Source organism: Tenrec ecaudatus, chromosome 18, assembly GCF_050624435.1.
Source record: "Tenrec ecaudatus isolate mTenEca1 chromosome 18, mTenEca1.hap1, whole genome shotgun sequence".
NCBI classification, from domain to species: Eukaryota; Metazoa; Chordata; class Mammalia; order Afrosoricida; family Tenrecidae; genus Tenrec; species Tenrec ecaudatus.
In genome coordinates, this window is record NC_134547.1 from 1,159,953 (window position 1) to 1,232,041 (window position 72,089).

Consider the following 72,089-nt stretch of genomic DNA (forward strand, 5'->3'; position numbering starts at 1 on the left):
AAGTTTGAAAAAGAAACTGGTGAGGTGTTCATAACTTTGCTTGATAGTCGAACTGAAAATTCAACTTGAACAAACCTGTCTGAGTCAAGAGTGAGTAACAAGTCAAGTCTCACTGTGGGCACCAAGGGGGGATGCTTTGGTCTAAGAGTCATTTTCACTCAGACAACATATAGAGCTTGTGTTAGTGCGTTTAAAAGACCCTCATTGTGTTTTCGCATTTTATGTGCATAAAATATTGTAACAATGGCTTCAAAGAAAGTTAGTGATCCTTAACAGTAAAGTCAAGAGGAAACCTGAGAACTGTTTGGGCTGGGTCTGGACCAGGCAGCCCCTTGCACCAGCCTCTCAAGAAGACAAATGACCTGGCTGAAGTTCAAAGCACCTGCCTCCGGCGTTTCACAAAGCTTATCTCCCTGGGAAGAACACAGCCTCCTCTCACTGGCGTTTCAGGAAGCAAGTTTGATGAGAACAAGATGATTTACTGACAGGTCATCTCCTGACCCGAAACTTGCAGCCACAGTATAAAGAACCTCCCTTCCCCTTACCGGCCCATATCTTTAAGCTCATACCCTATAAATGTCTTGCTGCCCCAGTACCAGGCGTGACTTCCCTGACCTAACTTGAGTCACAGAACCCCTCAGGGGCTCAAAATGCCCCTGCCCCTTTCCCTGCACTCCCTTCCCTCCTGGGAGTTCTTTCCCTGGCTCAAAAAATCTTTCTCAACTTCACATTCCTGGCTAAATTCTATCTGTGTTCTGCACCTCCATTGCGCCTTTCAAGAACCATGCCATAGCGGAAGAAAGAAATCATTGTGAAATTAGAATTAGGTTGCTACTTTCTGATCTGGGAGCTGAATACCACATGGCCAAGTGAACATTATCAACATTTTTGATGAAAAAAAAAAATGTGATTAAAGTGACTAATGTAATGAACGGTGTGATATTGTTAACCATGAAACAAAGTCCCCAGACCACTGGCTGAGAAGTCACTGTTAAATTGGACAGATTAGAAGCAACTCCATGGCGATAGCATATCTGATACAGTGTGAGGCAGCTAAAATCCTCTAAAGTGAATTTGTAAGTGTAATTTTGGGGCCTCAGAACCAATTACGTGGCTTTCCATTATTTCTTACAGGGGAAAAACAAGGAACCTTTTGGTGTTCAAACGGGAATTTGGAGCGAATTCCGTTTGACCACCGAGGTATCACTGTGTATCAGGTGTGCATCTGATGCCATCCATGGGTACAGCTGCCATTTATGTTACAGAAGAAAGGAATTTACAATGTGCAAGTTGTTGGTCTTGCAAAATTCTATCATGTGATCTCCAGCATCATCACCAAGGCCCCGTTTTCCAGCTGGGACCCTTCCTCCTTGTTCTCCGCCTTCACACTCCACTCCCTCGTGATTACCAATGTGCCTTGATTGCATGTTAGATCTGTTTTAGACTGAAGTTGGCGAACACTTCTATTCAATGGTCTCCCTTGTGTACGATTACTGATAGTGTTCACTTTAGGACAAATCTTAAAAGGTTCCATTTGACGCTGAAAGCCGCAGGATTCTTATTCAATTGGTCATTCCTGGGACAGTAGACCACACGATTGCCCAACTCAAATCCCCCAATGCCATTCCATTACTGCTGATGTCTGGGACATTGAACTTTGTGTTCTACTTCATTTTGTAGAACTTCAAATTTTCCTTTATGGGAGTGATTTCAAACGGCTAGTCTTGATGTTAGCGACCCAATGCTTTGAGATTAGCAGACCAAAGTTCCGTGTTAATTTACATTATTTCTCTCATTCAATCAGCGCAATCCTACAAAGTTTCAGTTTTCCCATTTAATTTTTTGGGGAGGTTTTTTCCCCTCCTGAGATCCCTGGGCGGTGCAAATGCTTAAGCGGCTCAGCTTGTGGTGAACAGGACCACACGGGGGTCACTTTGAAATAATGGCTTGGCTAACCACTTCTGAAATGTCACAGCTTTTAAGACCCTAAGGATATATTTGTACTCTGCACATATGGCGTTTCTATGATAGCAATCTACTTAACGGCAACCAACAGCAACACAGTTGGAGTACTCTGTGTCTGCGCGACAGTGCAATATCGAGTGTCCTCTCGGTCCATTGGGAAACACAAACTAGAAATCCAAGTTCTTTACACGGAGACGTGTTTTCTACCTCTCCTCCTTCACTATAGCCTCTGGACACGACTTCCCGCTGTCACTTTGTGCCATTTCGCCATTGGCAGGCTTGGAGAATGCGGCCGGATGCAGAGCAGAAACTACATTACCCAGAAGTCTGTGCCCGAGGGACGTCGGCCAGCGTTGGACCAATGAGAGAGGAACGTTCCTGCAGGTGCAGTTCGTAGGGACAGGGCTTCAGGTATCAAACCGTTGGCTTGTCCAGGTTGCTTCTGTAAGAATGGCCTTGGCTCCATCACTATTCTTGAAGGTGAACAAGCGGCCATCTAGCTCAGAAGCAAATAAGCCCACATGGAAGAAGCACACCAGCCAGTGCGATCACGAGGTGCCCAAGGGACCAGGTATAAGGCATCATGCAAAAAAAAAAAAAAAAGATATAAGTGTGTGCATGTATGTGTATATGTATATGTATGTATGTATATATATATCATATTAAATGAAGGGGGAAGTGCAGAGTGGAGACCCAAGGCCCAAGTGTCGGCCAATGGAGATCCCCTCATAGAGGGGTTTAGGAGAGGAGATGGGTTAATTAGGGTGTGAGGTAGTATCGATGAAGAACACAGTTTTCCCCCAGATCCTGGATGCTTCCTCCCCCCAACTACCATGATCCGAATTCTACCTTGCAGGGCTGGATAGGACAGAGGCTGTACACTGGTACATATGAGGGCTGGAGGTACAGGGAATCCAGGGTGGATGATACCTTCAGGACCAAGGGTGTGAGGGGCGATGCTGGGAGAGTGGAGGGTGAGTGGGTTGGAAAGGGGGAACTGATTACAAGGATCCACATGTAACCTCTTCCCTGGGAGAGGGACAGCAGAGAAGGGGGGAAGGGAGACTCTGGATAGGGCAAGATATGACAAAAAAACGATGTATAAATTACCAAGGGCACATGAGGGAGGGGGGAACGGGGAGGGAGGGGAAAAAAAAGAGGACCTGATGCAAGGGGCTTAAGTGGAGAGCAAATGCCTTGAGAATGATTGGGGCAGGGAATGTATGGATGTGCTTTATACAATTGATGTATGTATATGTATGGATGGTGATAAGAGTTGTATGAGTCCCTAATAAAATGTAAAAGAAAAAAATGATTAGGGCAAAGACTGTACAGATGTGCTTTATACAATTGATGTATGTATATGTATGAACTGTGAAAAGAATTGTATGAGCCCCAATAAATTGTTAAAAAAAAAACATTAAATAGATTTGTACAAAAAAAAAAAAAAAAGAATGGCCTCGGGCGGGGAAGGACTATGAGGAGGATGGAAGTCACCCCCGCGCGTTAGGGTCTGATTGAGCCCCCCGAACCCCCTCAGTTCCAGCCCGGTTCTTCTCGCGGGGCCCGGTGGCGGCGGCTGCAGTGGCCGGGCTGGGTGAGTGGAGGGTTCCCGACGCGCACTTGCTGGGATCCTCCCCACCCACGTGGTACGGATCCCCCTACCTGTAGCATATTGGTGTCACGTGGCCCTCCGCCTCCCTCACCCCGTGTAGTGAAGTTAGGGGCTCTGAGATCAGGTCACTCTGGAGGCAGGGTGCTGCCATCCAGACCAGGGGTTATCTGGGAAAGGCCGAGAACCCGAGAAGGGGAGGAATGCTGTGTGGACCCACCAATGATAAGTGGGTTTTCAGAATCCCCTAGGTGCGGGCAGCCCGCGGAGACTTCCGAGGTGGATCCCATCTGTATCCTTTCCCCAGTCTGACCCTTACTGCCTTTGACTTCATTTCCTCGGCCTTAAAATGAGTCGAAGTGGGAAAGACTCCCCCGAGAGTTGGCATGCAGGCAGGAATGGGACGAGTGTGAAGGGCGTGGCTTTGCAGACTTCTGGGGACAGTGCCCCAGGCACAGGGAACTGCCAGGACAGCAAAGGCTGCACTTTGGCACTGAGCTGGGCATGTTCAGGAGCGTCTCAGATGGCAAGGGAAGACTGGAAAGGAGAGAAGGACACAGAGGCAAGTGGGCTGGGGCAGCTCCAACAGGACCCACGAAGTCCACGGTGGGGGCGGAGGGGCGGGAGATGTATCCTAAAAGAAATAGGAACAACCAAAAGACACATTTACTCAAATACCAGCCATTTCAATTTCTTTCTTTTCTTCTTTTTAAAAAAGTTTTCGGAACTCCATCCACACATCATAAGGCTGGCCACTTTTTACAATGGCTACATCTTGTACAAACCTGGAAAGGGTACAGTGGGTGTGGGTGGGGGCAGGCATGACAGAGCACCCCTTCTGGGGGGGGGGTGCTATAGCCCCTGGTCAGAGTCTATAATTCCTTACCTTTTCCTCTTTCTGTTTCTTTCCTTTCCTATTGATCATGTTCGGGGGGTTCTTATAGCTACAACAATCCATAAATCAGTTACATGAGAACTTGTACAGATGCTGCCATCTTTATTTTTAAAATCTTTTCTTTCTACTTGAGCCCCTTGATACCAGCTCCTTTTTATTCCCTCCCTCCCCATCCTACCACCTGTGAACCCTTAATAAATTATATATTACTATTTTTATTTTCATATCTTACACCATCCTATATATACCTTCACCCACAGTTCTGTTATTCGTCCCTCTAGAGGGGGAACACCCATTCATCATTGTTTTCAGTTTCCCCTTCCTCCCCCCGCCTCATACATTCACAAAATCATTACTCTCATTACTGCTTCTGAGGGGTTTTCTATCCTGGGTTCCTTGTGTCGAAAGTTCTTATCTGTACCAATGTACATACCCTGGTCTAACAGGACTTGTGAGGTCAAACTGGGGCCATGATAGTGGGGGAGGAAGCATTAAAGAACTAGAGCAATGCTGTGTGTAGCCTTAGTGCTACACTGCACCCTGGATGAGTCATCCCTTCTGTATGTCCCTTCTGTGAGGGAGCCTCCAGTTATCAATAGATGGGTTTTGGGTCTCCACTCTGACCCCTCTCCTTCATGATATGATTGTTTGTTTTTGATCTTTGATACTTGATCCCATTGACACCTAATGATCACACAGCCTGGTGTGCTTCTTTCATGTGGACTTTGTTGCTTCCCTGCTAGATGGCCACTTGTTAAACTTTAAGCCCGTAAGACCGCAGATGCTATATCTTTTAATAGCTGGGCCCCATCAGCCTTCTTTACCACATTTGCTTATGCACCCATTTTGTCTTTAGTGATTGTGATATGAAGGTGAGCATCAAGGAATGCCAGGTTATTGAACAAAGTGTTCTTGTGTTGAAGGAAGACTTAAGTAGAGGCCCAAAGTCTGTCTACTACTTTAGTGTTTATATATATATATATATATATACACACACACATACACACACACATATATAGTATATATATATACATAGCCCAATACCCCTATCTTTATATATTAATATATTTACATATATATCTATATTTATACCTCTCTATATAGTTTTTACCTGTACCTAGTTCTTTTCTCTATTTCCTTTACTTTTCTCTTGACCCACCATCATGTTCACCCTTCATTTAGCTTTCTGTAATTCCTCTCGGCTACATTCCAATTGATCTAACACCACCAGACATTCTACACCCTCTTTGGCATAAATTTTAGATCCCTTGATGTTCCCCTGTCCCTGAATTTTTTGGCTCACTGCTCCCTTCCTCCGCCTCCTCCTCCCCAACACTCCCCCCACCCCAACTCCAACTGTCAGTTCATGGTTTTCTCCTCAGGATTGTTTATCTTGCCTATCTTACATATGTAAATGTCCCCCAATCAGGACAGATAGGGTGCCAAGTACTGCCCCAAGTCATAAGTCTGTTTTTGGGATTCCTCAGGGACTTCGTGACTTTGCTCCCATTGATGCTCTGCTATGGTCCCCTTGTGATTTGTCCCATTAGTGTGTGTGTGTGTGCGTGTGTGTGTGTGTGTCCAGACACACTTCTTGCACTGTCTCTGTAGTGCTGTGGGCCAGTGAGGGGATGATATATCTGCAGCTGGGGCCAGACCTACGGTCCTCTCTGTTCATTGGCTGCTCCAAGCAGTATTGCTCTCGAGGTTTCATGGGCCAAGATGGGGTCCACTCTTTCCCTCAGTTTGTTCTCATGTGAGCAGGACAGACTGGCTACTCTCCCCAATGTGTATCTTCAGTGCTGTTCTCTGTAGCATATTCTTCGTGTGTGTGTGTGTGTGTGTGTGTGTGTGTGTGCACATATCTTGGATTGGGATCCAACCCGCAGTCCTCTCTTAATGAGCTGCCTTGTGCAGGATATGTTGCCCTCAAGCCATCAGCCATTTCTTGAGCACTTGTTCCAGCCCAGCCTGTTCCAGGCCTGGGGGCAGAACCGTGGGCAGGTGCTCATTTCCCAGGATTGGACACAAATCATCAATGTGCAACAGGAGTGAGGCAACATCAAATGGCCCAAGGACTCCGAAGTTGGGGGTGGGGTGAGGGAGAATAGAGAGGGAAGGTAACTTTTAGACAGGGCAACCCCTTTGACGAGCGTTCGCTGATGCATGCAATGTAAAGGAAGGAAACAAGTAAGACAAGTCTTGAGCGTGCTCTTGGCTCTGAGCCCGCCCTGTAGCATTCTCTGGCCTTATTGAGAAGCAATTCCCCAACGTGCTACTCTTGTTAGCCTTCACTCACAAACACAACTCTTCTTGCCCATCCTCAGTTTTGTAAGCGCCAGGGTCTGAGAGGGGCCCCAAGTCAGACTGGGGTGTGCCCCTTAAGATCAGTGGAAATAGTTCTGTGCTGGGACCTGAAGACTCAGTTTGTCTGCACCCTTTCCTGCTACCCTGAACCCAGGGGAGAGATGGTTGACATTACCATTTTGTTGTGGGCTGTCTCTGTCATGGCGACCCAGTGTGACAAAGCAGAACCTCCCCACAGGGTTTTCTAGGCAGTGATTGCAAAGGCAGCCAAAGGGAAGAAGGCCCTTCCCAAGATGGGTTGACACAGTGGCCACCCCAGGGGCTCCAACGTACCAGCCAGCAAGGATGGCACAGGAATGAGTAGTGCTTCCTCCTGTGAGTGGGAACCAACTTGGCGGCACCTACACTGACAGGGGTAATGGGAGCAGATTTCCAGGTCTTCCTCCCGCGGACTGACTGGGCGTGTTCCAACTGACAACCTTTCAGTAGCAGCTGAGCACTTACCATGGAGTCCCCGTCAGGGCTCCTGGCCGACTCTGGCATGGAGATGGTGATGGCATCTAACTCTTGGGCTATGGAAGGAGTCGTACAAGTTATAAAATCCCTGCAAGCATCCCAGCATTGCTTGGTGCATCATTTCCGTTTGGTTTCCCTGGTGAGGTGGGCATCATGATTGCATTGAATTGACGTGGAAACCATGACTAAGAAATGAAGGGACTTTCTCAAGTTCCCACAACAGGCCATTGCTGACTTACGGGGGCTAAATTCAAACCCAAGAACCTGGATCCCGAGATTCAGTCTCTACCAAAGCCCTTAGCACGTGCAGACATGTGAGGATGGGTGAGGTTCAGCTTTGGCTACTGTTATCACTGGTCGTCCCTAATTTAGAACGGATGCGAGTTAGGACAACTGTCACTTACAGCCATCTATTTCGTTTGCTCTCTGCTTGCTTTTCTGTGAAGTCTATCAGTAGTTATATGTGCTACATGGGATGTTGCCCTGATGAATGTGCTGACGCTGCCATCCTCAGATGCTCATTCTATTTTATCATTTTATGAAGATATAAAACAGCAATAGTGAAACTGAACAAAAAAATAGGTGTCTAATTTGTCAGAACCAGCTTATCATGGAGGAGCTGGAGCAGAAGGAACTCTATCAGAAGCCACTGTTTCTGTAGCGTCACAGTCCACTGACAGCCTTCTCATCGCCGACGCAAGGGCCTCCTGCCCCGTGTCCTTCCCCAACAGCAGTTCTCTCAGACAAGCGCATAATGTTCAAAGGCAGGCTCTACCTTGCCTGGGGGCCACCACAGTGCTAGGTCATTGGGGACCTGGTGATTGTGGCTATCAGTCTCTGCACCTTCACCACTGCCTGAAAAGCCACCTCTAACCCCACCAGACAGCCCCAAGGTCCACATGCCTGCTTGTTGCACTTTGCAGGTGTTGGTGATGTCCAAGGATGTGGCTATGACTTGCACACATGAGAATGGGGCAGCTGGCCCTGGCCCAGAGGACCTTAGACCAGGAGGTGATGCAGGAGACCTGCAGGCTCCTTGTCTCACTGGGTAAGGCTTCGCTCTTACCCGTGTGAAGGACCAGCTACTCCTGTTGAGTCCTGACTGGTCCCAAAGTCCACAGAGGCCACCTGACTCTGCTTTACTGTCCCTGCAGTTTTCTGTCCCTCTCTTCTCCTGCTTGGCTTCCGGTGTCTCTACCAGGAGCTGTTAAACAAAAATTGCCCTTCTATCGTCTAGCCTCTAGCTGAGGTTCTCATTTCAGAGTTCTGGAGATGGAATTAGACTGACCTTACTTGGTTGGGTCCAGAGTCCCCACAGCCCAGTCAGAAGAGCCTTGGGTGATTGCTGTTCTCAAAGTGGGTGAATCAGGCCGCCTCCCCTGCCCTCGGAAGCATATGCCAGTCATGCCCTCGGCATCTCCTGAACAACACGGGGTAGGTAAGAGGGTCCCTGGGGCTGCACCATCAGCCTTGTTTCCTAAGGTCTGGGCCCTGCTCCTCCCTCCACTGCTACAGGAGATGATGTTGCAGGGTGCGCCAACAAGACACCAGAAACCCCAAGAAAGTCATTCCTTTTCCCTCCTCCAGTGTGTGCCCTGTTGTCAGGAATCTCAGTTCAGAGCTAAGTTCTCGGTGTCCCACAGTAGAACAGCTGAGGCTCAGCTTTGAGCAGTCTGCATGAGCTGGTGGGAGTCCACCATTGTGTTTTGATGGTAACCTTCCATTTGGGGCCAGTAGAAGTGGTTTTCTCATTTACCAGAGCAGCACACCAACCAACCAAACACAAGCCCATTGTTCCGGGACCAGTTGCAGCTCATGGCAACTCCACATTACAGAGTAGAATGGCTCCAAGGGATTTTCTCAGCCATACTCTTTATGTAAGCAGTCCTGATGGTGCAAAGGTTAAGCACTTGGCTGTTAACCAAACGGGTGGTAGGTCAAACCTACCAGTAGCACCAAGGGAAAGGGATGGAGCAGATTGCTTCCATAAAGATCCCAGCCTAAGAAAATCCTAGGAGACAGTTCTACTGTCTGATGGGGTCACGGTGAGTCAGAATTGATTAAGCAATAAACGATTTTTATGGGTTCAATTTGCCACCTAAGTTGTTCACTCGGTCCATCTTCTATGGTGCTCCTGGATTGCTGGGAAACACCCCCAACTTGCATTGCTCACACAGAAGCATTAGATAACTAAGAGATGTCAAGTGCATGGGTGCTGTAGAGGGCAGTCTCGACTGCTCTCTACAGCACTGGAGGCCCTCCAGTTGGCATTGTTTACCATGTTGGGGGGAGTTTTGTTCATGATCTTCTACCTGGCATAAAGCTCCAGACAAGATGGAGCTAGTTCATTGTTTTTATCAAATCACCTCTGGTCTCTTTCTTTCTCCATCAACAGGACGCCCAGTTACAAACCAGAGTGGAACCATCTACTGGAGCATGGGCAGGAGCTAAGGAAGTGCAGAGGGGCCCTCTCAAAGCACCTGTCCAGGTGGGCAGCCAAGAGCTGGTCAGTTGAGGTCATGGCAGTTTTCAGAGCAGTATGGATTGCAACCTCTGAACTTCTCCTCCTTGCACCCTCTCTGAGGGTAGCGGTGCAGAGTCCTACTTGTTTCTATTTCTTGTCTTTACATTAGAAAAATTTTCTGCTGCATACAAAACAGCCTGCTTGAAGTTCTTTCTTTCCATAGTGCTTCAATGCTCAAAACGCTAGATCTTTTGTGCTTCATCACGTCTCAAGGCTGTTTTACTAGCCACAGATCTACATGGAAGCTGATGGAAAACTGGACTTAGGTAGGAGGCTTCCTTGTCCAGATCCTGGAGAATTTTATAGGGAAGGCGAGTGGCAGCTGCAGATACTTTGCTGCCCTGAGCTGTCACAGTCTCTCCAAGTTGCTCTTGCATGCAGTTGGAGGTCAGATGGCCACGTCTACTTGTTTCTTATGCCCACTGAGGTATAGGGCAAAATCAGTGGGGAACTCTGTACTGCAGGACTTACGGGCCACCTTCTCTAGGAAGTCTTCCAGAATCTCTTTCTCTCCCATATCTGATTATGTGCCAATTTCTTTTAGTCTCACAGCATCAGCAAACATTAATTTTTTTTGGTAGATAGAATTCTCATAGATTTATTTCTGTGTCATGTTATATATAGATATATGCTTTTTTGTTTTTATTTATTTTTTTAATACAATCTATTATCCCCTTTTCTTCCCCACCAAACTCACACAAAGAATACGAAATCCTTGCAGGACTATTATCAGGCTTTCCAAGATAGCCAGGACAGAGAAAGACCCACGTCTCCTCTCAAAGGACACCACCACCTTCTTGGGCTCTGGGACATTGAAGCATCAGCACTCCCAGGGCCCAGGGGGAAGGGAGAGGGCAGGGAACACTTATAGTGTGGCAGAATTCTAGGAGGAACATGTCCAGGGGCTCCTCGGCTCGCAGACTGGTCCCCAGCACTCTCGTGGTGAGACTACAGGTGAGGGCCCTATGGCTCTTCCGATGCCGCTCAACAGGCCAGGGTGGGAGGAGGAACTGGGAAGTAGGCATGCAAGGGGAGGGATGGTAGGAGCAGCACACCTGCAGGTTATCCACTCAGGGCTACCACCTCTGAGACAGGTGGGACAGACAGGAATGGAGGTTCTGCTCTCAGAGGGAAGGGAATGGCCGGGAGGGACGTCGGAAAGTCACATAAAGCAAAAGTACCAACAAAACCATGACCTCTTCTCACCTCCGCCCCAGGGCGGCCAAACATTAATTCTTAGAGTACATACGTACATAGAGTATTATGACACTCCCCTCCCTCCCCTAATTTGGGTGGGAAATGGGTAAAATTCCAGTTGTTCCATCCCCTACCCTACCTCTCTTCCACATTTCCCCTTTAACAGTATCAACAGGAAAACAATCTAAGTAATAATAAATAAAGTAATTGGGAACCAGGGTTTCAGAAATGTCAAAGCCTGACAGGTATCAGAGGCAGAATTTTCATCATTTTCCCACTACAAGGTTGGCTGTGTTTCTTCTATGTCACATCACTAATAGACCACTTTACATAATGAATTCCCTTCAGGTGACAGGGGAGCCCTTGAGACCAGAGAGCCATTCCTGAAACACTCTTTGGTCAGAAAGCTTTTCTCAAGGGAAGCCTGGCTCAAGGATCTCCAAAGGAGTCTAAACTGGGGCAAGCCAAGGATCCAGAAATTCAGAAAGGGCTGTTGAGGCCAGGGACAACTCTCTACAAGAGCATCCATCCTGGGCAAATGAGCCTTGAGCATGACTGCTGGCTAGACTTCACCCCTTCAATTTTAATCCTCCCAAATGGAAAACTGATTATATAACTACCACAACTTGGTTTGAGGACCAGGTCATAATGTCCGATCAGGACACACATGGAGCCTGTTGTCATATTGAACCCACTGAATGAAAGGGGGCCTAGGTCCCTGGAGTAAGGACTGTGCAAACTCATTACAAGGAACAACTACACGAACCCCCAATTCAATCAGCTGTAGGTCATCCATAAAGGCAAGATATTTCTGAATATAAGTACCAAGGACATTTGTTTTCCGGAAGAAAACTCTGACTTGAGAATATATGCTGAAAAAGAATCTCACACTGAAGTAGATCCCTGTAACTATAATCGCAGCTGGAAAGCCTCTGTAACAGACCTTCACTGTCATATGAAAATTGGTTCCACATGAGCTTTACTCTCACACAGGAGACACATCCAGCAGTTACTGTGAGCTCCTAAAAACCTTCAGTTAAAAAACCAAACAATACTTACCTGGTAGGGGAGATACCATGATCACGAAGGTGGTTTTCCCAGGGCGAGGCTCACCCATTGCACTCCAGGTGTGCTGACCCCTACGATTCCCCCCCCCCAAAAAAAAACCCCAAACAACCTTCAGTTATAAGTCTCTACCTGGCTCACTCTGGAAAGCCCTCGGGAATATCCATACATATGTACATACACATGTGCATACACTTACTATCACAGAGAGGATAATAGATGTAACAGAAATTAAAGTGAAAAAAATGCTTTCAGACATGCTTTCACTCTTCTCTGGGAAGGCTTATGTGTTGTTTTAATTTCGTGTTTCGGGGTGAAGGGATTTTTGCTCCTGCACTTATTTTCATAGATATTTGCTGTGTCAGACGGATTAAAGAGTGAAAACCTTGACATTATTGATTTCCCGCTTTGTTCCCAAACATCTTTACCCATAAGGAATATAATTCTTTGTGAGACATGTAAAGTCTTGAGTTATGAACTACCTGAACCTCTAATGGAGTAGAACTCTAAAAATGCCATCACCTGACATGTATCTCCGATTTTATGGCCAAGAGAAGGGTTCACATGTACATGGTCACATTTTAGTTGAGTTGTTTTAATTAAAGAAACCCTCCTGTCATATGGCTCTCAATGCCTGACAGTCATGCTAGCTTGATCTCTTTCTATGATTTTCTTTATTATTATTATTTATTTTTTATTATTAGTTATTAATGAGTCCTAGTGGCACACAGTTAAGAGCTTGGCTGCTAATTGAAAGTCTGGCTGTCTAAATGTGTTCTGTCATACACAACATTTTACTTTTATATCTAGGTTTTATTAAGTCATTGCAACACCCACAGATAACTCACGGACAATGCACTTGATTGAAGTGTTTATTAAGGGAATTAACAGGTTCCATGTAGGGGAAACATGCTCGGGCTATAGTTTTTCTGTCAGGACATGCTGCAAAGTTCTGTCAGGGCTAGTAAATGTCCAAAGGGCATACTACACCACTGTAAACCTCAACCCAAAGGCATTCGGCTCCAGCTCTGTGTTGGCAAACCAGTGAAGTGCTGAGGCACCCTCCTGCCTCCCACTCAAGGCAGTGTGGTACCCCAAAGCACTCAGCTTCACTTGCTCTGTGGATTGGGAAGCTCACCATTTTTTCCTCTTGCTTTAGTTCCTGTTTCTGTTGCTTCCCCTCCGTCACTCTTCTGATGACACAGCTACCTTCTGGATCAGAGTTTCACTGCGGAGGAATCTTGGCGGCCAGAGGATGCCCTCCACAACAGGCTCTTGTTGGTAATGAGATTCTATCTCCAACTTCTCAGGGGCTCATCTTATACTTATAATGGCAATCAAGGTAAATCCTATTAATATTCTCAGGTGAATACTCTCAGGGTCTTCCCTCACCTTGCCCAGATCCATGCAGGAAAAGGGTATAATTGTGTGGGAGTTACAGAAACTTGGCCAGAAGATCCACATTCAATATTTCGCTGCCCCTGCACCAACCCACCCAGTAGCTTCACGGGAGATGTGCTCCCATAAAGATGTGTTGGGAACCCGTGAGTTGATTTCACCCATGTGCCAGAGCAGAAGTGCCTCATTAGCTATTCTTGGTGTAATCGGTATGGGTTCAGATAACCTGGCCACTCTCCCATAGAGCTTCTGGGTGAGTTTGGGCTGCCAGAAATGTAATCACGATGCCAGCAAGGCTCTTTTGTAAAGATTACAGCCAAGATTGCAGTCAAGAACATCCAGTAACAACAATGTAGTTTTTATTACTCACAGTGTTATCCCTGTGTACTGTTTACTCTCCTCCCTCGTACCTGAGCAGATGCTGCTCACCTGGCTATTTTCTGATAGATATTAGTTGCAGATTCCCAAGGACATTGCAGCTCAATTTGGCTCTTGAATGCCTTGATCATGGTACCTAGTGAATTTCAAATGCTTGGCCTTAGTTTCCAGTAGCAAAACTGAGGACATCCTGGTCTCCCATGAATTGTTTGTGAGGCTTCCAATAGGAAATAAAAATCTGCCACGGTGATTCACTGAGCAAAAGAATCACTTGTGGAGGATGCTGGAGAGCATAAAGCAGTGCAGGTCATAGAAGCCAACTTAGTTCTGTACTCACGTTAATGTGAGTTCATCTATTTGATCTTACAGTGTGCTTTCCCCCTTCACATCTTTCTCATATATAACTTTGTAAAACGGTCAATAGCAACGGAGTTGGGTTGAATGTGACTCATGGCAGCCCCATCATCTCTAAGATTTTCAATATGGTGACTTTTGGAAAGCAAATTGCTCCTTTCCAGCCTGGTCTGGCACTATGGCTTCCGCAAAGAAGGGTGGTGAGAAGAGGAAGGGCCGTTTGGCTACCAAAGAAGTCATGGACAGAGGATATACCATCAACATTCATAAGTGTATCTGTGGTGCGGGCTTCAAGAAGCATTTCCCTCAGGCACGCAGGGAGATTCAGGTTTGCCACAGAGGAGACGGGGACACCAGATATGCAAATCGACACCAGGAGTCACAGAGCTGATTGTGCCCTGCTGTATCTACGTGCAGTTGTCCAGGAAATGGAATGAACATGAAGATTCACCAAACAAGCTCTATACATTGGTTACCTACATGCCTGTCACTACTTTCAAAAACCATCAGATGAACATGAGGAGCTGATGCCAGGGGCTTAGGTGGAGAGCAAATGTTTTGAGAATGATGAGGGCTATGGATGTACAAATGTGCTTTAAACAATTGATCTATGTATGAATTGTGATAAAGAATTGTATGAGCCCCTAATAAAATGATAAAAAATCCATCGGATGTGGATGAAAACTAATAACTGATTATCCAATAAAGATGATAAAACTTGCAAAAAAATTAAGAAAGAAAGCAGATTGCCAGTCCTCCTGTCTTCTCAGGTAACTGTGGGTAGGTGCAAACTTGCAACATCATTTGCACTGCCTAGGAACTACATTAAAAAATCTAGTACATTCCAATTTCTTACCCTAGTTTCAAAATTAATTATATGTGCTGATTCTGGTTATTTTTTTAGCTTGATATAAATATTTCCCAATGCCACGACCCTTTAATACAGTTCCTCATCTTGTGGTGACTCCTCAACCATAAAATTATTTTCACTGCTACTTCCTAACTGTAATTTTGCTACTGTTATGAATCGGGTGACCCCTGTGAAAGGGTCATTCGAGCCCCAAAGGGGTCAAGATTTACAGGTGGAGAACCGCTGCCCTATATGGTTCGTTCTAAACACAACAGGAATACGACCTGAAAATTACACATCCAGCTCCTACTATACGCTGCATGAGTAAGATGTTTTGGGGTCCTGTGAGGTCCACGCTGACTCAGAGACCCTGTGTGCCACAGCAAAACGGGCTTATAACGTCTTCTAGGGTCTACTGTTTGCAGGAACAGGTCACCAGGTCTTTCCCTGCAGAACCATTGTGTGGGTTCAACCCAAGTGCTTGACTCTTATGCCCACAGGCCTTCTTATGAGTAAGGTGCACAAAGCAAGTAGCTCAGCTCTTCGTGTCATCCATCTTTGTTGCCCCAGCTCCTCCCTCAGGTTCCAAGTACAGTTCAATAGAGGGCTGGGGTAGTTACACAATTTCATGCCAACTGGATAAAAGAACGAAGGGGGGGAGTTTAGCCTGTCAATCAGGTCATAGCTTGAAGATGTCTCCTTGTGGACGTGGCCTAATCATGAGGATTCTGGGAACCGCCCCTCTTTCTCCCCGGAAGTGGGCCACACTCTCTCTGCTTCACCTTCCTATGGAGGAGACACTCCAAGAACTGGAGGAGCCACATGGAGGCCTGCACCAGTGCTGAGTTGCTTCCACCACCACTGGATCCACAAGATTTACCACCCACTGGCCTGTGGTTTTCCTGCATTTGACATTATTGCATGTGTTGCATGAGTCTGAAGAGGAATTTATGGACTAACATAGGACTTAAGGGATAATATCAGACTTATGGACTTGATCTGTACTGGGCTGCAATGCTTCCTTAATAGACGACCATTTGATATAAAGCTCATTCTTTTACATATCTGAGCATCTCTGGATTTGTTCCTCTAGTCAACCCAGATTAACACAAGGGTCCTCAAGACTGGCTCAACGAAACAAAACACTGCTGTTGAGTTGATTCCTTCCAATTCATAGTAACCCTGGAGGTAGGGTAGAACTGCCCCTGTGGGTTTTTGAGTCTGTAACACTTTATGGGAGAAGAAAGCCTTGTCTTTCAACTGCAGAGCTCCTGGTTGTCTCAAATTGCTGACCTTGTAGTTAGCAGGCCAATCCATAACCACTAGGCTACAACAGGTAAAATTTTGCTGAAGCTAATTTAAAAACTCTTGAAGTACACAGGAAATTGCCAGAATTTCAAATGCCCTCCTCTACCATCCTTTCCCTTCCCTATCAAGCTGGATTAAGAAGAGGTAGAGTGAGAGATGTCAGATGAATCTTAGTTAAAAACAGAGAACACTAAAACCTGTGTTTTATTGACTGTGACAAGTCCTTCAATGTGTTGATCATAACAAAGTACAGGTATGCATTGCCAAGAATGGCCATCCCAGAACACCTGTGTTCATGGAAATCTGTACAGAGTCAGAGACAGTGGTGTGGTTTAAAGTCAGGAAAAGTGTGCATCAGGGTATAGTTTTTCACCATCCTCATTCAATCTGTATGATGAGCAAAGACCCAAGAAGACTAAATGAAGAAGAAATACAAGGGGTACCTCTCCCCCCTAAAACAAACAAACAAAAACCCAAAGGGATAAAAGCTCTGCTGCTTGGAACGTTTTCGTACTCATTTTTCCTGCTAGGCGAGCATCAAGTACCTCACTCTGAGTTAGTGTACCCCGTGGCGTCACCGGGAAGGTTCTCTGATCACAGTGAATTTTTTTGTAAAAGCCATTTCGCTAAAATTCATTTCTCTTGTGATGGCTGATTTAAGAGAACAGCATGTGGATGTGAAATTTTGTTTCCTGCTCAGGAAAATTGCCACAGAAACTGTTGTGATATGGAACACAGCTACAAGGACAGTGCTATGGGAAAAACTCAGTGTACAGTGGTTTTCTCATTTCACAAAAGATGAAATGTCAATTGATGACAAACCTCATTTTGGATGTCTGTCCAGACAAAACACGTCAACTCCTAGTTGGAGTTTGTTCCACCACGTCAGACTGCTAATCAAGCTTTGTATTTAAAGGTTCTGAAGAGATTGCACAACAATTTAAAGGTTCTGAAGAGATTGCATAACAAAAGACCTGATTTGTGACAGATGGGGTGGTTTTGCCACCACAATGCACCTGCTCACGCAGCCATCTCAGTGCACCAGCTTGTGGCTAAAAACAGCATGCCTCTCTTGCCCCACACACCTTACTCACCTGACCTCACGCCATGAGACTTCTTTTTGTTCCTCGAATGAAGTGGGACATGAAAGGACAGCGATTTGATTATGTAGGTGAAGAAAAAAACAAGAGAGGAACAAGGGAGGTGCTGTCAGCAATCCATACAGATGAGTTTGAAAATGTTTCCAAGAATGGAATAGCAGATTTGATAAAAGTATTAAATGTAATGGCGAGTACTTTGAAGGCAATAAGGTTGCTTTGTGAAACATTTAAATAATAAAAAAAAACATTGAAATATATAGTCTTGAAAAAAAATTCCTTTGGGGGGGGTTGTTCCCCCTCATACAGTCAGATTACTTCTTTATTCCCAGTCTTGTAATACTTCAAATAAATGAATAATCTCTTATTTTAGCTTAAAAGGTCCAAGTTATATCTTGATCATATCTTGTATGAATATAACTCACCCATGGTCATCTAATTAATAATGAACAACAAACCCTCCCCCCCAACCGCCTCGCCCCAAACACTGCCATCAAGTCGATTCCAACTCATAGGCACCTTATAGGACAGAGTAGAACTGCCTTGTGGGTTTCTGAGGCTGTAAATCTTTGTTGTGGTTGTTCAGTGCCATTGAGTGTACAGACCCATCATGACTCTATGCACAATGGAGTGAAAGACTGCCTGCACTATCCCCACAATTGTTCCTGTGCTTGAACACATTGTTGCAGCAACCATGTCAATCCATTCCCTTGAGGGCCTTCCTATTTTCACTGCACTGCTACTGTACCAAGCAGGATGTCCTTCTCCAGGGACTTGTCTCTCCTGACATGTCCCAAGTATGTAAAACAAAGTCTTGCCATCCTTGCCTCAAAGGAGTACTCTGGCCTTACTTTTTCCAAGACAGATTTGCTTGACCTTTTGGCAGTCCATGGTACTTTCAATATTCTTCACCAGCATCACAATGCAAATACATTGATTCTTCTTCTGTCTCCTTCCTTATTCAACCAAGAAAGGTGTGCATTGGAGTTGCATATTCTTTCTATATTCAATCAATGTATATACTGAGCAAATAACTAGATTTATATGAAGTGGGATTATATGAAGGAGAAAATGTAGTACCAAGATTGAAGGCAGGCTTATTAAAAACTTAAGATATGCAGATGACACAATCGTTGAAATGAGGACTTGAAGCACTTGATGATGAAGATCAAGGATTGCAGCCTTCAGTATGGATGACAACTCAATGCCAAGACCCAAGTCCTCACAATTGGACCAGTAGGTAACATGAGAAAAGGTTTAAGTTGTCAAGGATTTAATTTTGCTTGGATCCACAAGAGATCTGATGCCACACTGAATTGGGTGAATCTACTGTTCAAGACCTCTTTAGATAGTTGAAAAGCAAGGATGTTATTTTGAGGACTAAAATGCACCAGACCCAAGCCAGATTTTCAGTATCCTTATGTGTAAATCTTTACAGAAATAGCCTCATCTTTCTCCTGTAAAACTGCTTCTGGTTTCAAACTGCCCAACTAGTGATTAGTAGCTCAACTGGTAACCCACTATGCTGTCAAGGCTTCCGATGAATATATATATTCATCGGAAGCCTTGACGGTAAGAAAGTTTATATAGAGAGTAAGAAAGGTATATATATATATATATATATATATATATATATATATATATATATATATATATATACCTTTCTTACTCTATACAAGACTTTATAAGGACATATGAGCATTTCTGTTATCACCTTGGTGTGGTAAATGGGTGGGGCAAATGTTTAGTGCTCAATTACTCTAGCTGAAAGGTTGGTAACTCAAGCCCACCCAGAGGCACTTTACAAGGGAGGCCTGGTGATCTGCTTCCTGCAGAGCCTTGGAGAGCATATGGAGCAGTTGGTTCTACTCTGCATACATGGGGCTGCCCTGAGGCAGAATGGACTGGACTTCCAAGGCCAGGCATCATGCACAAATCTCACATATCCCTACCATCCTCATCCTTCTCTCCCATTCTGCCCTTCCCAACCATCCTCCCCCTTCCCTACCATATTTACCCTCTATTACCATCCACGCCCTTCTTGATCATCCTTGCCTTTCCAGCAGACCCTCTACCTGCCAGCCTGATCCCTGCCCCATCCAGTCCTCATCTCTCTGGGACTTATCTGTAGCTCCTCCACCCCCTTATAGCCTCTTCTGCTCCTAGAGCCCTTTTGTCTCTTCCCTGTGCTTCCAGCAACCCCTTTCCCACCGTCACACCCATCCCCATGGTGTTCCAGACCTCAGATCACTCCCTCCCCCTCATTGGGAGGACACTAAGCCTCTGGTCCCCACCCTTCTCCTGCACCATTCCCTTTCTTCCTCTGCCTTTCCAGGAGTCCTCCTCTAATGCTCCAGCCTCCTCTGGTGCTTCCTCAGTGGGGCCATCCTAACCCACTTCGTCCAGCTGGGCGACGCCCCTCTCCTGTGTAGTGAGTACTTGTGTCCAGCCCACCCTGGTTGTTCAGTGGATCAGCTCACCCAGAAGAGGGAAATGGGAACCACATTACCTCAACTGCAGCTGCCAAGTGGTGAGAGGCCTGGTCCACACAGGTGAACTTGGGGGCCAGTGGTCAGTGAGGACAAGGACCTGTTCCTGTGGATTGGCAGCCATTGCTCATGGATTTGCATGTTAATTATTTTGCTATTACCCTAGCCACATATACTTTAGACACATCGTCAGGAGAGACCAGTCCCTGAGACAGGATGTTATGCTTGGTAGAGGGGGCCATAAAAAAGAGGAAGACCTCAGCAAAGTCAAGTGACCCAACAGCTGCAACAATAGGTGCGCACATTAAGAACATTTGTGAGGATGGCACCGGACCAGGCAGTGCTTCATTTTGTTGCATGTAGGGTCACTGAGTTGGAGCCAACACGACAGTACCTAACATCGTCACCCAAAACAGACACTCCTAACAAGAGTGCTGAATGAACCTTTAGGGGAATTCAGGTCCAGAGGTGGGGGCATGTCTGTCTCAGAATTCACTTCTGTTGGTAGCTAAGTCAGGTGAGACAACCTGCCATTGGGAAAACCTTCCTTATACGGAGCCTCTTGGGGGAGAATATGTCCAGTATTATGTCCCTATTTGGGCCCTTTTGACTTAGTTTCTATCCAGCACTTGGTGCCTTAGGCTGCATGCTATAAACAGGGACTTTAGTCTGCCTTTTCGTGGTGCACAACATCCTTCATAGGCCACACCAGAAGGATCTGAATGGGAAACCCCACTAATATTTTATTTAAAAGGAGCTGGTGGAGGTTAAGGTCATTTGCAAGGGTGTGGACATCCTTGGGTTAGATGGTGAGTTGTTGGACTACCTGCTGAAAGGTTGGCATCTGCAGTTCACCCAGAGGCACCTTGGGAGAAAAGCCTGGCAATCCGCATCCAAAGTCATGACACACAAGATGCATAATAGTTTGCAAGAATGCCAGAGATGGGTAATAAACTGCTAATCCCCATGACAGGCCTAAGTGAAAGACACGGGTTTGGATCTAAATTTCCCGTTGCTTCTTTCAGAATGTGTGCAAACCATCCACCGGTCCGCCCTTGGCATACACATCGAGTGAATCATACCTACTCAAGACTAAGATATGCTTTCTTCTAAGAAAGAACAAGGGGCACTGGTGGTGTAGTGGGTTATGCAGTGGATTATGCATTGGGCTTCTCACAAGATCCGCAGTTTGAAACCACCTGCTGCTCCACTGGGGAAAAGATGAGGCTTTCTACTCCGTAACGAGTTTGTCTCGAAAACTATGAGACAATTCTACTCTGCCCTATAGGATCCGTCAGAATTGACTCTATGGCAGTGGGATAGTTTAAGAATGCCTGTTAACTGATAAATGACAGAGTTTATGGTTAAGTAAATGATGTTCCGAGCAGGGAATGACAAGGTCACTTGAAAACCATGTGCCTAGTTGTGCAAAGTATGTGTCAAAACACAGATTTGCTTGTGAGCCTGGTGTGGCCCCAGCTTCCTGTATAAATCTTGGGAGCACTTGGTATTGTTACCAGTATTGCTGTTCCAAATCCAACAAATGAAGTGTCTTCTGCTCTTCACACCTCCCTGTGTCCTGATTGTCACACCAGGCAACAGACCCAATGTTTGGTGGGCAAGGGTCATAGCTTTGAAAAGCCAACTGAGGTAGTTATTGTGCCAGCCTGGCCAATAAACAAATGTGGGATTAATTGAAGGGCGGAGAGATAAATGGCTGTGAGCCTCGCCTTTCTTGTCTCTTGCTCTTTGATCATTGGACCAACGTGTGGCTGCCTTGCAGGTACTGTGCAATTTGCAAGCTACACTACCTGTGGGACACCTAACCTGTGGACTCTGTCGCTGTAATTTGAGGTTCCTTCAAGACCTGCTTTGCCACACAATGGGAATTTACATCTCGAGCTGGGGACTGACTGTTGATGACCTGCCTTGCTGTTTGCTGCCTGTGCCCAGAGAGCCAGAATTTCTCTACAGAGGACTACCTGGCGGCTCTTATGACTTGAAGGACTGCCAGTGTCTCACAACTGTCTCACGGGAGTCAGTTGCACGGAGCCATTTGTACTGCTTTATAATTTAACTTATATATCTGTATAAATAAATATATAAAATTATTAGCAATCTGGTTTTCTCTCTAGAGAATCCTAACACATCAATGCAATGGAGCTGTTCTCTACATAGGGTGGCCACACACTGAAGTGTAATGGATGGCAAATGGTTAGAGCATTTTAACTGGTTAGGTGGTGCTAATGGATTGCTAGCCAAAGGGTTGGAGTCCACCTACTGGCACCTTAGAACAGTGACCAGATTCTGAAAAATTAGCTATTGAAAACTCCATGGAATAGTTCTACTGACACCTGTGGAGTGGCCATGAGTCAGTCCACTTAAGAACTACGAAGCTGAGGGGGTGGGTCAGCAAGGGGTCAGAGAAGCATCCTGTGAAGTCTCTCCCCAAACCCTCTAGGCAGTGACACTGGGGTATGCAGAGGGGCTACCTGCAGCTGTATGTAGAGGGACAGGATTGTGGGTGCCTCACTGAGTGCTCTGGTATGTCTGGGGTGACACCAGAGCCCCCTTGATGGGCCGCCTCTGGAAATCTTACACACCTGAGGGAAGCTGTTCTGCACGAAGGTGCTGCCCACAAGTGCAAGTAGAGCTGGTGGACCACCCTGGGATGTTGGGATGCAGTGCATTAGTGGTGGCCCCACCATTCCCGAGGGATGAACACACAAGGGAGCATAAGACAGGATGGGGGTCCTGGTTTCAGGTATCAAGGTGGGAACTCTGGCTGGGGGAGGGGTCCTTGGGTGGGTGATAGGTTTCCTGGAGAGGATCCTTGTTCATCACTGAGGCTCTGGGTGCCCACTGGGCCAGGGAGAGGAATGCATTGGGCAGGCCACACATTGCTGCAGGTCTGGTCCCTGTTGAGGCCCCCTGGCCCAGCCCAGAGCCATCTCTCATGGTCGCATCCACCTGCAGGTCTTGAGCCTCCACCATTGTAGTGGGGTGGCTAGAGGTCCCTGGTGGGATGAAATCATGGAGTGTTGTGTACTCAGCCAGCACTGAGGACCAAGCTTCAGTTGGTGCTCCTGAAATGAGGCTTCTCCAGATCCTTGAAAGGAGGGAAAACAGGCCCAGGCCAGTAGTAGTTTGGCCGTGTTCCTTCCAGGGGCTGTGACACTAAGTAAGGTCCCAAGGTCCCTGGCCTGTACCACCTTGGGGGACAGGAGCAATTCCTTAGTGGGCTAGAGGGTCCAGTATGAGGAGTCCCCAGATCTCCTTCTCCTGGGGTAGATACCCTTGCTAGTCAGGGAAATGTGTCAGTTACCACACCGGGCCTCAAACGCCCAACCCTGCTCATTACCCTGGAGTTCAAGCCAATTCCCGGAGACATGATTGGGCCAGAGATGTGCAGCAGAAGGTAGGATTTTTAAATCTTCACAGCATCCCAGCCAAATGTGAGCTTATTTTGTTGATGAAGACTTCCACAGGGTCAAGCAGGCTGTTTGTGCAGAACCCACAAATGGAGCTCAAGGGATGCTGCTGGGTGCACTGGATTGCTAACTGTAAGGTAAACGGTTCAAAACTACCAGCCATTCCTAGGCAAAGAGGTTATCCTATTCCCATAGGAAACCCATATACTATCTAGAACAGAGCTGCTTTAAGTGAGAATGAACTTGATGGAGGTGGGTTTGATTTTTGAATTTGCACCCTGCAGGCTTTCATCGCTTTATCATGTATTGGATGGCCTTACCTAGCTGCATTAAAGTAGTGGACACACGATACTTTGCATTTATCAAAACCCAGTTGATTCTGACTCACGGGGACCCATGCAACTGCCCCATTAAGGTTTTCTAAGCTGTGCTATCCAAAGGAACACCAAAATTTTCCCATTGAGCGGCTGGGCAGATTCCAACCAACTTTCAAGGTTTGTAGCCGAGTACCTAACACATCACCAGGGCTCCCAAATGCAAAGTATAATGTCATTAAGGAGATTCTATGGAGACCTATAGGACAATTACTTTCATAGGGTTTCCAAACTTGTAAGCCTTTAGTGTCGCTACCGGCCCCCCAGCCCCCTTCCCTACTCCAAGTATCTCTAGCAATCCACTTTTCACCTGTGAACAGCTACCTGCTGATCTGGTTAATAAGCAAATACCTTGACCAATGCATCACCAAGGCCATGGATTCAAACTATAGACTCAGAATGAAAGAAGTTAATAGGAGAAACTGTGGGAGGGGAGGAGCCTATATGGAAACTTGCTATACTCTCAATTCTCCTTGAACACTAAAATTACACTAAATTCACTTTAAAACTCTCAATCATTAGAAAACAAAACAAATCAAATTATAGCTAACATTGCCCAGAGAGGTTACTGGCAAGATCACACAGAGGAACTAAAATGCTTTCTCATATGCCTATCATTGGGACTGCCCAGGACTTGATAATTTTAAATCAGTTTGGGAGTTTCTTAAAGCAAACAGCTACTCTTGTGACATGAGCACTGCCCTTAGAGATGTGAACATGGGAGAAATAATAGAATTGCCTAAGCTCATAACAAGTTTATTTGTAACAGCCAAAACCAGAAACTCAAATGTCCATTTGATAGACAATGCATCAACAAATTGCATGTGCATATACACAGACTACTACTCAGCAATAAAAAGAATCAAGTAGTCACATAAGCAACATTGTTCAATCTCATAACTATGCAGTATGAAGGAAATTGGGGCTGGGGGCGGCGCGCGAAGAAAACAGCATTTAAGTTTTCAGTCATATAAACTTCTAGAAAATAGAAACTAATCTATTGTGGAAAAAAAACACAACAGGAAACGGGTGGTTACCTGGAAGGCTTGGGTGGGTGGGTGGGTGGGGGGAATGAGAGGAGACTGTAAGAGGGCTTGAGAAAATGTACTGACAGGGGTGCTTATAATCATGCTTATGAAGATTTCATAGGTTCATACTTATGTTGGAATTAACAAGTATACTCATATCATTTAAAAAAGGTTAAAAATAAAATTTAAAAATTGGTTTTTATTTCTCCCCGCTTCAGAAAACTGGGTTGGACAATGTTCCCTGACTGCAGCATGTTCTTTGTGCCTGGGGAAGGGCAGCCCTGCATCAGAGGCAGGAAATAAACTGAACAAATTACTAGAGTATTTCTTCTGAGGCAACAAGCACACTGGCCAGATCACAATGTCACAAACTGGCAAAAGGATCTTTATTTTCTGACCTCATTTTCTAGTTGCACCAACAAATCTGCGGGCCAACTGGCCATTTATGTGGTGAGAAACCAGAAACTTAGATGACAGGCTCTGTTGATTACCAGAGCTCTGAAGGAAGGCATGAGTTTGGAGGGCCCACGAACTTCAGTAACACTGGTGCTGCACAGCTATTAGCTCCAGAACTACATTTACCTATGCGTACAAGAGGCACACTTGTGCTCATTTACCTACTAACACCCAGAATCCTGGTACCAAGTGTCATTTGCATATACCAGCTGGCTAAATTTTAGACCCCAGGCTCTTCGATGAGATCAGGAGATCCGTCATACAACAGGTGTGTATTATGTAATGTCCCCAGGAACAAGGAGATACATATTCCTTCTGTCCCAAGAAGCACTGGAGGCTGCCACAGCAGCGCCTCCACGTTGCAAGCATCTTCTGGGGGTTGTAATAAATCCCAGTATCCAGGGCACAAACTAGGATCACATGGTCCCAGTCTTTTTGAAGCACAACAGGCCCCAACTGGAGGCAGAACTACTCTCTACCATCACACATTAAGTCTGTGATGGGAAACACATCTATGTGGGCACAGAGCAAAGCTGTTCATCTATACCTAACAAAGTCTGTATTTAAGCTACACTACATCCAACAGAAGCCCCCAACATCAAAGGTGGCTGAAGTAATAAGGCCTTTATCAGTACACAAACCAGAGCAATGGATGGGAAGCATTTCTTGGTTGGTGACTTGGCTGGAAAAGTAAATCAGGTACATTCCAGGAGACTAACCAACAATGGCATGAAGAAGGTGAACTTTTTGAGGGAGCTGCTGGCAGAACCCAGACTGGGTGCTCTTGTCCAAAGCCAGGTGAAGACCACGTCCTGAAGGTTGATTCCTCATGACTTCCTTCAGCAAAGGCAAGGTTGAGTGTGCTGACACCTGCCAATTCTGAGGACAGGGGGGATGAATGATGCACACACCTGCTAGGTGGTGGTTATGATGGCTTCTGCCATATAAATGGTCAGTTACAGAATTCTGGCAATGGCTTAGGCCAGTTAGAATGTGCAGTGCAGCTCCTGCAAGTTCCACGCACCTAACCATCTCAGCAAATGTGTCAACTATAGGTTTCAGGCACAGAGTGTTTTGACTTCATGCCATCTAAAGTCTATCTTGGGGCCACTGAAGGACACAGCACATTCCCTAAGGTCTGAAGTCTTTCTCCTGGGTGCACTTCTTGGGGCTGAAGGCTTTCCCATATTTGCTACACTCATAAGGCCTCTTTCTGGTATGAAGTTTTTGGTGATGACATTGGAGAACTGGCTAAAGAATTTGCTTTTAAAGGATTCATAGTGCATTTTCCAAGAAGTCTCCAGCGAATTCATCAGTGAACTCTTCAGTGTAATCTCCAGCAAACTCTCCACTGAACTCCCCAGTGTGGACTCTCCGGTGCCGAGTGAGGGTGGAGTTTCGGATGAAGGATTTCCCACAATCACTACACTCGTAAGGTCGCTCTCCGGTGTGAACCCTCTGGTGTTCAATGAGGCTGGAGACTCGTCTGTAGGCTTTCCCACACTCTCCACATTCATAAGGCCTCTCTTCTGTGTGAACTCTCTGGTGTTCACTAAGAATGGAGCTTCGGCTAAAGAATTTCCCACACTCACCACACTCGTAAGGCCTTTCTCCTGTGTGTACCTTCTGGTGTTCGATGAAGTTGGACCTCCGGCTGAAGGATCTCCCACACTCCGCACAATCGTATGGTCTTTCTCCAGTGTGGACACTCTGGTGTTGCATGAGGTTGGAGATCTGGCTAAAGCACTTGCCACACTGATCACACTCATACGGCCTTTCTCCTGTGTGAACCCTCTTGTGTAGAGTGAGCTTGGAGCTCTGTTTAAACGATTTTCCACATATGCCACATGTGTAACGTGCATATCCTATTTCTCCAGTGTGACTCCTCTGGTGTTCAACAAGATTGGAGCTTCGAGTGTAAGATTTCCCACATTCACTGCACTCATAAGGTTTTTCTCCTGTGTGAATTCTCCAGTGCCTGATGAGTTCAGCAGTACGCTTAAAGGTCTTCCCACATTCGCTACACTCATAAGGCCTTTCTGCACTGTGAGTTATTTGGTGTTTGACAAGGATGGAGATCTGGCCAAAGAACTGCCCACATATACCACACTCATAAGGCCTTTCTTGAGAGCCAGTTCGCTGCCGCTTACCTCGCCCACACTTGCAGCTGACGGCAGCTTGCCCACACTTATGACATTTATAAAGTGCCTTTCCAGCACAGAAATTCTGGGGCTGGATAAGTGTGTGCTCGTGGTTGAAGGTGCTTTCACATTCACCCCACTGATACTGACTGCTTTCACCATGGAAGGTCTCCCCACACTCGATGCCACTGTGCGGTTTCTCACTGCTGGGCACAGCCTGGTGCGGGAGCAACCCCGAGGTAGCCGGAAAGTCCATCCCAACCTCCTCACAGCTGTCTGTTTCTGATACATGAAATATACAACTCTTCACAAACTAGGTCCTGCCCGTACCCCAGATTGAGTTTCTCTGTTCTCTCTCTTTTTTTAAACTGGAGAAGTTTTCACTGAACCAGAAGTATCTTGTGTACACTCCACCATCTAAGAACAGTTTCTGTCCAGGGTAGGTTGCCTGGCACTGAGGAGGTGCCGACTGTTTTTCAAGTGAGGGACACACCTCACTCACAGAGCTATCTTCAGAACTGATGGGCTTGTCTGGGGAGTTCTGATATGGCAGTCCTTGCACAGAAAGCACTGCTCAGAAGATGACTCTTCAGCACATTTTCCATGCTCAACCTGAAAGCAGAGAAATGCTGATGAGATTATGTTGACTCAGTAGTAAACAGAATTCTAGTACAAATTTGTGCCTGGCATATCAAGGAATGAGCTCATGGGACGTTTCTGAAGATAAGCGAGCTGGGCAGGTTGAGAAAGGACTGCTTTTCAGTACTGGCATTTGTTGCTGCTGGGTACTATGGAGTAGGAATTCGACACATTAACCACACTAAGATTTTAACACATAATAACCCATGTGACAAATAAGAATGGCCACATAGGGTTTTCTGGGTTGTGATCTTTACAATACACCACCAGGCCTCTCCTCAACTGAGCTGAGTTCCAATTAACAACCTTTTGGTTGTGCTCCTTCCTGGGCCCCCAAAATCAAAGAATTTATTCATCGTGAGACACAGCACAGGGAGGAGAGGCAAAGTCTCTAGTGTTGTGTCTCCCTCCCCCTCTGCTGGCAACATGTATATAGGATGAAGATGTGTCTGGGCACAGGAAAATTCAACCGTAACTGATAGTCAACAACTGTGAGGGACATGTGCACTCTTCCCAACAAATGAGGTGTGAGCCAATATTGGGAAAAGGTGTCCTGGTGGTGCAACAGTTAATTGCTGGCTGCTAGCACAAAGTTGTTGGGTTTGAAACTACTCAGTAGCTTCATGGAGTAAAGATGTGGCAATCTGCTCCTGTACAGATCACAGCCGAGAAAACCTAGTGGGGCAGTTGTACTGTTATGCATAGCTGTCAAATTGGAATCCGTATGAGGGTACCTAACAACATGTTAGGGAACAATGACGAGGAGTTAAGTGAGGTGTACAGATAAAAAGGTAGATGTGACAAGGGTTCATGAGTCATAATGTATAGAAAAGTCAGTCACATGCCACAAAAGGGGGAAAGTAGTATCAGCAAGGCAGAATAAAAAGCCCTACACTCCTCACTGCCCAAAATAAATCACAGAACTGGTCAGAACAAATTGTGTCAGCATTTTGAAAAGGACTCACGCCGATAGAAAGCAAGTGGAACCAAGAAAAAGAGTGTAGGGCACAACATGAAGACTGTAATCCAAACAGTTTTGCTGGGAAACATTTTTGTTAAACCTTTTATCAGTATTTTAAATGTAAATGACCTAAAACCTCAAAGCAAAATGTAGAGATGGGCAGAATAAATTTAAAAACAACAACTATATATTTTCATCAGTTTCACTTTAGTCTCAAAGACATAAATAGGCGGAAAGTGAAACGATGTGTTTTTTTTAATGCCATCAGTAAGCAAAAGAGAGCTGGTATGGCTATACTAATGTTTATAAATCGTACCTGTCCTCCAGTGTGTTAGGGTCTCCCCTTCCTTATACTTGTGGAAATAAAGTCATCCCTGTAGAATGCTTCTGAATCTAATCAGTTCCAAGTTCTAAACTATCATGACTATGGAGTCAATCCTAACTTCGAGAGACTCTTTAAAACAAATAATTTTTCAACAGTTCAAAGTTGTAGTCTTTATAGAAGCAAGCTGTCACATTGTTCTCCCATAGAACAGTTGAATTGCCAATTTTTCAGGTTAACAACTGAGCTTTTAACCACTGTGTAACCAAGGTTATGCAGTTCTAACATGAGTGGTTATCTAGAAACAGACATATATGCAGAAGACATATGCCATGTGAGGATCACTAAGGAACAAGGGCTGTGGACAATGAAAGAACCAACATACCTGTGACCCTGATTTGGACCTTAAACCTCCCAAACTATGAGAGAATACATTTCTGTTTTATAAACCACTCACATGTACAATACAGCCATAGGGCTCCTTACAGGCAAGGCAGGTGAGACTTCATCTTAAATTCTTTGGGCATATTGTCAGGAGAGACCAGTCCCTGAAGAACATCACGCTTGGTAAAGTAGAGGGGCAGCAAAAAAGAGGAAGGTTCAAGCATAGGAACAATTGTGAGGTCGGTGCAGGACCTTCTGTTGAGCATAGAGTTGGAACTCGTTGACATCTAACAACAGGTATGGTTTTTGTATTATAGCAACACTAAGTAACACACAAATGTGAGACATTATATAAGGGAAGCCAAAAAGTATTGTTACTAGGGCTCTAGTTCATACATGCAAAGGTTTATTCTGAGTAAATGCGTTTACACAAGTCTGATCACTGGTTGGTTGCAGACAAGTTTCCCTAGAATGCACTTGCCTCAGTCATATTAAGGTACCCTAAAAAATGATTCCCCCCAAATTATGGCTTATAGGGATGTGCTGGGGACAGTTAAATTCAGGACAGCGAAGTCAGCTCAGGTTACAGCAACAGTTTTGTGACGGATCCCAAAGGGGTCACATCTTGATAATCTTTTACAAAGAACACAGGGTGATTACGGGGGCTTATTAGGAAATCATGGTAAAAAAAGGGAAACTGAACCCATGAATAAAAGGCCAGGAAATCACACCAAGGTATTTTCCCTATCATACCTGCTGAATCTCCAAGGGTAACAAGGGTTGTTCTAGATAGACCCCATTTACCCTACAGCCCTGATCTTGGTCCCTTCAAAGAATTCTCTTTGTTTGGGCAACTCAAAACAACCTTGACAAGGTTCTGAAGATCCCCAAACTGTCATTTTGTTATGGGGTAAATCAGAGTACAGAATTCTTTGGAGAAGAATCAGAGAAATAGAAATGATCACCTTCAAAAATATATAAACGTAGTGGCTGTCTCAAGAAACAATAGCTCCAAATCTTGCTAGGCATGTTTAATAAAGGTGTCTGATTTTATAGCCATACTTTCCAACTTACCCTTAGAGAACAAGGTAGAAAAATCCCATGGCCATTGCACAGAAAATTATTATGAAAAAATCTCAGTATCCTTTCACAAAAAACTAGGAAAATATGAGGCATTTATGAAAAACATAATTTTGAGTGGTCAAAGCTTTAAAAAATGTTCCCCATGATCAGAAACAAGGCAAAGATGCTTCTTTTCCCTCATTTATTCAATTTGACACTGCAAGTTCTAACCAGTATTCAGGCAGTAAAAAACTATTAACAAAAAGCACAGCTTTTCCTATTCAGATGAATGATCCAGTATGTATAAAATTCCTAAGAAAGCGAAAACCAGACCAAAACAAACAAACAAAAAACCCCACACCTTTCAATGCTCTCCATTCTAACTCATAGAGAACCTACAGGACAGGGTAAAATTGCCCCTGTGGGTTTCAGAGTTTATCAATCTTTACTGATACAAAGCTTTAGCTTTCTTTTTCAGAGTGGCTGCTGGTATCCAACTGTTGACTTTGCAGTTAACAGCCCAATCTGTAACCCATTATACCACCAAGCTCTTAAAACAATTTCTGAAAATTGCAAGGCACAAAAATCAAAACAAAGCTCAATGATTTCTATACACCACTAATGAAGCATTTAAAAAGAAGGCCACACCATTTACCAACAGTATCTAAAAGAAAAAAAGTAGGAATAAAATTAACTACAGAGGTAAACTACTTCCATGGACAGCCCTAAGGTTATCAATGCCTGGCTTACCTACAACCCAGCAGAGTGACTAACATGTGCTGGAAGAGTTTCAAGGTTGTAGTCACAGCTCATTCTGAACTAAGGAATTGTGACTCTTGTATGCCCTCTGTGCACCCCCACCCCCCCAGTTCCAAGTACTTTACTGCCTTACCATACAATCCAGGCTGGCCCACCCACCAGCATCTGCTCCACCTGTTAACCCTAATCCCTGCTCTCCCCACCTTTGAAAATGTGGCAAGGTTTGGGAAAGGAAATGAGTTTGTCCTAGTGCATGAGGGGCAGACATTAGGTAGGCTAAGTAAGAGCAGCTAAGTTAAAATATCAAGACAAAGTAATGGCAGCACCATTTGTGCCACGCTTAACATCAGCAAAGGTCCCTGTTACTATCATCAGTGGACAGTCTCAGCCAGGACATGTTCAGAGTTTTTCAGCGCCAAGGTCAATGAAACCAGAGGCTGTGGCCAACAGGGGCAAAGGATTGGGAAAGCAGAGAATCCCTGGGTGTGTCTCTCTCCTGAAGGTTTGCCCCCTCATACAACTAACTCTCCTAATCGAGTTTATCTACATTTGAAAAAAAAACATTTTATTAGGGGTTCATACAACTCTTACCACAATTCATACACACATCAATTGTGTAAAGCACACCTGTACATTCTTTGCCCTCATCTTTTCAAAGCATTTGCTTTCCACTTAAGTCCTGTGCATCAGATCTTTTTTTTGACCCTCCCTCCCCTCTCCCCCACGAACCCTTGATAATTTATAAATCATTTTGTCGACGTCTCCCTTCACCCCCTTTTCTGTTGTCCATCCCCCAGGGAGGAGGTCACTCATAGATCCTTGTAATCGGTTCCCTTTCCAACCCCCTCTCCCTCTACCCTCCCAGTATCGCCACTCACAACCCTGGTCCTGAAGGTATTAACTACCCTGGATTCCCTGTGCCTCCAGCTCCTATCTGCACCAGCGTACATCCTCTGCTCTATCCAGACTTGCAAGGTAGAATTCAGATCATGATAGCTGGGGGGAGGGAGGAAGCATTTAGGAATTGGAGGAAAGCTGTATTCTTCATCAGTGCTACATCGCACCCTGACTGACTCATCTCCTCCCCTAGACTCCTCTGCAAGGGGATCTCCAGTGGCCGACAAATGGGCTTTGGGTCTCCACTCTGCACTTCCCCTTTCATTCACTACGGTAAGGTATTTTTTTTTGTTCTGATGATGCCTTATACCTGATCCCTTTGACACCTCGTGATCGCACAGCCTGGTGTGCTTCTTCCATGTGGGCTTTGTTGCTTCTGAGCTAGATGGCCCCTTGTTTACCTTCAAGCCTTTAAGACCCCAGACGCTATATCTTTTGATAGCCGGGCATCATCAGCTTTCTTTGCCACATTTGCTTATGCACCCATTTGTCTTCAGCGATCGTATCCTGGAGGTGTGCCTCCAATGATATGATTTTTTGGTTCTTTGATGCCTGGTAACTGATTCCTTCAGAACCACGTGATCACACAGGCTGGTGTGTTCTACCATGTGGGCTTTGTTGCTTCTGAGCTAGATGGTCGCTTGTTTATCTTCAAGACTTTAAGACCCCAGACGCTATATCTTTGATAGCCAGGCACCATCAGCTTTCTTCACATTTGCTTGTTCACCCGCTTTGTCTTCAGCGGTTGTGTCAGGATGGTGAGCATTATAGAATGCCAATTTAATACAAGAAAGTATTCCTGCATTGAGGGAGTACTTAAGTGGAGGCCCAATGTCCCTCCGCTACCTTAATACTAAACATATAAATATAGGCACATATATCTATTTCCCCAACCTCCTATATATATTTGCATATGTACATGTCTTTGTCTAGACCTCTATAAATGCCCTTTGCCTCCCAGCTCTTTCCTCTATTTCCCTTGACTTTCCTCCTGTCCCACTAACATGCTCCGTCTCCACCTGGGTTTCAGCTATACCTCTTATCTACTTAAAAAAAATCATTTCATTGGGGGCTGGCACAACTCTTATCACCATCCATTCATTATGTCAAGCACATTTGTCCCCCTCATCATTCTCAAAACATTTGCTTGTTATCAGCTCATTTTCCCCCTCCATCCCTGCTCCCCACCTCCCTCATGAACCCTCAATAATTTATAAATTATTTTGTCATATCTTACACTATGCGATGTCTTTTACTCACTTTTCTGTTGTCTGTCCCCCCAGGAGGCTATATGTAGACCCTTCTAATTGATCCCCCCTTTCTACCCCACCTTCCCTCCACCCTTCTGGTATCACCACTCTTACTACTGGTCCTGAAGGGATCATCTGTCCTGTATTCCGTTTCTAGTTCCTATCTGTACCAATGTACATCCTCTGGTCTAGCTGTATTTGTAAGGTAGAATTGGGATCATGATAGTGGGGGTGGGAGGGGGACCATTTAAAAACAAGTGGAAAGTTCTATTTTTTATCGTTGCTACCCTGCACCCTGACTGGCTCTGGCTCATCTCCTACCCACGACCCTAATATAAGGGGATGTCCAGTTCCCTACGAATGGGCTTTGGGTCCCCAATTTGCACTTCCCCTCATTCACAATGACCATTTTTTTTGGTTCTTTGATGTCTGATACCTGATCCCTTCGACACCTCGTGATCACACAGAATGGTGTGTTTCTTCCATGTGGGCTTGGTTGCTTCGGAGTTAGATGGCCGCTTGACTTGCCTGCAAGCCTTTAAGACCCCAAATTTTTTTGATAGCCTGGCACCATCAGCTTTTATTCACGTTTGCTCATGCATAAGCAAAACAAATGGGTGCACAATTTTTTATTCCTACATGTATAACAAGCTTACTGCAATCTGCAGGAGGGCTCCATTTCCTCAGGCTACAGCTTGTCCATGACCAGTCCAAGGATGCCTTTTACATTCCCTCTTTTGCAGGTGTAATATTTAACCTCCCTTCTTTATTTGGCTACAGGTTTGTCCAAACTGTCTACAGTTAGTTGCAACAAACCTCAGTCTTGGTCAAGTCCACAAGCCCAGGAGATTAATGGACATGCCCATATTTATACTAAAAACATGAGTCAACTTGGGAGCTGAATCCCTCTCCTGCTCTTAAAGGTAGTTTGTAAAAAACCTTGGGTTTTATTTACCATATGTACTTTTGTATAAACCAAGTTTTCCAGCACATTTTAAATGTAGTTTTTGTGGTAAAATTAGGTGCCTCGGCTGATATTCAGGTTGGCTTATACTCAAGTATATGCGGTACGTATTTTAAATTTAAAAAAATTTTTAAATTGGGTGCAAGTTACAAATTGGCTTTCCATTCAACAGTTCACCACTTTGTTTTCTGACATTGATGGCACAAATGAAACAGCACTCTCCCCACTTCCTCCCTGTGCTTCCCATTCCCATCTGTCCTTTTTTTCCTCACCCCCTTTTTGGCCTTCTGAATTTGGGGGGGGGGCAAGTGCTGTCCTTTTGGATTTATATGGTTGATTTTTAAAAAAATTAATGAACGCGTACCCCTCCCTGGTATGTGCTATTTTTCACTTCTTAGGCATATGCAATATTTGACTGAAAGTGGAGATGTGGGGCAGAAGTTTTAATTCCAGACTTATGGGCCCTAGTCTTTTTTTGTGTGTGTGAGAGAGACTTTTTACTTTTGACTGAGGTTCAGCACTGTGGAACTCCAGCCTGGACTCATTGTACCTTGCACCAGTTACTTCTGTGCCCTGGCTTCTAACTCACTCAATTCCACAAACTAAACAAAGGATCTTATGCTAGGATACAACAGGAGAGGGAGTATGAAGAAAATGCTGTACTACACAGAACATACCCCACAGGCCTCTTGGGAACTACAGATTATTCAAACAAAGAGGGCATGGAACAGGAATGGGGTGAGGGTATGAATAAAGCCATTTATAGTCTATTTTAAGTCATCCTCACTGGAGACAATCTTTTCAAACTCAGTGGTAGAAAGGTGTGGGTACCTGAGAGCAGAGACTCAGATAGGGCCCTGACATCAACCTTTGGTTCCTGAAACTCTAAGCCTTGGCACATCTTTGAATTCAACATTATTCCCATTTCTGTTACATTTCACCTTCCCGGTTCTTCCCAACTCAACCCTCCTTTCCCCAAAGCTCATGACCAAATCATGACGATCCCTTTGAACATCCTTAACCCACCTCCTCCATCTGGGGTAGAGCTATCAAAAGCTGGAGCTGACCACCTTGGTGCTGAGAGCTGAGCCCTCCAAGGATCAGGAGTGTTCAGCATCTTCTTTTTATGGGCAGTTACCATGATCTGGGCCAGACTGGAGTAGAGGAAGGTGGTTTGTACAAACAGGGAGGGATGAGCCTCCTCCTCCAAGGTGCGCTGGTAGCACTGTGGCTAAGGACTGCATTATTAACCACAAGGCTGGTAGTTCAAATCCAATTTGTTTTATGGTCTGCTTCCATAAAGATCCAAATCTTGGAAAGCCTATGTATAGATGGTCTCGAGTTAGAATCATTTAATGGCTGGCAACAGGTTTTTCATCAACTCTCCTGGTGGCACAGTGGGTTAAATCTCAGGAAGTGACATTAGAAGGTTAGCAGTTCAAATTCACTTGCCATTTCTTTAGGAGAACAGTGGAACTATTTATTTTCTGCTTCTATAAAAATGTATAGTCTTACAAAAACTAACAGTTCCAGTAAGGTCAATCCTGAGTTGCAAGCGCCTTGATGACAGTGGGTTTGTTTTGGCTGGTTACGCCATGTGTGCAATTTTAACCTATGCCAAACCATGCCCATTAACCTCACAGGCAACAGTCCGTTAAGCTGTACCTGGCTTAACAGTACACAGAAAATGGGGAAGGGAGGGGTGTTGGAGAGAACAGGGCTCAAACAGCACCAACCCACAGGAGAGAATGGAGCTACTGATCCCCTCAGTTATTTTGCATAAAAGCCCAAATTCATTACACACAGCCAGCTACACTCTTTGCCCACCCCCATCCTCTTTAGAAAAGTGTTAAGATAGCCAAGAAAGTACCCCATAGCATCCTCATACCCAGTCTGTAGCATTCACATGACATATTCACATTTTAGGCATATAACCACACAACCCGCAGCATGTTGTGTCACATGAACTACATAAAATATAAGAAATGAGCATTTTATGACATGTTCTACTACAAATTTTATGTAAAGACAGATTTAAGGCTGAAATTTGCTCATAATCCAAGGACCGTTTGCATGAAAAGAAATCTTGGAAACCCTTCAGGGTACAGGATAGCTTTGAGTTGGAACTGCCCAGAAGGCAGTGAGGTTATTTTGTTATTAACCTCTCTGGCGGTAATCCTGAGTGTGGCTGGGGTCAATGGTAACTGTCAGAAGCGGTAACCCTGAGCCACACTTGGATTACACAGCAGCGAAGTCTCTTAACAAAATTACTGGCATAATTAGACGACCAGGGAGGTTAAGGAAGAAAGCCCACTCTTATGGACTGGAAGGCTTAACCTTGTTAAGATGCCAATAGTACCCAGATGGCTTACACTTTAAAGGAGTAGAAAACTCCATCCTTCTCCCAAGGCAATTTCCAACTGCTGACTGCAGTTAGCAGGCCAATTCATAACCAGTATACCACACTAGGGCTCCTGTTATCACTCTTAATATTTTACCAAATACAGTACTCAGGATTTACCTCTTCATTTTATATTTTAACTCTTATTTTGTAACCTAAAAATGAAGAGCTAAAATTATAAAATTTATGAGTAAATCTGAATTTAGAGTATTGTATTTGGTAAAGTGTCCTTAGACAACACACCAGCAGTATAGGAAACAGAAAAAACAAACTAGACTTCATAAAATATTGAATAACCTTTATGCATTGAGATACAATCCCAAAGTGAAAAAATAATCTACGGAATGGGAGAAGATATTTGAAAACTGTATTTTAAGTGAGTAACCAGAGGATACAAAGAACTTTTACAACTGTACAAACGGAGAATCCAATTAAAAATCTTAACAAAGGACACAGTTCTCCTGAACTACACAAATAGCCATTAAACAAATGAAAAGACGTTCAACAGCATGAGTCTTACTCACTGCCATCAAGTCAACTCTGACTCACAGAGACCCCAAAGGACAAGGTAGAATTGCCCCCTTGAGTTTCTGAGACTAACTCTTAACAGAAGTAGAAAGCTCCATCTTTCTCCCATGGAGCTGGCTGTTGGTTTCCAACAGCTGATCTTGAGGTTAGTAGTCCAATGGGTAACCAACACGCTTCCCACAGTAGTCATCAGGAAAAAGAAAAATCAACGAGGTATCACGCTACATTCAGAGGATGACTGTAACAGGTTGCCAACCAAAGAGCTGGTGCTGCAAACCCATCAGTCGCTCAGCAGCAGAAAGATGAGGGTGTCTACTTCTGTAAAAAGGAACACTCAGAAAACCCAGAGAAGTCCTACCATGCATTGTAGGGTAGCTGTGAGTCAGAACCAACTTAATAGCAGTGGGTTTGGTTTTGGTTTTAGGAAGCGTTAAGTTCCTTGGGTAGTGAAAATGATGGTAATTGGAATTCATTCAGAAGTGCCCTGAAAAAAAGGACTGGCAGTCTGCTTCTCAGAGGTCGGAGCCTTGAAAACTATGTAGTTCTGTGTGCACGTGATTGCCATTTATCAGAATAGACACAACTCCTAGATAAACATACCCCAAAGTCTTGAAGACACTCAAACAGATACTTGTACACCAATATTCACAGCAAAATTATTTTAATTAGTCAAAGTAATTCTGTATAAGTGCAATCTGTATAATGAAAAATTATGAACCTATACTATAATGAGCTTCTAATGTTAAGATATGGAGAACTCTTAAAAACACTTAAGATAAATGAAATAAACCAGGCACAAAGGATAAATATTCCATGATCCTGCTTACACAAAATACTTAATACACAAATTAAGAGATAAAAGGGAGATTATAGAGTATTATGGGTTGAGGACAAGGGAGACTAGGATGTTGTTATATAATAAGTGTTTGGGGTGATGGAAATTTCAGAAATAGTGGTAAAATTATGCAACACTGGGAATGTAGTTAGCGCCAATGAACCAATTAAAATAAAGTGGCAAACTGTTAATTTTTTTAATGTATATATAGCACCACAATTTAAAAGTGTATGCTGTTCACTTTCCTGAATTGGGCAAATATATGCAAATCAAAGATTAGTTGTTACTAGGAGTGGGAGACAGAGAGTTATATGATAACAGTGGTGAAGTAACTTGAGACAGGACTATGATAATGCCGGCACAATGTAAAAACCATAATGTCAAGGATATTAAGTTAGCAAAATAAAAACTTTCTCTTTTAAATCTAGGGGGGTAAATGAGGAAGAAAGGTAGAAACAGGGTACATCCACTAGCATTTGTTTGCACCAAAAACGAGTGAGCAAAGATAGGAGTTTGTACTCAATCTTAAAATCATTCACACAGCTGGCACTTGGCAGAGTTGGTACCACCACATCCACCTGCGAGGAAGCAACTATTCAGGAATTGTGCAACTACAGGTGACTAGCATGATATAACTCCAGAGGGAAAGACTGAACAAGAGTGGCCAGCACCGGTCCATAGCTTAACATGTCACAGGAACGAAAACAACAGTATCTAAAACAAAGCAGTCTCCAAACTCTTCAACAAAAGCTACTGCAGAGTCCTCAGCCTCTGTAAGTAAAGTTTACATCAGTGCCTGCAAGTCCCAGCCCGGACAAGTGGGAGAAAACGACAATACATGTTGTTCATGACAGCCCCACGAGATGCAATCTCACTGCCAGGGCAGCAAGCTGACTCACAGTGACCCTCCTGAGGGTTTTCTGAGACTAGAAAACCCAGTCTTTCTCCCACGAGCTGCTGGTGTACATGCAGATCCCAGGCCAACACAGAACCACTACACACACCACCAGGGCTCCCATACGACAGAATAGAACTGCCCTAAGGGTTTTTTTGGGCTGTAATCTTTAAGGAAGCAGATTGCCAGGCCTGTTTCCCAAGGTGCTTCTGAAGTTGACCTCTTAAGTTGTACCACCCAGGGACCTCAGCTACAGGAGGGGGACAGAATCAGGGCACAGGGACTGATGTCTATACACTGTGCTTCCCGCTCCCCGCGAACCCCCACCACCCATTCCTGACGCCCTATAACCCTTTTCTCCAAAGATTCCTGGCAGCAGGTGGTAAGACCACTCAGGAACACATGGGGCAGGGCACACAGCGCAGCAGGAGAGAGTCATTTAGCAGTGGGCCAGCGAAACTGCCTTCCTTTGGGAAAAAGGGAAAGGCCTGCTCAAGGCACGGGTGGGTGGGAGGGTCTTACCCACCAAGTGCGCCGCCATCACAATTAGGGCCACATCCTCAACAGGAACACAGCCTGTCACGACGGGCTAACAGCCCATCCCAGGATTGGCTTCTCTGGCGGGACTTCAAGCTCATCCCTCCCACGCCCCGCCGTCTAACCTCGGTGGGCTCCCGCGGCCAGGACGCCTAGCGCCCCGAAGGGGACCTCGGCTTGCCATTCCAGGCGTGGCTCCGCACACGGGTCCCCGCGGACACTGCCACCTCCCGAACGTTCCCGGCCCGGCGCACTTCCAAGCGTTTGGGCGTGGGCGAGCCCCTCCGCTCTCAATACTCGCCCCCTCGGAGGCCGCCGCCACCGACGCTTCCGCCCCTCACCACACCCGGGGTCCAGAAACCAGCGCCCCCCACCCACGCGCGCCGCCGCCGCGTGCGGACAAAGGGGCCCGGACACCGCGCTGCCCGGGCGGGCACCGCTCACCCGGCATCCCATGGGGGGGCATCACTAAGGGCGGGAGGAGGCCTGCAGGCGGCCGCTTTACCTCAGCCGCGTCCCTCAGCGCACCCACGCCATCTTGGCGGAGACGCCGGCACTGCCGCTCAGAGCCGGCCCGGGGCGAGCTCTCCGCGACCGGGGACCGCGTCCGGCCCGGACTGGGCCCGCTGCCTTAGGGCCAACGGTCTTCGCTGAGGCTCACGGGTCTTGTCCCTTCGGCAACGGCTTTCGGGGGCGCTCTGCCCGCCTGAGGCGGTGTCCGAAGAAGACTTAAGATGACGACCACGAGGAAGACGCCCTACGTCCCGCCCCGCCCCCTGCGTCGCGCAGGCACGGAAGTGGCCCTTCCCGGGCCCTCATTGGCCGAGTCCCACTGCCTGTCAGCGCAGGCCCGCCCACCGTCCCTGGGCGCGGCCGTGGGCCCGAGACCCCGCGGGGGGCACCGGGAAATGGCGTCTCCCACCCCGCACCCGCCAGCGACTGGGAGGGGCTCCTCCTTCTTAAAGGGGCCACAGGGCGCCTGCCACCTCCGGCGGGCCCGGCGTGGGGCGGTCTCGGAAGACTAGGTCACTGACTTGGGCGTGGGTCGGAGTCGGCGGGCAGTAGGTCGCCACACGCGGCGTTCGCGGCCCCCCTCCCCCCGGGCCTTGGCGCCCGGTGCCGGGTGGAGACCGGGCCTCGGGTGACTCAAGGGGTGACTGGGCTTCCAGAGAGGAGGCAGGGACGCCTGGCCCTGGTGTGAGAGGATGGTCCCCCCACTCCAATTAAAAAATATATCACCTAGAGCCCTACTGGGGGTTCCCTGGGGTCGGAGAACCCCAACCTACCGTTGCCTAGAGACAGCGGGAGGGGCTAGAGCCTGAGTGCGGGTGTGGACCGGGCTCCCGGGGTTTCAATGGCTTGCTTTTTTTAAGAGCAGCAGCTGGTGGGTTGGAACCGCTGACCTTTCCGTGCGCAGCTGAAGGCTTAATCACGGCGTCACTAGGGCTCGCACGTCGTTGCTAGGTGCTGTCAAGTCATTTTTGACTCGCAGCAACCTCACGTGACAGCCGAAACTGCCCCACAGGGGTTTCTTGGCTGTAATCTTTATGGAAGCAGATGGCCAGGCCTTTCTCGTGCAGAGTCGGCTGGTGGGCTTCCAACTGCCACCCTGCCCGTCAGCCGCCGGGCGCTTAACCCTTTCACCACCTGAGCGCCTTCTGGCTGCTACAAAGATCCCGGAAAACTCGGCCGCTGTGGGCCCGTCGATTCAGACTCAAAGCCGCCCTACTGGGCAGAGTAGACGCAGCCTCGCAGGGTTTCCAAGGCTGTAATCTGTCCAGAGGCAGACAGTCATGCCTTTCTCCCTCAGCGCAGCTGGGGGGCTTTGGAACCGCCAACATTTTGGTTAGCAGCCCAGGGCGATTTAACTGCTGTCCCACCATGGCTCCTCTCTGCTGATGTCCTCACTGAAAGACAGGATCAACTTGGGAATGATTCATGGTGATGGTAGAACATGACAAAAAATGTCATTGAACGGGATATGTGTAGTTTGCAGAAATGCCACATATTTTGTTACCTAGTTATACCATAATGTAAGAAAACTATAGCATCCCGTTAAAACAAGCTAACAAAGGCAATGTCAAGATAACAGAAAAGGCTATTTAGAACATTGTGTGTGCTCAGTCCTATATTGAAGCATTCCTGAATAGGTGAGTGAGCATTCAGATGAAGGGAATGAATGAACTTGCACGCTTCTGCACACATTTTTAGACGAAGATATGGAATCATAAAGGGATGTTTTGATGTATTCAATTATGTATTAAAGATCCTATCTATTCTCTGTAATTATTTTGTGGTAGTGATTGGCTGAGATGCATAGATTTAAATCACTTGCTACACATTTCTCGCTATAAGACCATTACAAAATTATTAGCAGAAAGAATAGTCTCAAAATATGTGGTTTGTTGGGTTTTTTGGGGGGGGGGGCAGCAGAGGGGTGTGTGTTACTTGGTGCACCAAATACAATTGTTGGGCCTTTGAAGAGGAAGCATTTCAAAGCTGATCTTTTGTTGTAGAACTCATTTAAAATTCTATATTTTGAGGCAACAGAAACATTCAAGGACCCATCTAGTAACATTGTTTAGGTAAAACCGTGAGGCTAAAACAACACATCAAATTGCAGTCCCTAGGAAACAATGTGTAGATTGTCCAATGACTAGATAATAAACTGCTCATGAATATAAGCAGCTTTTAAAATGAGAAACAGTGTTGCTATTGAGTTTACTAGAGGCAACAACTTGCCTTTATTTCAGCTGATTCACTGTAATATCCTACTAACCCATTCCCCCAAGTCCATTCCACTTCACAGGGAATTTAGAGTACAGAGTAGAGGTGCCCTATGCATGGAGCTCCCAGGGTGTTAGCTGCCAGAAACAGATGCCATCTCTTTCTCCCATGAAGCAGCTGGTGATTTCAAACCACCAGCCTTTCCTTTAGTAGCCTATGACTTTACCCACTGTGCCACCAGTAATACCCATGTTACTTAGCATGTATTCAAATTCTATGTGAACAATCCAGTTACAGGTTTATATTTATACACAGTGTATTCTATCCCTTCCAAATGAACTACTCACTATGCCTAGAAAATCCTAGTGAATATTTTGGGATCATGAAATTCAAATCCACATTGGTCTCTACGCCAAATTTCCAAATCCTGATGAAACTCATACATAATCACAGGATTCCTTGAATGTCTCTAGGAAATAATGGCATACGTTTTTTGAATATCTCTGAATAATTATTTACACAATACTCCTTTTCTACATATCCTGTAAGCCCCATGAGGGCAGAGGTGTGACTGTAATTCAGTGTTGGTCCGATGCCCTTGAGTTGATGCCCACTCACAACAACCCTATGTACAACCGAACAACCCACTGCCCAGCCCTGCACCAGCCTCCAAGTCATGGTTAAGCTTGAGGCTATTGTTGCAGTCCTGGTGGCAATCCAGCTCATTAAAGGGGCTCGCTGTGTTTCACTTGTGCTCTATTTTTGCCAAGTACGTCTTCCTCCAGGGACCAGTGTCTCCTGGTAACATGTCCAAAGTATGAACTGAAGCCTTGCTAACCTTGCTTCTAAGGATCTTTCTGGCTATGTTTCTTCTGAGAGAGCTTGGTTTGTTCTTCTGGACGACCATCATATATTTAAAATTCAATGTGTCAACTACTTTTCAGTTTTCCTTATTTGTTACTGAGTCACAATTCTTGGCAGCGGAATGGTCTAGTAAATTGTCCTTGGCTGCTATGGCGTGCAGAATAGAACTGTGGACCATGGGGTTTCCAAGGTGGTAGTGTTTCAGAAGCAGATTGCCAGGCCTGTTGTCTTCAGAGGTATCCTAGATGGGGTCAAACTTCCAACCTTTTGGTTAGTAATCCGTCATGTAACTGGTCCACCCAGCAATTCCTAGTCTAGACTAGGTAAAAAGAAAAGCCAAGTCTAAACCAAAAACCCAAACCCATTGCCATCAAATGGAGTCTGAAAAACCTAGTACATAAACAACAAAGGTTCCTACTCATGTTGACCAAGTAGGATAGTGGAACCATTCCATAGCGTTTCCAACATTGTGCTCTCTACAGAAGCAGAGTGCTACAGCTTTCCCTCATGGAGAGGCCGGAGGACTCGAATAACCAACCTTTCTGCTAGCATACAAGCACTTAAACCACTGTGCCACCAGGGCTCACACCCACAGCGAATGGGTTGCTTTGACTTAAGACAATGCTGTACAATACAGGGTTTCAGGGACTGTAAACCTTGACAGGAGCAGACAGGCTCACTTTTCTCCTGATGAGCAGCTGGTGAACTGCTGGCCTTGCAGTTAGCAGCCCCCCATCCAACTCACAGTGCTAGATGAACCGATAAATAGAAAAAGACTGGATGTGCTGGCGGGAACCGATAGCCCAGAAAAAAACCGTGTCCCTTACCCTGCAGGCAAAGCAGAAATGAGAACACAGGCATCAGGGGCAGTGGATGTGAAAGGGCTTAACATCAGAAAGCTGCAAGACACCAGTGTGTGTGGGGGGGGTGTGTGTGTGTGTCAATCAATCAAGACTTTGGATCCCAAATCAGGGTGATCCAAAAAGGCAAACTGGAAGAGCGCGAAAGAGAACATAGAAGCTGCCCAGGATCGGGATGGCGTGCGTGGCTTTGACCTCGTGGCAGGGCGTTACACAGACTGAATTGCCCCCCGAAAGGTGTGGTCAATCCTAACCCCATGAACCAGTGGATCAGGCCTCACAGTGCCCTAAAGGGCGGAGCGCAACTGCTCCTCGGGGTCTCGATGGACGCAGCGGCCACATCTTTCTCTGAGGGAGCAGCTGCTGGGTTCGACCACCGGCCTTCGGAAGAGCAGCCAGGTGCTTAGCCACCCACTGCTGCACCAGCACTCTCAAACCCTGCACCTGTGGTGCTAATCCTCCTTGGGAATGGCTTGTCTTGGTTTTGTATGTGAGACAGAGCATAGTGGTTACTAGGTGGGCTGCTAACTGCAAGGTCACCAGTTCAAAACCATAGGCTGCTTCTCAGGAGAAAGATGGGGCTTTCTACTCCTGCAGTCACAGTCTCGGAAAACCATAGGCGCAGTTCTATGAGTTGACCTTGACTTGATGGCAGTGACTTGGGTTTGGTTTCTGAGGCTTCATAGGAGCCCTGGAGGTGCAGTGGGTCAGCAGTTGGAAACCATCACCACCCTGGGAGAAGAAAGATGAAGCTTTCTGTTCCGGAAAAGCCTGACAGCCTAGGAAATCCACAGGGACAGTTCTATTCTGTTCTGTAGGGTCACTATGAGTGGGCACCAACTTGACAGCAAGAGTTGTTTTGTTTTGTTTGGGGGTATGTGTGTCTGTAATCGATCAATCAATTAATGTCTTTGGGAGGTATAAAAACTCCCAGTCCTTCTTCCTCCAATCCCTGGCAACCTCTCAAAACCCTCTGTCTCTACCCATTTGCCCATTCTATAAAGAAGATCTCTTCACTTTTAGAAGTAGAAATCTGGCTAGAACAGAGCATGTACACTGGTACAGATAAGAGCCCTCAACACATGGACAGATAAACCCCTCAGGAATAGTAACGGAAGTGGCGATACTATGAGGGGAGGGAGAAGGTAGGGGAAAAGGGGGAAATGATCATAATGATTGACGTATAACACAACAGAAACATGGATGAAAGGAGACAGCAGATGGTGTAAAATATGAAAATAATAATAATTTATAATTTATCAAGGGGTTACGGGGACGGGAGAGTGGGGGAGAGAGGAAAACACAAGCTGATGCCAACTGCTCAAGTAAAAAGAAAATGTTTCAAAAAGGATGATGGCAACATAGGTACAAATGTGCTTGACACAACGGATGTATGGATTGAAATAAGAGCCCCCAATAAAATGATTAAAAAGACACAGAAAATCCTTACGCAGAAGACTCAATGCAAGCACACAAAGCTGATCTTTTGGGATAAGACTGGGTAGCTGCATAAAAATACATCCAGGTTGCAAAGGCACAAAGATAGAAAATAAAATAATTTAACAAAGAAAAGATATAATGGGGGAAAAAAGCAGGCCCTTGACACTCATTTTTTTCCCTCCCAGCTGTGTAAGTGCAAGTACAAAGAAACGCCTCCAGGAGTCCTTTCCCTCGGCCTGGAAGTCTAGGTTTCAGAGGCCTCTCGCGTCAATTGGCCGAACTGGTTCTTAAATTTCTACTCTCCCTCCTGATGCAGCGAGCAATGCCTGAAGTCAGCATATAAGCAGCCAGCCAAGAAACAACAACAGTTCACAACCAAACTCATGCCTGGTGTAGACTCTTAGCAACAGGGTGGCACTTCCCTGGTGGGTTTCCAGGACTAACTCTCGATCGCAGTGGAAAGCCTGGTCTCTCTCCCACGGAGTGGGGAAACAGCAATTGGCTTCAAGTCCCCTAGAGCAGGGGTCTTGCGAACTTTTGCAAACTCACACGGATTTTAAAGTTATTCCAGAGCCATAAACACATTTTTATCAACAAATGAAATGATTGTTACCTGAATAATATCTTTGAAAAAAATTCAATTTTACTTCAGAGCCACATGTATGTACTGCATTTCGGCAGTCCTGGCCCTAGAACGAGAGGAAGAAGTCGGTCCAGGAATTAGATAGGGCAGGGGACTGTGTGTGTAACTGTCTCTGGATGGAGACGTGGTCTGCGCCCAGGTGCCATTATTAAGTATTTTGATCAAGTGGGTCTTGGTCGAGAGGAGGAAAACATTCAGAACAAACTTCACCTTCTTATAAGGAAACCAGACCTACTGAATATACAGGAGACTCGAGGGACCCCTGAATCCATTTCCCAGAAACAATGCTTAACTTATGCGTTAGAGAAATCAATTTAGCTTGTTTAATTAAGAATGCTCACGTTGGACCTGACTCTCTTTTAAATTCCCAAATGGACAATTTATTCTCCTTGCAGCCCAGTGGAATCTGACTGACAGCAACCCAACAGGACAGAGAACTGGCCCATGTGGTTTCCAAGGCTGTAAATCTGTATGGGATTGGACCACCCTATCTTTCTCCCATCAGCTGCAGCTGAACTCTTAACCACTTCATCACCAGGGCTACTTGAATGGACAACAGCAATGGTCAAGCACAGATGAGAACATTAAGGTGCAGAGAGTGCAAGCCAGGGGTCCTCAAACTTTTTAAACAGGGGACCAGTTCACTGTCCCTCAGATCCGTTGGAGGATCAGACTATAGTTTAAAAAAAACAAACTATGAACAAATTCCTATGCACACTTCAAATATCTTATTTTGAAGTAAAAAACAAAATGGGGCAAAATCCCAGCAGCCTGGGTAAATGTCCTTGGTGGGGCCGAAGTTTGAGGACCCCTGGCTAAGCTAATGGTAGTGAGGCAATGTGAAACATGTAACTGTCAAGGAACTGTTCATGTAAACATCTGTTGAGTGGGGAATCAATTTTATTGAATCTATTTTCACACACACATAAAATCAAAGTTTTAGGGAAGCAGTCCTAAAGAAGAGCATTTATTTCCTTCTTCCATGAAAAGTTCTGATTATTCATTTATTGGATACGGAAATAGAGTGACACTTCTAAATTGACAGGAACAAATCTTCCACAAAGGTCACCACATTTCTGAGTCAACATGTTCCATGCATGGTGTTTCATTTTCCATAACTGGGAGATGAAATGCTTGGAAACAGTATGAAACCATGAAATATTAAAATGGATTTATATGGAGTTGCAGGCACATAAGCATGCTAAACAGTGCGTGTGTGTGTGTTTGTATCCTTCAATCTCTAAGGGAAAATGCCTTAGTATAACTAAAGTAAACCTTTGCAAAAACATCACAGCTAAGAAATGTAAGGAAATCCTGAATAATTCCAAAAAAAACAAACAAACCCAAAAAACTGTTTACGTAAGAAGATCCACTTAATGTAAGAACAGGAAAATTACAGCCCTAGTTGGAAAAATAAAGCAGCACATCAAAACCAAAACCAAAACCCCTTTACCACCGTGTGACTCACAGCAGCCCCACGTGACAGGAGAGCTGCCCACAGAATGTTCAAGGCCATAATCCTGACATCGGCAGATTGCCACACCGTTTTCCTAGGGAACAAATGATGGGCTTGAACTGCCCACCTTTCAATTAGCGGACGAGTGCTTATCCACTGTGCTATGAGGGTCCCTTAAGAAATGCACACAGAAGGCACAGAGTTAATTTAATTTTAGTTTTCATTTTTCACTTTCATGAAACTTCTTTCATGAAGTTTTAATTTTCAGGAATATAAAGAGTGCCAAAAATGTTTTGTGTTCTCTGTTTTTGACCTTGCTTGGGGATGCTTTCTACAGGCAAAAATCTGAAAATAAAGGCCACTATTTTTGATCTAAGCTGAGGAACTTCTGAGGTTCCTGGGTGGGGCAAACTGTTTACACTCAATTACTCATGGAAATCTCTGGGTTTGAGAGCACCCAGTGAAGGCAGCCCTGGCGATCTGCTTCCATGGAGATCACAGCCAACAAACCCCTGCAGCTCCGGACTCTGTGCTCATGAACCAACACCTACCTGACCTCTGTCGATCTGGTGTAAATCTTAGTTTATGTAAGCTACATCACGAGACTAAAGTGCAACTCCTGGTCTCTCCCCATCCAAAGAAACAGAGAAGGAAATTGAAGACGTGTAGAAACAATTAGTCCAGTGGACTAAGGGACCATGTGGGCCTAAGCCCCCACCTCCCTAAGAGCACAAGAACTACAGTGCTTGCCGACTACTACTCATCATTCTGAAAGCCATCACATTTGAAGCTCCCTGACAGAATGGGCGAGGAATGTGGAACAAACTGCAAAATCATGTAAGAAGGGGCACTATATCCTGCTCAAGGGAACAGCAGACTAAGAACCAGTGAGCATTATAAATATATACGTGCTCAAAGAGAGACCCGCAAAACTTGTCGATCAAATGCTCCAAAAGATGAAAAAAGAAATCACAGTCCCAACAATCATAGTAGGTGACTTTAATACAATGCTCTCTGAGAAACATAGATCACAGGGAAAGAAGGATTAGTATAAAGCTGTTTATATATAAATTCAAAGTCATGGTAGTTTCGAACTGCTGACCTTGCAGTCAGCAGTCCAACATGTACCCCCTGTGCCAGCAGGCTGCTAGACAAATAATAATAGAGAGGTCTATAAAGGGAACAATAAGACCAGTGCGGACAGTGAGGACTTCTAGGAAACTCTACAAAGTCTTTGCCTTGCCCTGAGTGTTGGTTATATCAATACATTAAAAAATTAAAAATAGTTCCAGGAAGATGGCGCCGAGATATGTAGGGCAGGCGATCTTACAGAGACAGCAGCTGGACCAATGGTTCCTGGGGGGGCTTGGGAAGGGAGGAAAGTGGGGAGCCAACAATAATGGGTACAGGGGAATAGTAGTTCTAAAATGGACCACGAGGAGTGTGTAGCTTTTCTGGTCACGTTTGATCAATCAAATTTTATCTGAGAAAAAATCCCGAGAGCTGGATGACAGACAAGCCTAATAGTGGAATAGAAGGGGAAACCCCCCACAGTATATACATTTATATATTACATGTATATAAACATATATGAATACATGTATATTTGTTTATATATATAAAAGCAACAAGGAAGCAGAGAGGCTTTGGGCCGCTACTTAAATCTTACCTCAGTACAAGAATGGTTTGTTCAAATAATGTGGCATTGTATGATACCCAAAGACAAAGGGGATGCATAAGCAAATGTGGTGAAGAAAGCTCATTGATGCCCAGCTATCAAAAGTTACAGCATCTGGGGTCTTAAAGGCTTATAGTTAAACAAGCGGCCATCTAGCAGTGAAGCAAGGAAGCCCACATGGAAGAAGCACACCAGTCTGTGTGATCATGAGGTGTTGACAGGAAGAGGTATCAGAAGTTCAAAAAACACTCTACCAAATCGATAGGAAGGGGAGTGGATGTAGTGGAGACCCAAATCCACTAGCAAGACAAATGAACAGTCCCTCTCAGAAGCCCACATGGGATGGAGGATATCAATGCAGAGTGCAGTATGGCACTGATGAAGGCCACCTAACAATCCTCTAGTTCTTTAAGATTTCCTCCCCTTACCATGAAGGTCTTTATGTGATAGACCTCATTAACCCTGTTAGAGTTGCATCTGTTCACGTGTGTATTTAAGATCGCTAGGTACATGGAAGTCCCCTCAGAGTCAGTGAGCGACAGGAGTAGGGGTTCCCTGAAGGTACGGGGAGTGAGAGGGGAGTTGATGGCACTGATGATTGTATAACCCCACCCGATGCGAAGCCACACCAGAACTGTATGGGAAGTGGAGGGATACATTGGAATGAGTAAGATATGTCAATAAAAAGATTATATATATATATAGTTAACAAAATAAAAGTAAACACCCCTTTCATGCATCTTCTGTTCCTATGCTGTGTTTATAATACATGAATTAAATCAGATGTACACAGCACTTGTGGTCTTGGGACACATCCATCAATCGGGGAAGCTGGGTCATGTGACTTCTGGCATCTCCATCATTAGGGACAGGTAAGCTCATTCAGTAACAAGCTATGGGGCACGATTTGACCGATGTGAGGCAGAATATTTGGTTCTTTCTTGCATAAAAACTTGGAAAATGCATATAAATGTTAAAAATCTGCTCACATTGCGTACAAAGACCTGGCACATGAGATACTTTTTGACAGGATACTACGCATTCTGAATTGTATGTGACTGATGCTGGCGCCTTAGAAAATTCCTTCCATTGGAGGCCTGTTCTGAGGTGCAGATGAGCTACTTTGAAAGAGCGTAGGCATTTCCAGGCTGGCTTTTGAATTTTGCTCTATGGCACCGGAGAGCCTCACGTGGAGACTGAAGGTGGCTCCGCTCATCGGGGCACAGGAGCCTGGGTGGCACAGTGCTTAAGGGCTCGGCGGGTAATGGAAAGGTAGGTGGCTCAAGGCACTAGCCAATCCGTGAGAACAAGACACACCCACTGAAGATTAACCACCACAAGTCCACTATAGTCAAGTGGCTTCAGAGTCATAGCTTAGAGGACAGTGCAGAACGCCCGCAACAGTTTCAAGGCTGTAAGTCTTTATGCACGAAGACGCACATCTTTCCCCCTCAGAGCCCCTGGGACACCAAGTCTCCTTCTCTATAAAGACTGCAGCCTTCAAAACCCTGTAGGTAGGTCGTGCTACTCTGTCTGATAGGGTTGCTACGAGACACAATCAACTCATGGCACCGTGTTCCTGTTCATCAGGAGCCCTGGTGATCACTGCCAAAGAGAAGGTAGCTGCTTGTTACTCACCAGCCACTCCAGAGGAGGACGACGTGGCAGCCTGCTTCCATACAGATGCACAGCACTGGCAGCCCTAGGAGGCAGGTGCACGCTGTCGTGCCAGCGATGTGAGGCAGAATCCACTTGGCACACCCCAACATCGTCGGGGTGGTGAGCCATGCCAGGCCATGTGCGAACTCTAGGGTGCTTCTGCTCCATAATTATTTCCCATCTTTTTTAAAAAAATCATTTTATTGGGGGCTCTTACAGCTCTTACAACATTCCATACATCAGTTCCATCAAGCATATTCTTTAGCTCTAGAACTCTTTCCCACTCTCTCCTTTCTCTGCTCCGAAACCACTGCCACTGAGTCAATTCCAACTCATAATGACCTAGTACAGAGGGTCTGAGGTTGTCTGATTTCCATTCCTTAAGGTTGTGTGTGGTCTAGAAGGGCTCTGATGGTGAACGTGTCATTTGAACTTGATAATGTGAAATATGTTGTTGGATGCATTCATCTATAAATGTCAGTAAAATCAACTAGATTGATAGTGATGTTCAGGTCATCTACTAATTTTCTGACTGCTTAATACACAAGGTTAAGATTTGTCTTTGCCTCCTAATGTTACCATTTAATCAGGGATTAAATGTATTTTGTACGGGGATTAGAGTATCATGTATTTTGATACTCTATTGCTACCTGCCAGGACCCGTGGTGGCACGTGTTACCTGTTGCCCTGCCACCTGCAAGGTCAGTGGTGTGAACCTACCAATGCCTCCAGGGGAGAGAGGGGAAACTTTCTGCTCCTTTAAAGACTCACAGCCTTGAAAACCCATCGGGCACGACTCTGTCCTATAGGGTTTCTATGAATCAGAAGTGACTCAACCTGATGACAGTGAACGTGGGTTTAGGTATTGCTAGATAGACACAGATTACATTTTTAAATCTTCTTGGAGAATAGACCCTTTTATTATTATGTGGGGATACCCTAAGTGGCACAAATGGTAAAGCGTTGGACTACTGCACAAAGGTTGGAGGTTCAAACTCACCTTAAGATTTGTAAAGATAAAAAGAATGTTGGGAAAATTCCAAATATATGAAAATTGGACAACACAATGCTAAACAGCTCTCGGGTCAGAGAAATATCTGGAAAACCTATAAAATATGCTGCATCAAATAAAAATACAACTTATCAACATTTGTGGGGTGCAGCAAAAGCATTCCCATTTAGAGGGGCAATTCTAGGATAAAATGCACACATTAGATTAACCTAAAAAGGCTACATGGGTAAACCAGAGAAAGAACAGATTAAGCATAGGAGGGAAGTTGGGGGAAAATGATGGAAGCAGGGGTTAGACAGTGGGAGGTTTGCAAGAGTTAAAGGCAACAGAGGTAAGAATTGCTATATACACAATCCTGCAACCGTCGGGGAACTATGAGTAGGTGCTGGGAGGGAAAGTGGGTACACACATATAGGTGTGTCCATGTGTGTTTGACAGGGGAGATATATACATACATATATGTGTGTATATATACATATATATATGCTTTAGCTGCACATAGATCAATGAATGTGGTGGAGCAAACAGTAAGGGTCAATTTTCTCTCTTGTCTAGAAGTACGTAGACACGCTAAGAAATGCACAACCACTGCCCAAACTGTCAGGTTTTGTTTTTTTCTTCCATGGTGACGGCCTGTCTTTTTCTTGATTTAAATGCATTTCAGGACAATAAATGAGTAATAATAAGATCCTCTCCACATTGGTGGTGTTAGCCCTTATCCAGACAGCACGCCCCGCGGCCCCCCTCTCCCCACCACCCCCGCCCCCGCACTGCCCAGGAAGCATTTGGGCGGCTAAAGGCAAGGTTGAAGGTTCGAACCCACCAGGCTTTCTGCAGGAGAAAGACGAATCTTTTACAGCTCTTTGTTTTTAAGGAGGCTGTCTGCTTCTGTAAAGATTTAGTCTTGGGAGCCCTCTATAGGGCCGCTATGAATTAGAAGCTACAGGTTTGGAATCTTTAAGGAAGCAGACTACCAGGCCTTTCTTCCGCAGCCCCCAATGGGGCTGAACCGCCAACCTTTGAGTCTGCAGGCAATGACGTACTTGCCGGCACCACCCAGTATTCACCAACAACCCCAATATCACCATCTTTTCTCTGTCCTCCGGCTGCCCAGCTCTCCCTGCACACCAGGGTTGGGGTGTGGACCTCATTTAGGATGTCACCCCATGCACACGACGGCAAACACCCTAGGCCCAGCTGCAAGGGACGCCGGGAATGCTATGCATCTGGGGCGCCACAGAGGCCCTGGGAAAACGGGTGAAACCGTTTTGGCTTCATGGCAGTTTCTAGGCGCCCATTTCCCACACCGCCCCGGGGCGCTCCCGCCTCCAAGCGGAGTTTTTACCATTGACCCCAGGATCTCTGACCTCTACCTCAAAAGAAGAAGGCGGCCGCCGCCGTCGTCGTCGCCGCCGCCGCCGCCGCCGCCGCCGCCGCGAGACACGGGGTTCCACGAGCGTCCGCACAGCGCGAACTACAGATCCCAGAGAGCACCGCGAGGCACACGATTCCACGAGCGTCCTCACAGAGCGAACTACAGATCCCAGAGAGCACCGCGAGGCACGCGTTCCACGAGCGTCCGCACAGAGCGAACTACAGATCCCAGAGAGCACCGCGAGGCACGCGTTCCACGAGCGTCCGCACAGAGCGAACTACAGATCCCAGAGAGCACCGTGAGGCACGTGATTCCACGAGCGTCCGCACAGAGCGAACTACAGATCCCAGAGAGCACCGCGAGGCACGCGATTCCACGAGCGTCCGCACAGAGCGAACTACAGATCCCAGAGAGCACCGCGAGGCACGCGATTCCACGAGCGTCCGCACAGAGCGAACTACAGATCCCAGAGAGCACTCCGCACAGAGCGAACTACAAATCCCAGAGAGCACCGCGAGGCACGCGATTCCACGAGCGTCTGCACAGAGCGAACTACAGATCCCAGAGAGCACCGCGAGGCACGCGATTCCACGAGCGTCCGCACAGAGCGAACTACAAATCCCAGAGAGCACAGCGAGGCACGCGATTCGACGTGCGCCTGCGCATAGCGCACCACAGCGCGCAGAAACCGCCGTGCGTCACACGGCTAGACTACAAGTCCCAGAATGCGAATCGAAGTCTTTCGACAAACTGATGAAGCGCTGGCAGCACTCTGTGCCAGGATAAAGGAAGACAGCTACGTTGACCAGCTGACTGTAAGAGATCCATATCTGTATTCATTTCAAAGAAAGGCAACCTAACAGAATGTTTAAATGATAGAACGATATCGTTGATATCACATGCAATTAAATTTTGAAGATCATTCAACAATGGTTGCAGCAGTACATTGACAGGGAGCTGCCAAGAGTTCAGGCCGGATTCAGAAGAGGACGTGGAATAAGGGATATCATTTCTGATGTTGGATGGATCTTGGCTAAAAGCAGGAAATATCAGAAAGATGTTTACTTGTGTTTTATTGACTATGCCAAGGCATTTTGACTGTGTGAATCATAGCCAACTATGAATAACCTTGGGAAGATTGGGAATTCCAGCGTTGTGTTCATGAGGAACTTGTACCTGGGTGAAGAGGCAGTTGTGTGAACAGAGCAAGGGAATCTGCATGTTGAAAATCAGTAAAGGTGTGGGACAGGGTTATATCCTCTCACCATACTTATTCAATCTGTATGCTGACCAAATAAACAAAGAAGCTGTATTACATGAAGAAGAATGTGGCATACGAAATGGAAAAAAGCTTGTTAACAACCTGCAATATGCAGATGGCACAACTTGACTTGCTGAAAGTAAGGAGGACTTGAAGCATTTGCTGATGAAGAACAAGGATGCAGCCTTCAGTATGAATTATGACTCAATGTAAACAAAACCAAAGTCTTCTCAACTGGTCCAATAGGTAGCCTCAGCCAAAGTGAACAGGTTTCAGGGGAGCTTCCAGACTATGAAGAGGGACTTGGAAGAAGAAGCCACTGAAAACCTTATACAGTCTTGAAACATTGTCAAATACTGAAGGTGTAAACAAAGGAAGCAGAACATTGTCAGAGATACTGCCAGAGGATGGGCCCCTCAGGCCTGGGGGCAATCAAAATGTGACTGAAGAGGAGCTAATTTCTTGGAGGGGAGTTGACCATGGTGACTTCAGTCAGATGAATCCTGTGGGAGTGGAGCCTTCTGGATCTTCATTTGCTGATGTGGCACGACTCAAGGTAAAGAGAAACAGCTGCAAGTCTTCTGATGGTCAGATCTTGGAATGTGCGAAGTATGAATTTAGGAAAACTGGAAGTGGTCTAAAATCAAATGGAACACATGAAGACCAATATTCTATGCTTTAGTGAGCTGAAATGGACTGATATTGGTCATTTTCAATCATAATATCGTATGATTTACTATGTGGAATAACAGTCAGGAATGTCATGACATTCATTGTCAGAAAGGATCTTGCTAAATCAATCATTAGATTATATCTACCCACCTTTAAGGAAATCCAATCAGTAAAACTATTATTCATATTTATGCACCAGCTAGTAATGGTTTAATCACAAAAGCTAGTGACGAAGAAATTGAAGAATTCTACCATGGACCTCAGTCAGAAATTGATCAAATATGCACTCAAGATGCATTGATAGTTGCTGGTGATTGGAATGCAGGAGTTGGCAACAAAGAGGAAGGAACAGTATTTGGGAAATGTGGACATGGTGATAGAAATGAAGCTGGAGAGTGCATGATAGAATGTTGCAAACCCAGCAACTTGCTCATAGTAAATACCTTTTTTCAACAACACAAAAGGTGACAAAAAATACACATAGACCTCCCCAGATAGAATACACAGATATCAAACTGACCACATCTGTGGTAAGACATTATGGTGAAGCTCAATATCAGCAGCTGAAATCAGATCCAGAACATCAATTGCTCTTATGTCAGTTCAGGATAAAACGGAAGAGAAGGGAAACAAACTCAAGAGAGGCAACCTACTTCCTTGAGCATATCCCACCTGAATTTCGAGAACATCTCAGGAACAGATTTGGCACGTCGAGCACTAACGTGAGACCTGCTGGTCTGCGGGAGGACATCCAGACCATCGTTCATGAAGAAAGCAAAGGGTCACTGAAAAGACAGGAAAGAAAGAAAGGAACACTTGGGACTTCCAGGGCTCCCCTACTTGACGAGGCATGTATAAGCCTGCACATTTGTATGTATGTGTGCACAAATGCATATATTTTATTTATCTAGTTATTGGTTTGTGTGTTACTTCTTCTTCTTTTTTTTTAACCCTGTTTGAAACTAGCCCGGGCTCCAAGAGCACGGAGGGGCAGCTTCAATGTTTCTTTTCCTCCTTTTACGACCACCCAGACCAGTGTTTTGATCCGATGGGAAAGGGAACTAGAGGGTTGTGTGTTACTTCTTAGATCCGCTAGAGAACCCAACCTAAGACAGCCTTTTTTTCTGGAGAAAACCTGGTAGGAGATGCAGTCAATGCTAGGATTCAGTCGGTTCATACAGAACTGATACCTAATTTTTTGTTGACTTTGGTGAACTGGTGGTTATAATGGCACTCGAAATCAGGGTTCTCCTAAAGTGTGTGTCTGGGTAGCCGCCCAATGAGGACATCACAAATTTACCTTCCTTAACATCCATCTGCACGACTCTTTCCTATAACATAATGTAGTTTTGCGTACCTCTTTTGTTGTTCTTATTTAAGTATAAACTTTATGAAATAATAAGATACCTTTCTGTATATCGTGTTTTAACACTTAAAACAGCCATTAGGTAGTGAACTGATTATTAAATTATTTGAATCCCACCACTGGATACTGGTCTTGGAATGAAGGGCAACTATTTCTACCAGACAGAGATCCTTTACAGTACAATAAGCACTACGGAGTGCTCTTTTGCTGATGGGAAGCTTGCTTGGGAATGAGTCATCTTCCACAGAATTCCTCCACTGGCTTCTTCAGTGTTGGAGCCTTTGCTGTGTCCACACAGGGCTTCCTGGTAGGTTTAAATCCTCCTGGAACCAGCAAAGGGGTGTCCCAGGGAATGGTCGACCCTGGAACACGAACAGTCCACTCTAGGCCTGTAGAGGGCCTGCCAAGAAGACGTAAGCAAGACGATAAAGTAGAATGATTCCCCCTTTCAGTGCAGAGGGGGCATGGACTGAACCATGCCATTGCAGCCCTCGCAGGCCCCTTTATGGATTCAAACCTCTTTCCAAGATGCCAGGCACCAGGAAGGTCTTCAGGGTGCATCCTGACGCTGGGAAAGGTTTACTGAAAGACACGGAATGGTCCCCGGAGCTGGTAGAAGATGATGAGAACTGCCTTCCCCTCACAGAGAAGGAGATCAGAGAATTCTACCACAAGTCCTAACTGCTCAGAAGAACTGGTCTGCACAAGAGCTGCCTTTCTAGCCTGCTCTCTGCTGGGCGAAGCGTGCAGAAGCCAGGGTCTAAGGCAGTGGTTCTCAACCTTCCTAATGCCGCAACCCTTTAATACTGTTCCTCATGTTGTGGTGAGCCCCAACCATAAAATTATTTTTGTTGCTATTTCATAACTGTAATTTTGCTACTGTTATGAATCGGGTGGCCCCTGTGGAAGGGTCATTCGATCCCCAAAGGGGTCGTGACCCACAGGTTGAGAACCACTGATCTAAGGCCTCTTCCTAAGACAGCAACAACCTGACACCTCAGATGATGGTGACTGGGTAGAGTAACATTAACGCTCTCAGAGGGGGAGGGATTGACGAACTCTGGATCCTGTTTCATTTTTATCAACAGTGAAATTACTATTGAAATTAGAAATATATGGAAGAGTCGCAGGGAGGAGACAAGCCAGCCAGGGTGCAGTGTAGCAGCAATGAAACATACAACTTTCGTCTAGTTCCTAAATGCTTCTCTCCCCCCACCCCTCCCCACTATCATGACCCCAATTCTACCTTACAAATCTGGCTAGACAAGAGGATGTACGCTGGTACAGATAGGAACTGGAAACACAGGGAATCCAGGACAGATGATCCCTTCAGGACCAGTGGTGAGAGTGGCGATACTGGGAGGGTGGAGGGAGGGTAGGGTGGAAAGGGGGAACCGATTACAAGGATCTACATATAACCTCCTCCCTGGGGTACAGACAACAGAAAAATGGGTGAAGGGAGACGTTGGACAGTTTAAGATATGACAAAATAATAATTTATAAATATCAAGGGTTCACGAGGGAGGGGTGAGCAAGGAGGGAGGGGATAAATGAGCTGTTACCAAAGGCTCAAGTAGAAAGTAAATTTTTTGAGAATGATAATGGCAACGAATGTACAAATGTGCCTGACACAATGGAGGTATGTATGGGTTGTGATAAGAATTGTACAATCCCCTAATAAAATGATTTACAAAAAGAAATTAGCAATGTATGAAGAGAATGCTAATCATGTGGTACTTTTGTTTTTACGGACTTGGGAAGTCTGGCTTGGGGATCTGTGGAGTCAAGGACACACGTCTTGCTTCTCCTTGTCTGGAGTTCTTCTGGGACCACAGAGGGCCCGAGCCAAAGACTCAGCCCGAAGGGACCAACATTTGCCTTGTTCAGGTTTTGTTGGAGGTCTTCCCTCTTCCTTCAGACACAGACCTACGGGAGGCGGGGAAGATTTCGAATAGCTAAACGCTGTGCTAGAGGAACATATATACACACAGTTTGTGGCTGAGGCCGCATGGAAGCTGCCACTGACCTCCAACCTTGGGCCACTCCCTCTTGTGTCCAGCCTATCATTCCCAATGGCAATGTGACTATTGAACTTAACAGTGTGCTAATGGAGTGTCAATACTCTGCGTGCTGTCTTTGATGACTGCCTGCTGGTTAAACTAGACACTAGATAACATGTTTTCATTTTCTTGCAGGGAGCGGTTGTAATCTATTTAGATGTAGGGGATGTGTTATTCTGGCAGTCTTGATTTCCAGGGTGGCTTATTAATAAACTTTTCTTTTTAGAGTTCCATTATGAAGGGTTTATTTTGAAGTAATTTACAAATTTAATGGTGCTTTCCCAGAAAAGCCCACACAGTTTACATTTGTGATGGCAAATTAAACTAATAGTTTTTTTGTTTTTAATTCTTTAGAATCTTATTTTTTGTCATCGTTGTCCCTCCCCACCCTCCATTAAGAAATGATGGTAATTTATAGGGTCATCTTTTAAAAAAATTATTGAATATAATTCACATATCATACACTTTGATAGGTCAATTTTATTTGAAAAGTTATATAAACATCACAATCAGTTCTATTGCATCTCCCTCAACCTGTATTCATTATTTATTCCCCGTTTCCCTTCAACTTCGCCACTGCCCCATATCCACAATAAGTCATTACATCAATTTTTGGCTCTCTATATATACCCCTTCTGTGCTTCATGAGCTGGGAAACATACAAAAAACAAAATGAAAACTATCTTTATTCCACAGACATATGAAATAAAGATACTGGTGACATTAAAATAAACCAGAGAAGAAAAACTCTGCCAAGAAACAAGCAGGAAATATTTAAAACTAGAATAAGTCCCAGTGCAGGTCGAGGTATCATATTATACTGTCGTCCCACCCTCCATAATGAAGCAGCAGCCCGTGTCTGATGGTAGTGCTATTTAGATCCCTCACCTCTGGTCAGAGGTCATTCGCCAGAGGCTTATTCCCTCCAGGGAGCCCGGAGATGGATTTTAGGCTCACGCTGTCATCCACAGCCTTCTGCACACTGAGTGTTCATAATTTAAGCTCTGACATCTTTTCCTCCTTTGAATGTGGATTTTGTTATTTGTCATCTTTGGATCATACAATCTGGTGTGATTCTTCCATGTGGATTTAGTTAGTGGCTCATTAAATGGCTACTTGTTTAAGACAGCAGATGTTATTCTTGTTGATAGCTGGGCACCATCTGCCTTCTTCACCACATGTTTTTGTAGCACCCATATCTTCAGTGATCCCTTCAGGAGGGAAAGTATCAAGCCAGGCCATATCATAAGAACTAAGTGTTCTTGGATTGGGCTAAAATTAAGTGGGAGCTCAGAATCCATCCACTTGTCCATGGATTATATAAGACTCGGGTTCACTTGAGATGTTGTTATCCTTTTATGACAACACCATCACTCGTCCCCCAGTGGCATAAGGCAATTCCATTGGCATGGAATTTAATAGCTCCTAACTGCAATCCACAAGTTGCTGATTTGTACAGATTGAAGGTTTAAATTATTGAGCTGTTTACACTGATCAAGAGGGTTGGTGCTGGGGAAAAATTTCCAGCAACATCCATTTACAAGGGCGGAACCTAACCTACGAGATTAAAACATGTCATATTAAAGCCAGGAAGGCATAATAGTAAATACATGGTGGTTCTGGGCCACTTTTTAATTGGGTGCCCGCGAAACCACCAAGGATCCTAACCAAGGTCCATGACTGCCAATTCCACAGCCTTGGGGTGGCTGTCATTTGTTTCTTCTCACATCTCAGGAATTTCCATCTTATGTCCAAGGGTTGCAGGTAATTTTGAGGTAAAGCCCAGTCCATTCAGTGGGGGTCTCCACATTAGTCCTTCTGGTGTGGCTATGGGGGATTCCATGCTCTCCAAAAGGCCAGAGTCTAAGGTCACCATAGTGCATCGCCCATGGTGTGGTTCACTCAGGGCTGGGTAAAACCCAAAAGCAGGAAAGCAGTATCAGGCTTATTCTTCCCTTGGGTTCTCTATAATTTTTTAGCATCCCTTCTCTATGTGCAGTTGCTCCATTTACCCACCAGTGGAGTTGAATGCTCCCTCTGAAATCTAGATTCTCCCCTCCTCTGATCTTTCCAGAAAGGTTCCCTTCTCACTCCTGTGGAGTGTCTGTTGATTTTGCTTATCTCAATGTTGTAGGGAACCAAGTGGGTAGTCTTTGCCTCCCTGCCCCCTCTTCGTGAAGGGGCAACCCCAGCTGATGCGAGATCTCCTCTTTGCAGATGGTTTTTAAGATGCGCCTATAAAGGGCATGATGTCTGATTCATGGACAGGAGGCAGGCAGGCTCTCTACCTCTTTGAATGGGAATTGGTCTCAAAAATTTGTTTGACGTTTTTCCTTACAGCAGTGGGCCCATGTGTTATTTATCCTTTTGTGATTGACTAACCTCACTCAGCATGTCATGTCATGAGGTGTTTCATGCTTTCATCACTGTTTTTCAGGGATGCATAGGATTCCACTGTGGGCATGTTCCTTTATCCATTCTTCCACTGTGTAGCTTTTGGGCTGCTTCCAGTTTATTGCTATTGTGAACTGTGCTGCGATAAACCTGGGTGAGCATAGATCCTTTTGCGTTTTGTCTCATTTCTTTGGGGTATATCATTGGGCCTTCTATTATTGAATCTTTTTTCCCCAAGGAAACAATTTTATTTTTATTTGCATTTAACAGGATTATACACATTCATATGTCTAACAAGATCGGCACAGTTACACTACATTAAATACAGTATAATAACATTCAACATAAGGTACTTCATATTTATATTTTTCCTTCATAAATGTTATAGGTTACTAAATTCAAGCACCTTGATGCACAAGTGACTAGTGTCCTGAAATTAGCTGAGCTTATTTAAACACCTTAAAAACGAACAAAAAGACAGTTCAGTGCAATAATTATATAAGAAAGTAGACCATTTACTTAAATACAATTGCATGTTCAAATAATGTTACATTAGAGCAGCTAACCTGGTTTCCCTTTATCCCCAGTATTAACAATGACAAAGAAGGCCAGATACATTGAGACAATAATTTACTGCATATCCTCCTTAGTAACATTGCGCTTATAGACCAGATTGGCCTGCTTTGTCAGAATAAGAGTTTCTTGTTGTAAAAGCTACAAAGAAAACAAAGCAAGCAGACCAGGCTTCATTCCATTTGGTCAAAAATGCAAAATCAAAGATAGGGCTTAAAATATAAAACTTCTTATTTAAAAACAATCTTCAAATTTAACCTAAAGCTTTTGGCACCAACCAGATGTTGGCGGCACCTTCTTTCGTTTCTAGCTGATGGCAACTAGTAGAATATTAAGCTCTTGGCCCAGAGCTTCGAGTATATGGATCTCATCCCGGGTTTCACCTAGCAGTTCCCTCACCACATGGAGGTCAGCTAGTTCACAGGAGCGCTGACTGGAGTGTTACAGGAATGAACAATCTTCACTCTAAGGCTGTCACACCACCTCAAGAATCTTGTATGATGAAATTAGTGTTAAATGAAGCACCCTCTCCTCTGGCTTCAAAACGAGTGCCTTCTGTTCAGAATATACCGATCGGCATGGTTGCTCTATTGTTGAATCTTTTCCGGAAATCAGGGCCGGCTTCAGATTTCTGATGGAAGGGTTGCAGTCAGAGCAGGAAGAATCCAAGAAGGAAAGAGACATTGCATGTGTGTTTATGGAAAAAGTTTCCCTTCTTATTTTCCATTTTAAATGTGTCGGTAGTGTTTTATTATGATGGTATTGAGCTAATTAGCTAGATTTGCTCTATTTCTCAGTTTCCTATAATCCTTTTGTGTTAGTCTGGGTAGAAACTAGAGAAACAAATTCAAGAGTTTTTTATAAAGAGTAATTGAAGATTAAGAAAACATCCCAGCCCAGTCCAGATCAAGTCTGATATTAGCCTATATGTCCAATACCAATCTATAAAGTCCTCTTCAGACTCATGAAACACATGCAATGACACCAGATGCAGGACGATTACAGGCCAGTGGGTGAGAAGTCTTGTGGATCCAGTGATGTTGTAAGCATCTCAGCATTGGCAGGGGTCTCCATGTGGCTCCTCCAGCTCAGGGCACTAGCGTTGCTCTATCTATCTTGTCTGCTGCAATATCTCCTGGGGAGTCAGTCTGCATCCTGCCTCCAGCCTCCAGCGAGCTATTTATTTCCTTAGCACCTCCAAATTAAGTCATCAAGCTGAAACCTGATTGACAGGTAAACTCCACCTCTTCACCCGTAAGTCTCAAATTGACAATGTATTATGTATCTACCACACTTTCTTAAATGTCTAGTAAAATTCACATGATGCCAACTGGACCAGGAATTTTAGTTTATTTGAAATCACCTGCCCCTCTACAGGAGAAAAATGAGCTTTTCTATTCTTGTAAAGAGTTACAGTCTTGGACACCTGCCAGAGCAGTTCTACCCTGTCCTATAGGGCCACTATGAAGCTTAATGAACTTGACAATGAGTTTGATTTCGTGGTCTTTGGTTTTAATTATGTGAGTGCTTTCATTAATTGTGTATTTGTTCTATTTTGCTGGATGAAATTAGTCAATCACAAAAGGACAGATATTGTATGAAACCACTCTTTTAAAGAAAATATCAGCACAAAGCTTTTCATACCAAAGGAAACAGACCTTGAAGGGCATGGGATGAAAGATGAAGTAATAATTAAAAAAAGAAAAAAAGAAAGATGAAGTAATAGGCCAGATGGTAGACAGGTGTGGGATGAGTGAAGGGGCAGTTACACAATCTGTCAACTTGAGCTAAGGGGTGGAGTCTAGCCTATCAATCAGGTCATAGCCAATGAGGCTTATGTGTGGGCATGGCCTTCTTCTGTGGACTCTGGGAACTCCTATCTTCCTCCCTAGAGGCGGGGCACACACACTCTGCTTCATCTTCCTGCTGACAAGCCACAGAGAGCCATCCTGAGCGCAGCTAGAATCCTGGAGAGGCTTCCACCACCACTGGATCCACTAGATTTTCCACCCACTGGCCTGTGGTCTTCCTGTATTTGGCATTTGTGCATGTGTTGCGTGAGTCTGAAGAGGAATTTACAGAGGCGTCTCAGACATATGGGCTAATATAGGACTTATGGACTTGATCTGAGGGACCCTGTATTTGTTTCTCTAGTCAACCCGGACTAGCACAGGTAGATAGTATTACTTAGGAAGGAAAAGAGAAATCAAAGGGTGGCTAGGGCAAGCTGTTGTGGGTTTCAAAAGTAGCCTAAGATGCGTAATTCAAAATTAATGAACTGAAATGGAAGCCTCTATCTAATTCACAATGTAAACAGGACTTTAATATATGCACACGCACGCACACGCACACACACATCGTCTCTATCTTGCAGCCTTTAAGCTTCTGCTAGTTGAAGGACACCTACAGACTTACAAGTCAGCAGAGACTGAGTCCTCCACGTTGAGTCTGAGAGAAATCTTGCCAAGCATGGCTTCAGATCACAGAAAAACGTTTCAACATGAGCCATCCAGGAAGGATTCCAGGTGGGGAATTGAAAAAGGTGAAAAAAACTTGAGGACTTGATGTCCATCAGGGAGAGGGGGCCCTGGGCTCCACGACACTCAGCTCAGCGTATTTCAGTATATCAATGGCGTCTATGCAAGGCAGGAACGGAATTGACTCCCCACGCTATTTCACACTTGGCTGCAACCAGGGGAACACAGCAAGGAGGAAAAGATTTCCCAGTTGGTCATGGCGCCATTTCTGGTGAATGAGAGCGGCAGAAGCAAGTGGCAGAAACCTGCAGAAGTTCATGGACCATCTGCCCAATGGGTGCATGGACACACCTGGCTATGGAAGCATAGGAGTGGTGACATCCTGCCACACACCTTTCCTGACTTTAAACCATGTAGTATTCCCTTATTCTGTTGGCACAACTGCCTCTTAATCCGGGTACAGGTTCTGCATGAGCACAATGAAGTGTTCTGGCATTCCAATTCTTCTCAAGACTATCCAGAATTTGTAAATTTGGATAGTCCTAAGTACAATTCATCCTAACTTGAATACATCGTAAGTCTACAAAGTGTGTGACAGCATTATGGAAATTCTCGAAACACTGAAAATCCCCCAAATGTGACCCAGAGATACAAAGGGAGCACATGCTGTTGGAAATATGGCACTGATAGACTTGAGTTGTGTGACCCAGTGTTGCAGCAAACGTTCAACTGAAAAAATAAACAAAACGCAACTATCTGAGCACAATCAAGTGAATCCCAATAAAACAAAGTATGCCTGTATTGCCTTTTATTATGAGTATTTTATAAATCCATCTTTCAAATCTGAGAATAACACCAGCAAATAATGCGCTGCAATATTATAAGTAGCACATATTAATAACAAGACATGCAATGGAAGAAAAAATGGATGGCCATAAATACAATTCATCCTTAAGTCAACGACTACCTGTATTTAGTCAAAAGGTGATTTCAGGGAATAGTCACAGCCCAGGGTTGAGGATATCTCAAGAATTCTTCTACTTGAAAGTTTTCACCTGCTCTTCATTTTGTCGTATGGGGACCAAATAGTGATCGTGGCATTTAGTTGTCATAGCTCAAGTGAGCATTCGGACTGCGCCTTGTTTTCATGTTTCCTATGTAGACTGTCACTGAGCTTTAACAAGTGTATTGGTGACCCTCTGGGGAGCTTGGAGACACTGTGTCCTTATGATATTTTCCCAAATTCTGAGATGCAACGAGTAAACTAAGAATGCAGCTACATTTGTTAAGATTAGTCCCAAGGAATTGTTTGTGCTTAGAGCAATTTTATCAGGAAGTTATCATTACACTATGCACACTATGTTCCCTTGCCTCATTTATAAAGCTGTACTTTGGAAATAAAACTTGCCTTGGGATCATCAGTCCACTGGCCATTCTTTTTCTTCAGATTGGCACTCACTGCAGGTCCATACGTTGGACAGTAACATATGGCGCCCGAACAGGGACCTGACGCATCTATCATCTGCCTGGAATTTTATTGAGGAGTGGCGACTTCCCTAAGGTGGGGAAGTGGAGCAGTGACTTCATGGGGAATTCCCAAGGAAAGTTTGAGGCTTTTCCCAGACTTATCTACTATATATTATTACTCCTTATGCTTCTACACAACAAAATGAGTTATATGCCATAATTGTCATTTTAAATAATAATCCTTTTGCTTTCAATATTGTATCTGATTCTCTGTATGTTGTTAACACTGTACCTCAACTTAGTACCGTTGTATTGAAAGGGTCTCCAGATAAGTCTATTTTCTGTGTATCATATCTTTAATGCTTATTTTTCCAGCTTCATTGTCCTCTGTTTATCACCCATATCTGAGCCCATTCAGGACTCTTTGACCTGGGATGGCCCTCTGAAGGAACTTTTAATCTCTCTGTCTGTTACCTGGCTTGAGCTTTCATTTTAGGTCAAACATGTGGAAAAGCCTGACATCCAGACCACTCCTCTACATCACCCTGTGCATTGATATTGTGGAGTCAAAAACCCCTTGACCAACGTGGGATGATTGTCAACAACGACTCCAAACTCTTGTTACAGCCAAGGAGCATGAGAGCATTTGCAGGGAGAGAGAGTCACACACAGGTCTAGGGAGCACTCTTTTAAAGAATTACAAGGGGGTACACCCTGCCCCCTTAGTTGCCCCCCCAACATAAAAATGTATAGTGTGCATTTTCCTGATAGGAAAGCATTGAGCAACTTGCTCTGAGTTAGTGCACCCAGTGCATCACCTGCAAAGGTTCTCTCTGGTCCCGGTGAATATTTTCGTAAAAGCTGTTTCATTTGAACCATTGTGTGTGTGTGTGTGTGTGTGTAAGTGTGTGATGGCCAATTTAAGATAACAGTGTGTGCCCGTGAAATTTTGTTTTTTTGCTCTGGAAAAAATGCCACAGAAACTATTGTGATGTTGAACACAGCTTACAAGGACAGCACTATGGGAAAAATCAAGCATATGAGTGGTTTACTCATTTCGAAAAAGGTGAAATGTGAATAATGACAAACCTCGTTCTGGGTATCCATCAACTTTCCAAACAGATGTAAATATTGACAAAATCCATGCACTTGTGATCGAAGACTGGAGATGGGCCATTGAAGACATGGAGAAGTTATCTGGTCTATTCTGGAGCTGGGTTCGGTGATTTTTAATGGAAGATTTGTGAATGAGAAGGGTTGCAGTGAAATTTGTGACTTTGATCATCGAGTGGAAACATGCTGTGCTTTGAAAGAACAGCTCCAAAGCGACCCAGGCTGTTTTTCCAAGGTCATGCTGGTGATGAGACATGGTGCTAGTATTATGACCCTGAAAGCAAACATCAATCAAGCCAGTGGAAGATAGCATCATCACCTTGCCCCCCCCCAAGCTCATTAAGTGAAACCAGAGATCAATATGATGCTAATTTGTTTTTTAGATGTGAGGAGGATAGTACAATTGGAGTTCATTCCACCACGTCACTGTTAAGAAAGCATTCTATTTAGAGGTTCTGAAAAGATAGTGTAACTGTGTGCGACAAAAAAGGTCTGATTGCGGCAGACGGGGACTGGTTTTGTCACCATGACAGTGCATCTGCTTGTGCAGCCAGCTCAGTACACCAGATTTTGGCCCCAAGCCAGCATGACTTTCTTGCCTCACTTACTTGACCTCGCTCCGTCTGAGTTCTGTTTGTTTCCAAGAATGAAGAGGGACATGAAAGGACAGTGATTTGATGACATAGAAGAGGTGAATCAAAAAACAAACAAGCAAGGGATGTGTTGTCAGCCAAACAGATGAGTTTGAAAGATGATTCCAGGAATAGAAGTTGAGATTTGACAAACGTATTCAGTGTAATGGAGAATATTTTGAGAGTGATAAGGTTGTTTGGTTAAATAAAAATTAAATACATAGCTTTGGAAAAAAATTGGAAAAAAAAAGAAAAAAATTCCATTTGGGGGTATCCCCTTGTGTGTAGGTGGAAATAAATGGAGAACATTGATTCTAAAATATAGGCAAGGTCTTTCAGAGAGCAGAGAGTCTGGGTTAATAATGGTAGTAGAACAACAGAGACAGAGACCGAGAGAATGTGATGACATGGAATGTGTAACCATTGTCATGATCTGTACATGTGAAAAATGTGCATATTTATATTTTTACCCCCCCCCCAAAAACTATATAAAGAAAGAGAGAGGAAAGGGAGGAATAAGTGAAGGGGAGAGAGAGGGAGGGAGAGGAGGGGAGGTAAGGAAAGGGTGCCTCATAACCAGAATCCTAACAGAGAAGTAGTATTAGGTATAGAAAGAGGGGGGGTCACAGCACGTGAAGGTGAGAGAATGCACAGAGATTCCTAGATGGTCCAGGAACTCTGGGGCAAGAGAGGCTGGTGGAAATGTGGAGAGTAAGGTGGCCATGGAGCCCAGAGTTCTGACAAGGGTGGCAGTAAGGGTGGCCACTTGAAAGACAGGGTCGACACAGCCGAGGGTGAGGAGGATCTGGGTGGGGGAATTAGGTGTGCAGTGCACGATGAAATGCCAGGGGTGAGCTCACTGATGCTTCATGAGGCTAGCGCTGTGGCAAAAGGACTTCCTGCATTGCTGCACTTGTAAGGCCTGGCTCCTGTGTGGACCAGCTTGTGCTCAGTGAGTGTGGAATGAACCCTGAAGGGTTTTCCACACTCACAGCACATGAACGGCTTTTCTCTACTCTGAACTCTCCTGTATCGAAGGAGGTCAGAGCTGTGAATAAACCATTTCCCACACTGACTGCACCCAGATGGCCTTTCTCCAGTGTGAATTACTTGATGTATATGAAGGTTAGATTTGTTGCTAAATGACTTCCCACATCCACTGCCCTTAGAAGGCTTTTCTCCAGTGTGGATTCTCTGACGCTGAACAAATATGCACGATCGAAGGCTTTCCCACATTCAATGCACTTGTGATGCTTTTTCCTGGGGTAGAAGGTCTTCCTGGCACAATCCAAGCCTGCAGACTCAGCCTTGCTGTGATTCTTCTGATGCTGGGAAACGTTTGAGCTGGTCAAGATGTCCTTCTCACCCTCTCCACTTTGGATGGGGACAGGTGAACTCGGCAGTTCTCCCAAACCAAGCCTGAGCCCTCTCTTCTTCCGAAGGGTTTCTCTCCAGAATGCAGCTTCTGGTGTTCATAAAGGTTCACATGGAGCCAGAAACCTTTGCCACATGTCCCACATGTGAACATTTTCTGTCTAGGACATGTTCCTTCATGGATATCCACTTACATGTTCTCCTTGAAAATGGGGCCACACACGGCACCAGGGCGGGTCTTCTGGGCGGGTGGACCAGCCTTTTGAGTCCTGGCCTGTGACGCTGCTGTAGAAACACTGTGCTCAGAGAGTGCTTTCTCAGCCTCCACTCCCCGGCAATAGTCTAAAAGCAGAGAAAGGTGGGTGAAGTGGTGAGCAATGCTGAGAAGCAGAAGTCTCATAAAGATGTGTGTCTGGCACATGGAGTAATGAGACCAAGGCACTGCTGGTGGGATGAGGGGGCTGAGGTCAGGGTGAGAAAGGGCCTGCTGTACCATGCTGGACTGGGCAAACTCACAGGATGAGATGCTTCCCAATAAGGACATATGGACAGGGGCAGCACATTGATGTAGGACCTTCAATACACTTTTCTTCCAAAGGACTTGCCACTATATGAAATGCGAAGGCTGTGTACAAGGGTACCCAAGCCCAGGGAAATCACTGTGTCGGGTAGTTGGCGTTCAAGGACTATTTAAGGACACAGACACATATGACACATTAAGCGAAGATCAGTGCTGGAGAGCGCTATAGAAAGAGGAATGGAGAGGAGTGAGTGAGACATGAAGGACAGAGGTGAGTGGTAGACCTGAGCCAGTTATCAGACATAGTGATATGTGGGTGATTGGGAAAGAAAAGACAGAAATCAGCAGAGGCCATTGTCCTTGGCACCAAAATATAAGGTGCACTGGAAAGACTCCTGGTATGAGGTAAGCCCTTCCCTGAGTTTATGCCCTCCCCCAGCTCCACCTTATCAGGGGCACGACCTTTCCAGGCACCTATTGGTGTGTTAGTGGCTGTGGCTTCTTGGTCAGGCACACCAGATTCTCTCCAGCTCTCTAGTAGGGTGATCTCCTGGGTTCCAGGAGATACAAATCCTAAGGGAGGGATGGTGAGTGAGTGGGAATTACTGGTACAGAGTGACCCACCCCACGGCAGATGCCAAGGATAAGAACTAAATACAAATAGACCGTAGAGATATTGCAAGTTTGGTTCCGACCACTGTGATAAAGGAACTCTCAATAAAGTAAACTGAGCAAAATTTCTGGTTTTCATGTGCATGTCAAAGTTCCACCTACACTATTCTGTCACCTATTGAGCATTGTGAAAAAGTTTAAAATACTGAGAGAAGTACCCAAAGGTGACAGAGACGTGACGTGAGCATGTGATCTTGGAAAAAGGGTGCCACCAGACATGCTCAACACAGGGTTGCCCCAATATTTCCATTTGTAAAAATTATGATGTTTCTGGGAAGGACTCTAAATTGAGGTCGAATTATAATACAAGAACCCCAGGGAAGAGTTTTGAAGGAGCACTTCAAGTAGGTAGTATCCACGTGGGGGCCTCAGCTGCTGGATGGGCCAACCTAAGTATGTGCTGGTTAGAGAGGAGACATGGACATGGAACGACCATGCAGAGTGTCACCAGACAGGATGAGATCCATGAGGCTGAATGTCAAGTCCTATGAGCCCCAAACCTTTCCTGCAAGGTTTTGGGGTAGCAACTTCATGGGTTTGGCTACTTGGGGAATGAAGGAGGTAGTGGACCCAGCCCCCTCTTTGCCAGGGACTCCTCCAGGGCACTAGAGAAGGAAGCCATGCTTATGGTCCAGCTTTGGGAAGGACAGGATGGTTCTGAGGGAAAATGGGAAGGTCAAAGCTTAGCCCAGGTCACAAGAGTGTGTGTGGAACCATACCTCATGAGAACAAGAGCTCAAAGGTCTCCAGCATCACCTCATGGCATGGAAGTCCTTGGATCACATCAAGGAGCCTCACTCCTCCTGGGATGCACTACCACATCATCACATGCCACATAGCCCTGCCAGGACGGACACTGGCTTGATGTTGGGTGGACATTGAACCTCCAACTATCCACATCTGTTTGACCTGCTGCCCAGGTCCCAGACCACCAGTGCCCACACTCTCCTCGTTTTCTACTCTCAGTCAACAGCAGCAACAGGCAGGTGGGCAGGCAAATGACATCTCAACTCCTTGGGATCCTGTTATTCCCCACCAGACAAGTGGCAGGAGAGCTACTGAGGGCACCAGTCCACTTGAAAACAGCTGGGTTGACTAAACAAGGCTTTATTGAGGAACTTACAGACAGAGCTCAGTGCCAGAGGGCTCTTGATGGGGAGGGCTGACACAGAAGTGAGAGTAGTCATTTATTCATGGCACCATCGAATGCCAATGTGCCGGGAGCTGATGTGCAAGGGGTTTAAACACTGACTAATGGGGTTGGCTAGTGAGTTCCAACACGTGACCAAGAAGTCATGTGTCTGGTGTGGTGCTTTCAGGCTCAGGTTATTGTTCAGTAAGGCACCATCTTTTTATGCAAATAAAATGCCTTCTACATTTGTTTGCCAGCCAGCCACTCCTCTGGTAAGTATTTACGTAAGCATTTGTGTGTGTGTGTGCGTGCGCGCGCATGGTGCTGTTTTTGAAAAAAGCAAATCAATCAAACAAACAAACAAACAAAAAACCCAGAATTCTTACAAAACACTCCCTCTGGAGAGGGCAGATAGCAATTGGCAAGCAAACATAGTCCTGCCATGAGCCAGAATTAACTTGACAGCAACTGGGTTTTGTTTTTGCTTACATTCCATGGAACAAACACTGATGCCTGTAGGAACATGTATTGTGTGACAGCTCATAAGCTCTGTTAGATCTTGGTACAATAGTTAACAGAGAGGTTGGAAGCTTACACCCACGAGCTGCTCCTCAGAAGAAAGATGTGGCAGTGTGTTCTGTACGTACTGTTGTTATTAGGAGGCATTGAGTTGTTTTAAAGCCACAGCGACCTTCTGTGCAAGCAAGAAATAGTATCTGGTCCTGTATCATTGCTGTGCTTGATCCCATAAAGATGGCAGCCTTAGAAACCCCATGGGGCATTCTACTCTGTTCTACAGGGTCTCTCTGAATCAGAATGTCACCATGTCATTGTGCTTATAAG

The 72,089-nt window shown here is 45.2% G+C and overlaps 1 protein-coding gene, 1 non-coding gene and 2 pseudogenes across 5 annotated transcripts; 1 reads left to right on the top strand and 3 right to left on the bottom strand.

Moving 5' to 3' along the window:
- Window positions 1-10,117: 10,117 nt before the first annotated feature.
- LOC142432926 (small nucleolar RNA SNORA44) lies at window positions 10,118-10,231 on the bottom strand (annotated as a pseudogene).
- A 1,836-nt stretch (window positions 10,232-12,067) lies between these two features.
- LOC142432995 (U1 spliceosomal RNA) lies at window positions 12,068-12,249 on the top strand (annotated as a pseudogene).
- A 12,246-nt stretch (window positions 12,250-24,495) lies between these two features.
- On the bottom strand, window positions 24,496-53,555 carry LOC142432506 (uncharacterized). 4 transcript variants are annotated; one of them, XM_075537771.1, is made up of 2 exons: window positions 53,532-53,555; window positions 24,496-27,997 (listed from the first exon to the last, which is right to left on the bottom strand). In XM_075537771.1, exon 2 carries the CDS (start codon window positions 27,639-27,641, stop codon window positions 26,520-26,522), a length of 1,122 nt encoding a protein of 373 aa, XP_075393886.1. In that variant the 5' UTR covers window positions 27,642-27,997; window positions 53,532-53,555; the 3' UTR covers window positions 24,496-26,519. The 4 variants fall into 4 exon arrangements, with proteins under 4 accessions (XP_075393886.1, XP_075393885.1, XP_075393883.1 ...); XM_075537770.1 differs by lacking the exon at window positions 53,532-53,555 and adding an exon at window positions 41,106-41,226; XM_075537768.1 differs by lacking the exon at window positions 53,532-53,555 and adding an exon at window positions 40,325-40,586.
- A 2,861-nt stretch (window positions 53,556-56,416) lies between these two features.
- On the bottom strand, window positions 56,417-56,536 carry LOC142432945 (small nucleolar RNA SNORA61). The gene has a single exon (XR_012781022.1). It is a non-coding gene; the product is annotated as a small nucleolar RNA SNORA61 (small nucleolar RNA).
- Between the last annotated feature and the right edge of the window lie 15,553 nt (window positions 56,537-72,089).

Bases quoted from the DNA above. Each gene is read 5' to 3' on its own strand.
- LOC142432506 (XM_075537771.1), bottom strand. From the start codon at position 27,641: ATGGACTTTCCGGCTACCTCGGGGTTGCTCCCGCACCAGGCTGTGCCC.